The sequence below is a fragment of the Schistocerca piceifrons genome, chromosome 2 (assembly GCF_021461385.2).
Source record: "Schistocerca piceifrons isolate TAMUIC-IGC-003096 chromosome 2, iqSchPice1.1, whole genome shotgun sequence".
NCBI lineage: Eukaryota > Metazoa > Arthropoda > Insecta > Orthoptera > Acrididae > Schistocerca > Schistocerca piceifrons.
Window position 1 is genome coordinate 338,496,088 of NC_060139.1, and position 72,089 is coordinate 338,568,176.

Consider the following 72,089-nt stretch of genomic DNA (forward strand, 5'->3'; position numbering starts at 1 on the left):
CAAATGTGGACATTTCAGTTTTCAAGACCGCTGACAGTCTGGAAACTGTAGGGATAGACAGACATGAATGACAGCTATACAGAATGTCGTTTCACACAAGAGAGTCTAGAAGTATATGGCAGCAACCTCAATTAAAATGTGGCATGAAAAGTTAGCACATCAAAATGTTACATAAGTCAGAGAGATACTAAAAAGAAATGCCCCTGATTACATTGATCACCGGACATAATACGTACATGTTGATTGTGTCTACAGAGTACATCACATATCTCATCTGACAAATGTGAAGAGTTCGGAAAATACTCTGCGCGTAATTCACGTTGAGCTGTGTGAAATGACTCTCATGTTGCCACGAGGATCAAGGTATTTTTCATTAATTAAATACGATTTTTCCAATTTGAACTGTTTATTTTCTGAAAATGACATATGAAGCTGATTCCAAATTGAAAAATTTCATTAAAATAGTAGAAAATCACTTTGAGAAAAAAGCAAAACGTTTATAAAGTCAGACAATGGGACTGAAATCAAGAATGATCTCATTAAAAATCTTCTGCGTGAACTGCGGATTTTTCAAATCAAGACGAACACATGCACACTTCAAGAAAACGGAAGACTTGGAAGAGAAATACGTGTAGTTGTAGAGCCAGCGTGATGAGCATAACATGCACGAAACCTGAATGAAAGTCTGTGGCTGAAGCGACAAACTGCACAGTCTTTATACTACATCAAACCAGAACCGCATTGTGGCATGGATGAAAAATAGATATTACTAAGTTGAGAGTTTTGTATGTGACTGATACGTTCTGATTGTGGACAACAAACAACGAAAACTTGTAGCTTTGTAGAGCTTCAAAAACATGTCAACACTGTAACCTACGGTTGAGTATCTCGTAAAAACCAAGACAGACATTATAAAACTAAATTACGAGGGAAGATCAGTAAAAAAAAACAACACATTCGTTTTCTGAAAGCAGGATGGTTTTATTTAGGATTCCAGAACAACATATTATTCCCCACTCTTTTGGCTGCAAAACCCCATTTTTACACATGATATCCGTTTAATTCAGTGGCCTTACGCCCCCTTATAGGGAAAGCCTGAATGTCTGCATGGTACCACTCTACTCAACTGATCGACTTTGGAGCCAACGTCTTGCTGCATCAATAACCTCCCCGTCACCAACGTACTGCTTCCTATGGAGTGCATCCTTCATTGGGCCAAGCAGCTGGTAACCCGAATGTGCGAGATACAGGCTGTAGGATGGATGAGCGAGAGCAGTCTAACAAAGTTTTGTGAGTTCTTCTCGGGTGCACAGATGTGTGTGAGGCCTTATGTTATCATGGAGAAGCAGAAGTTGGTTTGAATTTTTCGACGACGAACACGCTGAAGTCATTTCTTTAATTTCATGAGAGCCGGCATGCGGAAAGATCGGACAGATTTTCTAGATATTGTTGCGATAATGACAGATGCCTCATGCAATGGCTCGCCATGTGTTTGTTTATTACCAGGTCTGTATAGAAATTCTACAAGCGCCTATGAATAACTGTGATTCTCTGGTTTTCTGCAAAAAAAATAAAAAATAAATAAACTCGATGAGTACATCAGATCTGTGATTTGACTTTGTATGTTATGGGGTACTAAAAATTCTGATTCTGACAGCTCTTTGCTTGGAAGGCACTTGGTTATAGACACCGTTTTGAAGGCTGCGTATAGCGCCACCACTTATCAGAACTTCATGAAACTATGGGGGCTGAAGCAAGAACATTCCACCATGGCTCATAACAAATTCCGGATTTTTTCAACCAAAACTAGCCAAGAGAAAAATTTGTTGCATTACTTATTGAAAATTCCATGTAGTTGCAAGAGGTTTTGAGCAAGAGGAAGAAATAGACTATTTAGAAACATTTAAGTCATGCAGCACATTACGAATCAGTTACACTGTTTCTCAGTCTTGCAGCCAAAAATAAAACGAAAATATCAACTTTTGACATAAAGACAGCATTTCTGTAAAGCAGTTTGCAAGAGGAGATCTACATGAATCAACCTGATGCATTTAAAAATGGAGAGGATAAGCCGAAGAAGTGTTTATATGGCATCACACAAACTCCTGGGACCTGGAATGAGAAATTCTCAAATTACCTGATGGCATCAGGATTTGCTAACACTGATGATGATCCCTCTATCATAATAAAGCATCATTATAGCATTAGTGTTTATTGACTATGGTCTGGATATTGGAAGGAAAACAAACAGCACTGCTGAAGTTTTAAACAAGTGGAATCGGAAGTTTGAAATAATATATATATTTTGAAAGGAAATGTCATATCTTGGGATGGAAATTAAAATAAGTTCACAGGAATTTATTAAATCAATTTACATACACACAGAAATATTAAGAGAGTTTAAGTTCGATGAATTAAATCCAGTAGCTACTCCTAAGACGTGTCGAATTGTGATAGACGAAGAAAATTGTGTCAGTGATGAGCCACTGGAAAGAACTGAATAGTAAACCAGTGGTTAGTCACTGTAAAAATGGACTAACGCATTTTCCAGTATCTAAAAGGAACTAGGAAGGCTCAGTGCTCCTTGCCCATGCTCAACTAGTTGCTCCACCAGTGGACTTCTTATCATCTGAGGAAGACCTATTATCTGGTACACTCAAAAGCAGCGCCTTGTGACAATTTCAATAGATGAAGCAAAATACCAAGCTGCCATGTCTCTGATCAGTGATATATGCTGAGTATGACACCTTGTTCAACGACTTCGAATTAGATTGACAGTCAAGCTGCCATACATACACTGACAAATACCTATGAAGGAAAAATAACAAGAAGTAAGAAACATACAGAGATTCCATGAAAGTTCATTCAATGACAGTTTGTCATGACTGTAAAACAGAAACATGTGAAAAGTTCAAGTTAACTGGCTGACATACTGACTAAACCTTAAACTTGTAAAGTGTTTGAAGAATTAAGAAGAATATAATTAATTACGAGTGTTGAGAGTTAATTATTTTTCTTTGTCTTAAAATTGCTACACCACGAAGATGATGTGCTACAGACGCGAAATTAAACCGATAGGAAGAAGATGCTGTGATATGCAAATGATTAGCTTTTCAGAGCATTCACAGAAGGTTGGCGCAGGTGGCGACACCTACAACGTGCTGACATGAGGAAAGTTTCCAGCGGAATTCTCATACACAAACAGCAGTTGACCGGCGTTGTCTGGTGAAATGTTGTTTGATGTCTCATGTAAGGAGGAGAAATGCGTACCATCACGTTTCCGACTTTGATGAAGGTCGAATTGTAGTCTATCGCGATTGCGGATTATCGTATCGCGACATTGCTGCTAGCGTTGGTCGAGATCCAATGACCGTTAGCAGAATATGGAATCAGTGGGTTCAGGAGGGTAATACGGAACGCCATGCTGGATCCCAACGGCCTCGTATCACTAGCAGTCGAGGTGACAGGCAGCTTATCCGCATGGCTGTAACGGATTGCGCAGCCATGTCTCGATCCCTGAGTCAACAGATGGGGACGTTTGCAAGACAACAGCCATCTGCACGAACAGTTCGACGACGTTTGCAGCAGCATGGACTATCAGCTCGGAGACCATGGCTGCGGTTACCCTTCACGCTGCATCACAGACAGGAGTGCCTGCAATTGTGTACTTAACTACAAACCTGGATGCAAGAATGGCAAAACGTAATTTTTTCGGATGAATCCAGGTTCTGTTTACAGCATCATGATGGTCGCATCCGTGTCTGGCGACATCGCGGTGAACGCACATTGGAAGCATGTATTAGTCATCGCCATACTAGCGTATCACCCGGCGTGATGGTATGGGGTGCCAATGGTTACACATTTTTGTCACCTCTTTTTTCTCATTCACAGCATTTTGAACAGTGGGCGTTACATTTCAGATGTGTTACGACCCATGGCTCTACCCTTCGTTCAATCCCTGCGAAAACCCTACATTTCAACAGGATAATGCGCGACCGCATGTTGCAGGTCCTGTACGGGCCTTTCTGGATACAGAAAATGTTCGACTGCTGCCCTGGCCAGCACATTCTCCAGATCTCTCACCAATTGAAAACGTCTGGTCAATGGTGGTCGAGCAACTGGCTCGTCACAATACGTCAGTCACTACTCTTGATGAACTGTGGTATGTTGTTGAAGATGCATGGGCAGCTGCACCTGTACACGCCATCCAAGCTCTGTTTGACTCAATGCCCATACATATCAAGGCCGTTATTACGGCCAGAGGTGGTTGTTCTGGGTACTGATATCTCAGGATCTATGCACCCAAATTGCATGAAAATGTAATCACATGTCAGTTCTAGTATAATATATTTGTCCAATGAATAACCATTCATTTATCGTCTGCATTTCTTCTTGGTGTAGCAATTTTAATCGCCAGTAGTATATACAAACTAAATATATACAAACTACAGTTTTCAGTATAGAATAGGGCATGCCATCATGACTGTCTGTGCTTGACCAATTTTACAGACTGCAGTTTTCATTATAGAACAGGGCATGCTGTAAGAGTCAGGACTCAGTGAGTGTTTGTAGCCTTTTATTTTTTATTACGTCTTTTGGATACATTCTCTTCCACATTACCATGCTGCATTTATTTTCAAATTTCAAAAGGACTACAGGATCTGTTCTAAAGTCAGAATACTTCACTTACTGTGTTCAAAATGTGTGTGAAATCTTATGGGACTTAGCTGCTAAGGTCATCAGTCCCTAAGCTTACACATTACTAAACCTAAATTATCCTAAGGACAAGCACACACACCCATGCCCGAGGGGGACTCGAACCAGCCGCACAGTCCCTGACTGCAGCGCCCTAGACCGATCGGCTAACCCCGCGCGGCTCACTTACTGTGCTTTCCGCTATGTTTATGGAGTATTCATTATTGTATTTGATACATATTAGGACTTAGTCCCATATAATTTACACCCCTGTTGAACTCAAGAGTTGGTGGGAGAGGACTTTGCCAGAAGTGAGAAAAAACAAATTACATTCCATGAAACTGACACTTTGCTAGCAGCACATTTCCTTCTACTCTCATGGTTCGGAAGACATATAGCTCTCTCACCAGTCCGTAAATAGTGCGTTGTCACTTAAACTGCAGACTGGCACTCCAGCATCATGACTCAACATAACAATGTACCGCTGATTTGCTTGTTCAAGTTTGATAGCTTCCAGCTTTAAAATCAGTTTTCATCTGTAGTCGTAAAAAGTACGAACAACTGTATGCATTTCTCTAAACACATTTACAGAGATGGTTATAAAGTATCCAGTTGTCATAATTTTTCTACACTCGTATTTCTGTTGTCTTTCCGCACAGTCATAAATATTCATAGTCACCCGCAAAGCCCTTGTAAATAATAGCGGTCACCTGTGAGAAGTATAGCACCGATCTAGCTACTGCCTACTTTACTGTCGTTCTCCTTGTGAGATTATGTATCCAGATAAATCCTACGCCTTCTACATACGGAATCAGTTCCCAGAGACTGTGTTTGGTCGAGGTGTGGGGATCTCAGGCTGTATTATTAGGGCGAGAGTATCATTCGGGTGTAGTACATATATATTTTTGATAAGATGTGCAAAATGATGTGTAATTGAGAAGAAAGATTGTCAATAACGCGAAGAACACGGTTAGCCTTTGGATTAGCGGGTCCTTATCATTCACCGTGTTCTTCCGACGCATAGATAGCAACGAGTCACCATTTTTTTGGACAACGGGTGTATGACACAGAATCTTGTTCGGGCAGATACATAAATAGACATTCATCTACAAAATGGTATGTTACTGATAAATGCGCAGTGAAGTTTTTGACATTAATTGCTTTGCGTACATGGAATAAACACATCAGAAAGGATGACTCATCTTCGTTTGAGGTTCACACCCTATTTCTGTCAAATGTTTGTTGATGTTTGTGAGATGTTTTGTACACAGTTCTCCTTCAAATTTGTGTCATTAAGGAGGGTTACATATTATGTATGCTTGTTGAGTAACGTAAAGCTATTTATTGGATAATAGGCGGCGCATGTTAGTGTTACTTCCGGGTATCTCCGTAGACAGTAAACGAATATTTGCACCTAAATAGCATTATGACGTAGAAAGAACAAATTTTAAACAGTGATTTCCAACTATTTTATTTTGTAGACGGACCAGCAGATGGATTGTGCTTTGGATCTCATGCGGCGTTTGCCGCCCCAGCAGATAGAGAAAAATCTAAGTGACCTAATAGATTTGGTACCAAGTCTATGTGAAGATTTACTTTCATCTGTAGATCAACCCCTGAAAATAGCAAGAGACAAGGAAATGGGGAAAGATTATCTTCTTTGTGACTACAATAGAGATGGTGATTCATACAGGTAACGTTACATTGTGTCGTTACTTGACTAAGTCAGTATGGTTTTTTCCCCGTTAGAATTTTTACATTATGCAGATTTGAAATGCTTAAGTGTAAGCATTAAAGTGTACTGATAGGTGTATTGCTCTTCATTTTGTTGTTGGCGCTGGTTTTTAAACTCAGTAAATGCAGGTGGTGTTGGCATGTTTAACGGATAAAGTATGCACAAGTGGTAGAATGCAGCACTTCATTAACATAAAACCAGCAATTTTGCTCACTGAATATGTCAGCCAGAACATCGTTCTGTGTAGTGGAATTAGTCATCTTGTGAGCAATGTAAAACAGCATCAAATGTAGTTCATGTGTACCAAGGTGATTCAAAAGTCTGTCTGATATCAAAGTGAGTAAAGTAATTAATGCCTCCTCATCCAATGGATTTTGATAGTTTGTGACTCAGAATACTTGGATATCTGTCTGGTATCTAACATGAAGTTTTAGTAGCTATATTTAGATTTTAATTCTCGCTTCCCGCGCCCGGGTTCCCGGGTTCGATTCCTGGCGGGGTCAGGGATTTTCTCTGCCTCGTGATGGCTGGGTGTTGTGTGCTGTCCTTAGGTTAGTTAGGTTTAAGTAGTTCTAAGTTCTAGGGGACTGATGACCATCGATGTTAAGTCCCATAGTGCTCAGAGCCATTTGAACCATTAGATTTTAATTAGGCCTATCTATGAAGAAAAGGGCATGTGCTATGATGTGAATGTAGGCAACCAAAAGTGCATCTTTTAAAGGTTTGCATATTAGTCCCAAAACTGATCCAGGAAAAACCTGGCTGCTGCCTCAATAGTAATAGTTGACATACGCAGCATTGATTGCATGATTGCTGGAGGAAAGTAAATACACGGGTTTGATACATAGGGTGCTTGTCGTGTCACCGATGAGACATTTGTAATTGTAACTAGACATACCACAGTAAGTGCTGCTTTCCTCCCTCCCCCCCCCCCCCCCCCCCCCCCATATGACACTGAACTTTTCAACAGAGGTTTTGTGTAGAAATTTCATTCAGCAAAGAATGTAAAACTACCAAGTTTGAAGCTAAAACAGTAGGCAATTATTTATAGTGTCATAGTGATGGCTGAACATAAACATAGTCTTCATACAGGTTAATCATTTACCATAACCTATATTTTATTTTGAATTCATTCTTTTGGCTTCTCCAAATCTGAACCAAAACTGTTAAACTCCAATCTACCCTGGACCTCAGTCATTGCTACAGATCAGTCAGATTTCAGAGGAGGGTTGGAAGAAGTGACATTATCAGCAACACACAAAATCATGTTTAAAAAACAGCTATAAATTTGTTTACACTACTCTAACTAGTTTGGAATTTTGGTCTAAAGAAGTGTTTTGTTTGAAATGAGAAGCTTTTATGTTGCAAGCATAACATTTTGTTTATTTCAGTAAACAGACCTTCTGAAATAGGCCTACTGTACTTACTGTGTGATGTTGTGCTCTATTTGAAAGCAAGAACTGCCATTTCTTGAAAAGGGGTGGAGGGTGGCTACTACGTTGTAATAATTATGTTACCAGTGTGCCACATTTGTTTGAAACTAGAGTAAATGATACAAAAAAGTCAACCAAGTATTAGTTCTGTTTTTATTTGCTCTATTGGTTTCACTTTTGTTGATTTAGTGGTAACTGCATTGAAATTATTTGCGTTAGATGATAAATTTTTAATTGGGTGTATTCTTGAATAATTCTAAAATGACAAAGTTCATCTGTTTTCAATACAGGTCTCCTTGGAGTAACACCTATGACCCACCTTTAGAAGATGGATCAATGCCATCGGAAAGACTCAGGAAACTTGAAATAGATGCAAATCATGCGTTTGACCAGTATAGAGAGATGTATTTTGAAGGTGGTGTATCTTCTGTTTATTTATGGGACCTGGAGCATGGATTTGCAGGTTAGTATTTTTTGTTCAAAGACAAAACTGTGATGCTACGGTTTGAAATAATTTATTGTTATATTATCTGATAAGTGGTAAATTTTGCAGGTGGTACACTTAAACAGGGGCATTCATTGGAGTTTGAAGTCTAAAGTTTTAGATTTATTATTGTAATATTATTGACCGAAATATATAAAGGCTTCTGTAAAAAAGATGCCCATAGTGATAAACAGATCGGACACTTTTTCTCATTGTATTTCGTGTAGTATCATATATTTGTTTGTCTCTGCCATGTTTGGTAAATGTAGAATTGTCCCAAATGCACTGCTAGAGAGACTGTTATTCTCACTTTCTCTCTGAATCAGCATTGGGAATTTCTTATCAGGAATGATTCTCTTGATAGGGTAAATAAGACCTGGGAAATTTGGGGAAAACCCAGGAATTTTTCATTGTTGTAGACTTCAGTTAAATTTTTGTAATCTTAACAAAGAATTTTACTTTACCTCACTACTGCAAAATAATACTCCAACAATAAAACATAAATGAGAGAAGCTGAAAAGGAAATGCACCATTTACAACAAAACACAGTGCACAGGCAAGCGTACACCAACAGCAAAATGAACAAAAGATTATAGGATGAAAACTATGCAGTACTTTGTTACAACAAACTGCTTTCGATGAGGGTGATGTCACACCTGTTTACATTACTTCGTTTGATCAGTTGCCATTGTGCTCACTCACATGCGCAGAGCTGAAGTTTCTTCAAGCAGAACCTTCTCCTACTTCTGGCTACTTGAACTGAGGCTGTTAGCTGTATGCGCAGTAGCAGCCAGATGCTAGCCAGAAAATTTTTTCTGGTGCAACCTAGTTGCCAAATTCACACAGGTGCAGAAAAGGCTGAGTAGTTAGGGTGGTCTTCATGTGACGTGTGTTTGCGTTTTGCGATTTGCTGTTTTGTCTTAATTTACAGCTCTCGCGTCAGATGAAAACAAAACTGATTTCTGTGGCTGGGAGCTGTAAAGTGAATGAAAATACATTCACATAATTATGGAAAACTAAAATATGTTATTAGTTTGTTTTCTGATTTTATTTCATTTCAACATCATTGGCAATCAAGCATTAATCATCTTGCAGAACAATGAAGTTATTTTTATTGGTTTACGAAAGAAATTTGGCTTTTATTAATCTTTTCCACAGAGGCAGGCAATCAATTTGAAACTGTGTTTCATTCCACACTGTTGGCCAGTTTCAACCATTCGCTGAATTTCAAGTGCACATTTTCATCTTCTGGCACATACACCGTAATGCCATAATAAAGAACCAAGTACAAGATGATAAAGTAGTGGTATTCCAAGAAAATAGGCATCCCAAAAACCACACTGAAAAGCTTAATACCAGGTAGGGGGCCTATATTATTATGAATCAGGACATAGGAATCTGCACTTTAAGACGAATTATCTATTTTAACATGGTTTACGAAATTTTGATCTGCTTGGAGTATTGTGATTTCCTGTTCATTTTATGACATAATGTTATATCTGTTCTATATACGTACAAACGTTGGTAAATGTCCACTTGAAGATGACTAAGCAGGCGAATTTGGTCAGTAGTATTGAATGAAAAGTTTAGTTTCAAATATATTGACAGCTTGAACACAATTTTGCAAGTCAGCCTGCCATGAAACACAATGCTTTTTTTATCATAAGACATCGTTCAACACTTACGTGGTACATCCTCTAGGCTTCACATTATTTCTTAATTTGTATTGTTTACATCTTAAGTTTACAGAATACCATTCTTTGGTAAGCAGTACTTCATATTCTGCCATTGTAAACCCCCCCCCCCCCCCAAAAGGCAGTATATTTACTCTTGGAGTAGAATATAAGTTGCCTTCGCTCCGTAAACTTTCCCAGCATAGTAACTGATGATATTCTTATCGGGTCTCCAGCTGGAACATAACGTCATCTTGACACATTATTTCGGAAGTCCACCTGGCTGCCACCTTCAGGTGAGTAAACCATCGCACTAACTCGCCAGAACTGAAATCAAACAGCAGGGGCAGCTCCTTTATACACGTCTTCTAGGTGCACTGCGCGTGCACGGACATAACTGCCCTCTATTGCAAAGCACAACAGAGCACTGGTGATGAAAACTTGTGGAAGCGATAAATCGAAATCAGAGACCAATGTTTTTTAATGCAAACAAAACAGGATTTTTGGCTGTCTGACAGTATTATAAACAGGGATAAGGGGATTCTTTGAGTAAGAATTGGATCTCTCTTTTGTTTGACATTATAAAACAACAGTCTTTCTTTCGGTCATCAAAAGATGTCAACAGTGTTTGATATCAATATATCATTTCCACAGATTTTAACCATAGGTGCACTGTCTTGCTTTGTGCTAGAAGGCAGCTACATTCACTCATGCGCAGTGGACCTACAGGTGGTGTATAAAGGAGCCCCACTGAGGTTGGGTTTCAGTTTCAGTGAATTAGGTGATTGGCTACTCACCTGAAGATGGTGGCCAGGTGGACTACCAAAATTTTGTGTGAAGATGACATATTTTCTGGCTGAAGACCCGATATTCATATCATTATAAACTGCCAATTATACAGTTTCTTGGCTTCACAGATAACCTTGTTAATTTATGTGTTTTGAAAAAGTGATGGAAAAACTTATAGTCGTTAATTCAGGCATATACAAACAACATTCTTTTATTTTTGCAAGAAATTTGTATTCCTTCTTACTAGCTTTTTGCAGTGCTGTGTGGGTGTAAACCTGATCGGAAATCCTATAAATCAGTATTGATAACAAAATATAGGGTACTCTTGAGTTATAGAGTCAAGTTTTGAGTTGAATATTATGCTAAGGACTGCTTTCTTGTTTTGCATTCCTTATCTGGATAAGATGTGATAAAACAATTTCCCTAAGTACAATAACTCCGTATGTCCCCTCTGAACAACATATCATGGTGCTGCACATGGTCACATGATGCTCCAGTACACACAAAATTCCAAATAGAAATGCAACGAAAGGCGTAGAGGCTGAGGAAACGTGAAGTATGGGGCCTTTACATCATTATAGTTGCGCATGGCGGTAATGCCTGTTCGCTGATGGTCCCTGGCAGCTGTTCAAATGAACCTATTTCTAGCAGGTCACAGGAAAATATTTTGAATGATGGTATGAGAAACTTTACTTTCAGAGTAAATTTCTTTTTATGCAAGATGAATTATGTTACGTGTGACGGTGTGCGATGAATTTCTTAACTTGCAGAGTATTCAACTTTCGTTCAAAACTTACCGCTTAGAAAATTTTTGGACCTAGAAGGCCATCCAGTTACATCATTATTTAAAATTTTACTGGCACATTTGTGTTTGATATACCTTATCAGGTAACACATGCAAAAAAAGACTAATATTACATGTGAAAGCTTAATTTGTATATTCATTTAAATCGTTAACTTTTCCTGTTCATTTATTTCCACTACTTAACTTGTGATGTTGCTGTTGGCTAACGTGCATCTCAATACTGATGTCAGTGCTTTGGAAACTAATGTACTGTATTTGGTGGAATTCCTATTTATACTTCCGTAATAAGAAGTAAACAGTGTGCATGTTGCTGGTCATCAAAGAGCTTTCCATAACACATTTTTTTGCTGTGTTTTGTTTCCTAGAGTGCCCGAAAGTTCTACGCCAGTGTATAAAACCTTTAACTTTCAAAGGATTGATAAGTTTTACAGCTCCAAGGGAAAGTATACTGCCCATGAAAATGGAAAAAAGTGTATTTTTAACTGGGAAATCCAGGATGTTCCCTCCCCCCCCACCCACGCCTTTGCGTTCTGGTTAACCAGTTCTTGGGTTCAAAAGAGGAGGGTACCAGACAGAGCATTAATCATGGTGGCTAACTGAGAGGCCACTGTTCCAACACTCTGTAGTTTGACCCGTGGTGGGTCCTTAGATCTTCGCTGGCAGTTAATGTGACGTTCATCTCTGAAATTGCTGCGTGTATTTGAATATGTTGGCTTGGATTCTGTATTAAAATTTAGATCCCCAATAAAAGCCAGGGTTCGGTAAAGAAATATTGTAGTAAGATTAAAGTCGAGACAGCGAAAGAAGATCCTTGACTGCCCACAGCACTGTTGCCAGCTTTCAACTGTGAAGTGCAGATGGCTGCATACGAAAACAGTAGCCATTAAATAGCTGTAACAAGAATGAGGCGTTGCCATAGAGACTTCTACAAATTCGAATTACGTTATTGGTTGAGGTAGTTGGATGAAACTGTTGCGCACAGCCCACTGCAACTGTCAGGGATCAGCTTGCAAAGACTCAGCTATAGAGCCTACCACCTCCCATCTGGAAAAATATCAGAGTGTTCAAACCAACATTTGGATCGATTACAGGTTTCTAAATTGAAAACAGTCCCATACTTAGGCAGTGGGTGTCAGGAACAATGTGGGAATTCCATATTGCTGTACTAAAGGAAGGAAGATTATTGGTTAACTTCCATATAAAATTAAGTTTTGCAGGACGTTTACAAAAATAACTGATACTGAAATGAAATCCCATAGCTAATCTCAAAGGGCATACCTGACCCTTCTCTTATATTTCTAATGATAGTAATGTGATGGAACTAGAATATTATTTTGGAATGAAATGTTAAGGCTAAAATCTTTTCCTTTGTGTTCCTAACCTCTGGTCGAAAGACTTGGTCAGCTAATGGTTTGCCCCAGGGGCTCACAACTCTGTCAGTACGTGTGTGCTGCCGCCTTATCTGAGTGTATCTTTGCTCAGGCTTTTCACTGCTGTCAACCTAACTCATTCATAGGGCATCCGTTATGTTTGTCTGCACGATGTGGCATTATTTTGCACCAGCTGGTCATCTCCATCAAGCCAGGTGACCATTGCTCTGGCTGAGTGGTACCTGTGAGGAGAGCCCTCAGTCAGTGTAGTCAGCATCACAGTGAATATTTGGCTCTCGGCAATCTCCTTGGACTAACCGGAACTCTAAAAAGTATCAAATGTTATGACCCTAGGAAATGTCCCTCCTTGGCCATGCCTGGGGAGGAGGGGCAAAACAAAGCAGCTTACTCCTTTCAGTTCGTGGATTGCACCTGAACAGATGGAGTGTCCTTTCCTTGACTAAGCCAGTGTTCTTTGTGAATAATGTAGGAAAGGTATTCGGAGAAATCTCTTTCGTTAGTAAATTTCAAAATGGTTCCACATTAATTAAAACAGTGAACCCTTGCTAGTTCCAGATATTATCTCGTGTAAAAAAAACTTGGTGGTTTACCTATTACTGAGATGTTACGAAACATGGTACAGGGTATTATTGTTTTTCAGCAGGACTACACAAACATTTGGAGAAATGTGGTTTCCATTTTGTGTGTCTTGCACATAGAGACCTGCAAGACAACAAGGTTGCCATTGGAAGATTTGTCCTTGTATTTGCTGGGGATTCACTTCTAGAGAAAACCAAAATCAGGGTTTACCGCTAGATGTCAAACCATTTTTCCCATTCCCAATGTGACGCTTTTAATGGCAACACATGGATTGTATATATTGCTGATTTTTGGAGACCTTGGCCAGTTGCTTCACAAAAATTCACCTACTACCGCATCTCCATCAATTGAGGAAATGAGTATTCTCTCCGATCCCTATAGTGTGCTACGCTAATTAAAGATTGCAGAATCAAAGAGATGAAGGTCTCTTATTGCCTCTCATATTTTGAAGATTGGAAAAAAAAATTGTTTGTATCCTGTCTCAGTGATACTGAACTTCACCGTTATTGTGGGCAGATCATTAGCAGTACCTAATGTATTTCCTCCCTCAAATTTGACCTTCAGTAATGCACAAATAAATTAGATCGTAAGAGCGATAGGCCCTCCCCTTTTGTATTGCTGCAGCTCCATCTGCAGGAATCTTGTTTCCCTGGTCCTGCCCAGAGAGGCAGCAATCTTTCACTGCTCAATGAACTATTTACTATGTTGGGCTGTTCAAAGAACCAGCTGAAATTATATACTTTGGCCACCAGGTTATTCTTCTTCGTCAGATTACCCGAACAAGGTTCTAGGAGATGTCTCCGAAGTGATCACTTGCACCTCAGGAATAGCTGTTGCCCTGTCTACAGGTCACCTTGACTGATATGGACCCAGGCTCTGATTCACTTCACAAACAGATGTTCCAACATCTGAAAGTTTCTCTGACTCCATATACTCAAGGTCTTCAACCATATTTGGCTAGGATGTTTTCTCTTCACAGTAACAACACAGGATCGTCACCTCAATCCTCAAATTGAATAAAATCTCCACCTCTATCAATAGTGCTGACTGATTAGTCTCACCAACATGGTGTGCAAGCTACTTGAAAAGGTGGTAGTAGCCCAGTACTATACTGTGGTCTTGAATTGCAAAGCCCTCTGTCCTCTTGTCAGTACAGCTTCTGGGAAGGACTATCAACAATCAGTCATCTGATTAGATTCAAAACAGCTCTCTAATAGTGTTTTTCTAAATGCCACCTCCTTGCTTTCTTTCTTGATCTACATAAGGCATATGACAGTGCTTAGAGCCTGACATTTTACTTATTGTCCATGACGGGTTTTCAAGGCTTGGTGCCGATTTAGCAGTAACTCCAGCACTGTATGTCAGTGACATTTGCATTTGATGCAGTTTCCAATCTGTGACCTTGGCTGAACACCAGTTCCAAGGCACTATCCAAAGGGTCTCTGCAGAGACCTATTTCCATGGTTTCTAATTTCTCCCCCTAATACCTGAATTGTGCATTATCATCATAATACCAGGATCCATCCTGACTCAGAATTCTGCTTAAATACACAGCTATTGGACAGTCCTGATTTTTCATACCCATCTTTGGTAAGTAACTTACAGGGCTGGTGCAAATTCAGCATGTAAGACTGGCTGCTTGCGAAGGCTTAACACACTCTGCTTGCTTGCCCACAACTATTGTAGTGGGGACCGCACTACTTTTTTCCTCATTTATTGGGCCCCAGTCTTGTCCCGATTGGCCTATGGTTGCTAGTGTTTATGGCTCATTAGCACCTTCAGCTTTGAAATTATTGGATCCAGTCCACTGCCATGGAGTATGAGTGGCCACTATCATCTGCCAGACTAGTGCTGTAGATTGTCTTCTTCCCAAAGCAAAGGTCTGCCTCCTTCAATTTCGGCAGTACCGATCATGCTAACTTTACAGTTACCTTTCAAGAGATTCTTAATCATCAAAAATATCAAATTATGTCTTTGTGCATTGGGCTTCAGAACCCTGGTATTTGCCCTCAGGTGGGATTAAGAGTTGAAATGAGCTTTGTGGCCATTTGGCCCTCGTCAAACCTTCTCAGAAAATTCTCCGCATGTTTTTCCACATATCCCCACAGTGAATTATGACCAATCCAAGGACTTAGACTGTCACCCCTATGACCTCCCAGCGTGTGTTCTTCTCAATTCTTCAGGAATATCAGAGTGTTACTGTCATTTGCACTGACAGTTCTAAAACCTTGGTTAAGATGGGTTATTATTTTACTTCTCACACCAGTTAGGAACATTTAGTGTTCTTTCAGTGAAGCTGTTAGCTATTAACAGAGCCTTGTGTTTAATGAAACATACCTCTCCTGACTGCATTTTAATTTCCAGTGATTCAGTGAGCTGTCTCCAGGCTGTCAATCCATGTTGCTGTTCTCACCCTGTGGTATCTGCTATTCCTGACCACCTCTCTGAATGTAATCGTACTGCATGTTCAGTTGTATTTTTCTGGGTGCCAAGTCTTGTAGGTATCCCAGGGAATGAACTGGCAGACTGTTTGGTTAGAGGGGTGACTGGTTGCCCAACATTCACTTTGAGAACTGTAAATATGGATTTGCAGCTGCAAATAAGATCCCTAACTACACACCTACCTACCCACCCTGGACTATCGGGGTTGGGGGGAGGGGGCCGCGGCGGCGGCGCATCAGCTCTGACACCACTTTCAGTTACAGCCCAGAAGTGTTTAGTCAGGTTCAGCATCTGGGGAGATAGGGGACCAGCACATCGATTGAAAATTGACACCTTGTTCCTTGAATTACTCCATCACACTCCTGGCCTTGTGACATGGCATGTTATCTTGTTGAAAACTGTCACCGCTTTTGGGAAACATGATCGCTACAAGGGGGTGTAAGTGTTCTGCATCCAGTGTATGATACCTCTTGGCCCCATCGCAGTGCCTTGCACAAGCTCCACTGGACCGAAGGATGCCCACGTAAAGATTCCCCCAGGCATATTCGAGCTGCTGCCAGCTTGTCTCCGTCCCAAGTATAGGTGTTAAGGAGCCATTCCCATGGAAGACGACGGATTCATGCCGTCCCATTGCTGTGATGAAGAAGGTACTGGGATTCATCAGACCACACAACACCCTGCCACTGCACCAGTGTACAGTGCTGATGTCCTGCCACTGCACCAGTGTACAGTGCTGATGTTCTGCCACTGCACCAGTGTACAGTGCTGATGTCCTGCCACTGCACCAGTGTACAGTGCTGATGTCCTGCCACTGTACCAGTGTACAGTGCCGATGGTCACATACCCATTTCAGTTGTAGTTGCCAGTGTCATAGTGTTAACATCAGCATGGACATGGGTCGTTGGGTAGAGGCCTGTGTTAGGAGTGTTCGGTGAACTGCATGTTCAGATTCACTTACACCCTGCCCATCATTAAAGTCTGATGTTAGTTGCATCACAGTTCACTGCCTGTCTTTTTTTAGCCAATCTGCACAGCCTACAGTGTCAGACATCTGTAATGAGGGGTGGCCGCCCAACCTGATCCTGTCTGGACATGGTTGCACTTTCGTTCCTGTATGTGTAGAAGACACTCGCCACAGGACTTGTCAAACACCCAACAAATTGTGCTGTTTCCGAAAAGCTTGTGCTGAGCCTCCGGGCATCACAATATGCCCTCAGTCAAACTCGGATAGATCACGTGGCCTCCCCATTCTACGCACAGACAGCATACTCACTGATACTATATACGTCATGCATGTGTCTGACTAGCAGTCATTTCTCACCAGCTAATGCTGCTATTACCTGGATGGTTTTGTATTGATTGTGGGATGGTGGTCATAACATTCGGGCTGATAAGTGTAAATAGTACAGCTGAAGTCAATTAAGATTCGCAGCTCCTGATTCGAATTCCCTAGTAATTGAAATGTAGTTACAATGAGTTAAATCGGTGTGCAGCCAAAACCCATTTAATTTACGATAAGATCGCTGTAACTATTATCCTTTGGGATATGTGAAAATGGTTCGAATAAAGTGGCATTTTTTCCAATGAACCAACTGTCTCATATAATTTTTGTGCACGGAAAGCCTCCTGTATAGTTCAAAAGAATGTAATAAAAGTGATGATATAACCCTAATACTGTGTAGCTTGTGAGCAAACTTTCTTTAGCCTGATGTCAGTCATCAGACTCTCTAACATCACAGAATGCATTGCCAGACAGACATTACACTGTCAAAGATTGGTATGTTCCTTGTGGACTGCTTGTTGAAATAATTTAAATACCTCTTCAGTAAATGTAACACCCGTTATGAACCAGGTTAAGGTCTGTTATTGTAGTCATCAGTCCAAAGACAGGTTTGGTCCTGCTCTCCATGCTTCACTATCCTGTGCAAGCCTCTCCATCTTTGCATAAATACAACAACCTACTTCCATTTGAATTTGCATACTGTAATCAAACTTTGGTCTGCCTCTACAATTTTACCACATCTCCATGTCCTTTCCTTACCAAATTGATGATTCATTGATGGTGAATAATGTGTGATATTGTGAGCAGCAGTTCCTATCCTTCACCAATACCTCATTTCAATATTTATGTAAAATATTGAAAAGAGGCTGCAAATAATGATCAAAATTTTCTAAAGTACTAGTTTTCATATTTCAGTCTGACTTTTGTCTCCAATAATTCCTATGAATGTTCATTGTTCCTACCCTTTATCATTCATGCCTTCCTTCAACCATACCATAGCATCTGCATTACACTGTCTGAAATCTCTTATCTCCTTTCACCAGGCCATCTTGATAGCTACTCTAAACTTAGTAATTATACTTAATTATATGTTTAATGTCCTTTGTATTGTTATCTGGAATGCCTTTCTGCCTCACATTTTATGGGTTTGTTTTATACCAGTGTTGTTGTTGTGGTCTTCAGTTCTGAGACTGGTTTGATGCAGCTCTCCATGCTACTCTATCCTGTGCAAGCTTTTTCATCTCCCAGTACCTACTGCAACCTACATCCTTCTGAATCTGCTTAGTGTATTCATCTCTTGGTCTCCCTCTACGATTTTTACCCTCCACGCTGCCCTCCAATACTAAATTGGTGATCCCTTGATGCCTCAGAACATGTCCTACCAACCGATCCCTTCTTCTGGTCAAGTTGTGCCACAAACTTCTCTTCTCCCCAATCCTATTCAATACTTCCTCATTAGTTATGTGATCTACCCATCTAATCTTCAGCATTCTTCTGTAGCACCACATTTCGAAAGCTTCTATTCTCTTCTTGTCCAAACTATTTATCGTCCATGTTTCACTTCCATACATGGCTACACTCCATACGAATACTTTCAGAAATGACTTCCTGACACTTAAATCAATACTGGATGTTAACAAATTTCTCTTCTTCAGAAACGCTTTCCTTGCCATTGCCAGCCTACATTTTATATCCTCTCTACTTCGACCATCATCAGTTATTTTGCTCCCCAAATGGCAAAACTCCTTTACTACTTTAAGTGCCTCATTTCCTAATCTAATTCCCTCAGCATCACCCGACTTAATTAGACTACATTCCATTATCCTCGTTTTGCTTTTGTTGATGTTCATCTTATATCCTCCTTTCAAGACACTGTCCATTCCATTCAACTGCTCTTCCAAGTCCTTTGCTGTCTCTGACAGAATTACAATGTCATCGGCGAACCTCAAAGTTTTTATTTCTTCTCCATGAATTTTAATACCTACTCCGAATTTTTCTTTTGTTTCCTTTACTGCTTGCTCAATATACAGATTGAACAACATCGGGGAGAGGCTACAACCCTGTCTTACTCCCTTCCCAACCACTGCTTCCCTTTCATGTCCCTCGACTCTTATAACTGCCATCTGGTTTCTGTACAAATTGTAAATAGCCTTTCGCTCCCTGTATTTTACCCCTGCCACCTTTAGAATTTGAAAGAGAGTATTCCAGTCAACATTGTCAAAAGCTTTCTCTAAGTCTACAAATGCTAGAAACGTAGGTTTGCCTTTCCTTAATCTTTCTTCTAAGATAAGTCGTAAGGTCAGTATTGCCTCACGTGTTCCAGTGTTTCTACGGAATCCAAACTGATCTTCCCCGAGGTTGGCTTCTACTAGTTTTTCCATTCGTCTGTAAAGAATTCGTGTTAGTATTTTGCAGCTGTGACTTATTAAGCTGATAGTTCGGTAATTTTCACATCTGTCAACACCTGCTTTCTTTGGGATTGGAATTATTATATTCCTCTTGAAGTCTGAGGGTATTTCGCCTGTTTCATACATCTTGCTCACCAGATGGTAGAGTTTTGTCAGGACTGGCTCTCCCACGGCCGTCAGTAGTTCCAATGGAATATTGTCTACTCCGGGAGCCTTGTTTCGACTCAGGTCTTTCAGTGCTCTGTCAAACTCTTCACGCAGTATCATATCTCCCATTTCATCTTCATCTACATTCTCTTCCATTTCCATAATATTTTCCTCAAGTACATCGCCCTTGTATAGACCCTCTATATACTCCTTCCACCTTTCTGCTTTCCCTTCTTTGCTTAGAACTGGGTTTCCATCTGAGCTCTTGATATTCATACAAGTCGTTCTCTTATCTCCAAAGGTCTCTTTAATTTTCCTGTAGGCGGTATCTATCTTACCCCTAGTGAGATAGGCCTCTACATCCTTACATTTGTCCTCTAGCCATCCCTGCTTAGCCATTTTGCACTTCCTGTCGATCTCATTTTTGAGACGTTTGTATTCCTTTTTGCCTGTTTCACTTACTGCATTTTTATATTTTCTCCTTTCATCAATTAAATTCAATATTTCTTCTGTTACCCAAGGATTTCTACTAGCCCTCGTCTTTTTACCTACTTGATCCTCTGCTGCCTTCACTACTTCATCCCTCAAAGCTACCCATTCTTCTTCTACTGTATTTATTTCCCCCATTCCTGTCAGTTGCTCCCTTATGCTCTCCCTGAATCTCTGTACAACCTCTGGTTCTTTTAGTTTATCCAGGTCCCATCTCCTTAAATTCCCACCTTTTTGCAGTTTCTTCAGTTTTAATCTACAGGTCATAACCAATAGATTGTGGTCAGAGTCCACATCTGCCCCTGGAAATGTCTTACAATTTAAAACCTGGTTCCTAATACCAGTGTGTCTTAAAAATATGGTTGGGTTTCTGATCTTTATGGTTAATTGCAGAAATGTATTGCTTTTGCTCCAAATTATTAAAATTTATTTCTGTTCTGTTGTAGAAATACACTATCTTGCATTTATTCACATTTTAAGGTGGATTTCTGTAGTAAACCTCGTGTATACATTAAACTTGTTCTAGCTTCCCTAAAAATTACAACGTGATGGTACTGTAGTTTCCTGTTAGGCACTGCCTTGTCATCAGTCAGTGTATGCTACATTGTAAGTTATGTTGTTTGTATGTGCTAAAAATACCTATGAGACAAGTAGTTTTTTATCCAGCAGAAGATATCCAATGGCAGCTACAACTACAGTTGCTACCTGACAGTTAATCTACTAGATGAAGAGCTTTTGTGAACTTCTTGATACATTGTGATATTATGCCGAATACATCCATATTGCTCCTAGATGTTTTTTAATGTTGTCTACCCATCTTTCATTACACTACTGCATTGATCTACTCTTACACCTTGAAATGCAGAAAGCAGTTATGTGCTCCATCTATTGTCCCCTTGAAAAGGCTCTGAGAGGCAAACGATTCACCTTTGATACGATGTCCAACTGTATGTGCGGAACTGGTTAACATTGCAGTCCCGGGAATTTTATCAGACAGCCACTCATGGCTTTGTGTCATAATGGGTCAAGTGTCTCAAAAGCCAGGGTCAATACTCCTAACACACAGGTACTGGTTTCTGTAGCCGGACTGACTCTTACTCTCTTCCCTCGTAAGATACTCATAATTTTTTCTATCGGTGTATCACATCACTTTGGCATGACAGTTGGTGCATGGTTCATGGGAACAAATTCAGAGAAGTCAAACCTCTCCCAACAGTCTGGTCAACTTCCTCCCAGTCATCTCTTCGCCATGAGGACGTAATGTTAGCTCGGTTGCGAATAGGGCACTGCCGCTTTAGTCACCGCCACTTGTTGAGTGGTGATCCTGCACCCAGCAGTCCATTCTGTAGCCAGCCATTAACAGACAGACATTTCCTGATCCTCTGCCCCTATTTTAGCCACTTACATACCATATTTACTCGAATCTAAGCCGCACCTGAGAAATGAGACTCGAAATCAAAGAAAAAAATTTTTCCCAAATCTAAGCCACACCTGAAATTTGAGACTCGAAATTCAAGGGGAGAGAAAAGTTTTAGACCGCACCTCCAAATCGGAACGAAGTTGGTCCATTGTAACATCAGACACAATTTAGGTCGAATGGATGATGATACAGCTACAGTAGTTCGGTTCCAGTCGTAAGCTTAACAGTTAAGCTTTACCAAGTAGCCATCGCTATGTGTCAGGCACTCCATCCGTATTTATACGGGTACCCTTCCTTTTTCACGTGCTTTGTCTGGTTTGAATCAATTGCTTATTTTGCTTTGATCTGGTAAATGCTGTTCTCTTTGTTATAGGTGTTTACGTCACTCTAAGCTGAAAATGCGTTATTGTACTGTGTTTTGTGTTGTTCGTCACATTCTGATAATGAGTGTTTACGACCTGTCACCGCTCGCGGCATGGCTTCCTACCGCGGCTTACAATATATATATAAAAAAAAAGAGAGGAATTGTCTCGTAAGCAAAACAATGCCAAGAGACTGCTATTTGTTGTTACTTATACTGCTGCTTTCTTTGATAATGATCAACAAGAACCAAATAATAGACTGTGTATGATAGATACCGTATTTACTCGAATTTAAGCTGCACTCGAATCTAAGCTACACCTGAAAAATGAGATTCGAAATCGAGGAAAAAAAATTTTCCCGAATCTAAGCCGCACCAGAAATCTGAGACTCGAAATTCAAGGGGAGAGAAAAGTTTTAGCCCGCACCTCCAAATCGAAACAAAGTTGGTCCATTGTAATATCAGACACAATTTAGATCAAATGAATGACAATACAGCTACAGTAGTTTGGTTCGAGATGTAAAGCTTAGCAGTTAAGCTTTACCAGGTAGCTGTTGCTATGCGTCAGGCGCTCCGTCCGTATTTATACGGGTACCCTTCCTTTTTCACGTGCTTCGTCTGGTTTGAATCGATTGCTTATTTTTCTTTGATCTGATAAGTGCCATTTTCTTTGTTATAGGTGTGTACATCACTCAATGCTGAAAATGCATTACTGTACTGTGTCATGCATTGTTTGTCGCATTCTGATAATAAGTGTTTATGACCTGTCGCCGCTCGCGGCATGGCTTGCTTTTGTGTGCGCTACTGCCGCTTACAATTTTTTAAAAAAAGAGAGGAATCATCTCATTAGCGAAACAATGGCAAGAGAGTGCTATTTGTTGTTACTTACACTGCCGCTTTCTTTAATAATGATCAACAAGAACCAAATAATAGACTGCGTATGATAGATGATGTTCTGAACGAAAGTTTAGCGAAAATTTTTCTCTGTCTGAAAATCTTTGCAGATAATTAGAGACATCTTAGATTTAAAAATCTAATCAATTGCTGTGCTTCATTTCTGACTATATCACTATTCGCCATAAGAATGATACGAATAAAAAAAAATGACATGATATGTATATTCTTCCGCGTTTGCTGTTGTCTCACTCTAGTTTCGAGGTTTATTAGGCAGGCAGGATTTAAATGAGATAGCAGCAAATACGAAAGAATACATGGCAAAATGTTTACTTTATTCTACCTTTCCTTTTAATTTATTTACTGACGCAGAGGTTTTGGCGCCAGTATTTATCTTTGTGACTGCAAGCATGCCTGTGTAGCGCTACACGTATTACACGGCAGAAGTTAATTGTGGCAGCACCTACCAACATTTTTCAGACCTTCTGCTTACTTTGCACTCGATTCTAAGCCGCAGGCTGGTTTTTTGGATTTAAAAAACCAGAGAAAAAGTGCGGTTTAGATTCGGGTAAATAGGGTATCAGGGTCAGGCTGCCACCCACTTTTCCAGACATTTTAGTGGATGATGTGCAAGCTGTGGCTCATGTTTTAAGTTTTTTAAAAAGCAGTAATATGACAAATGAGATTTGATTTCTACCTGGTGACTCCGGTGTCTTGTCGGCATCTTTTAGATACTCTTCTGTAACATCTTGACGTTTTAGATTTGTTTTTTCTTCCTTTCTGTATTGGACTTGGAAACGGTTTTTTACCCTCGCGGTCCCAGCATTCTATGGTTCTATAATGGGCGCATATGACCTTAGACATTTTGCGCCATACCCCATACCCCCCCCCCCCCCCCCTCCCCAAAAAAAAAACTGATTTCTGTAATTATGTCTCCGGCTTGTTTCTTTTTGAATGGCCCTTATAATAAGCATAATGTATTATTAGAACACTTGTTGGGAATTCCTGGAATCAATATGTTTGATCTTTCTGAATATGATATTATGTCATATTACTGCACAAACAGTAAAAGGAATAGGAACGACTGCATACAGAAAAATAGGACTTTATTTGCAGTTGGTATAACTTGTAACATATTGTAGTGAACAGATCTTTAAATGTTGCAGCACAAATGTGTGTCTGGAAACACATAAGCCAGTGCTGTTGACAGCTTGGAGGCTGCCAGCAGGATGAATCTGAAGTAATGAGAGTGGTTTATAAATTTGGGAGTTAATTGGAGACATTCTATTTGTGGTGGCTTCCATATCAACCACCTGCTATACTCTTAATATTCTACAGAATATGTGAGTTAAGTGTATGTTGGCCTCCTATTGTATACAAAGTACGTATAAAGGTTACATGAAATTAATGTATTTATATCTCGTTAAGAGAGCCTGCCACAATTTGCACCAAATCTGTTGTAGCAACCTAAGGCCGATATTACCCTATAATATTTCTTTTTCAATGTTGATACGTCAAATGTTCAAGAAATTTGATAGTGTAATCTCACCTTTTGTCAAAGAAATATTATCAAATCTAGGGCCTTGCCATAAATTTGACCATAAGTCGTTTGTCTTCTGTTCACTGCTGTGTGAAATGTAATCACTTGAAGTGCTGACATCACTACAGCTATTTGAAGTCTCTAGTGTGATAGTAAACATGGCTGCAAAGTTTAGTTGTCTGTTCCTTCAACTCATTATAATAACCTTGCTTCGACAGAGATGGGGGGGTGAGCAAGGGGTACAACACACACTATTAATCGTGTGCCAGTAGCTTATGCTGCAGGTGACTTCAAATCCACAATCGCAGCAACAGCCATCAACATCTACATCAGGAAACACAAAGGCAACTTTTCAGCAAGTCAGAATAGACGACACACATTAAAATTCCCCCCTGCGGGTCCGGGGTAAGAATAGGCCCGAGGTATTCCTGCCTGTCGTAAGAGGCGACTAAAAGGAGTTTCAACCGTTTCGGCCTTCCATGTGATGGTCCCCCCCCCCTTGGGGTTTGACCTCCATTTTTCAAAATTCTACAGAAGTACGAGCCTTTTGGGGAAGGACGCCTTACGTGGTGTATCACTGGTCCTCAGTGCACTAAGACCTTGGCACTCAGCATTGTAACGGCGTTGTAACCACACCCACTATTCCTCAAATTGGGCCTAAACGCCTGATGGGTTGCACAAGTTACGCCCATAGTGCGTCCCCATCTGCACTTATGATCATGATGGGCTTTCCATGGCACCCGAAAACCAGCACGGTAGCCAGCCCGTTGTGGTGGGGTCGTCATGTACCGTCTAGGTTGTAGCCCCCTGACAACACAGGGATCATACTGACGATACCTGAGCTGCACCCTCCCCACGTTGGCCAAGGAGTAGATGCCCGTCTCCTTGGGGCATCAGGACTCCCGGCAACGGTCATCCTGCCAGGTGGCCCTTGCTGAGGCTGGGTGGCGCCCGTGGGGAGAGCCCCTGGTCGGAGTGGGTGGTATCGGGGCGGACGTTTCGCAGATGAAACGTCAACATGTATCAGGTCGATCTGCGGCAGAGTCTTCTAAAAAGAAAGTTACTGTATCTGGTTCTGGTTCTCCTGCCTTTCCCCCTTGGCCACTCCCTGGGAGGAAGGACAGGCCCGCCGGCTTGGGGCAAAGTACTTCCCCCGCTATTTAGTCTGTTCTCGGACCGATGGGGGGATGTTCGCCACCTCCAAGCCCATGTTCTTTGTCCAGCACATCGAGGATATCTTCGGGGAAATCGAGGCTCTCAGTAAAATGCGTTCGGGGTCCGTTCTTATAAAGACCACCTCCACAACACAGTCGGCGACTAGGGGACATCCCAGTGTCCATTGTCCCGCATCTGGCACTGAATAGGACGCAGGGGGTTATTTTTCATCGGGACCTCCTGCTGCAATCTGATGAGGAGCTCAGGGCCAACCTGGAGCGCCGAGGTGTGCATTTCGTCCGGCGAGTCCAGCGCGGCCCCAAAGACAGTCGCATCGACACCGGGGCCTTTATCCTCGCCTTCTAGGGGGACGTTCTCCCAGAGAAGGTAAAGGTGATGTGCTACCGGTGCGACGTGCGACCTTACGTCCCGCCTCCTATGCGCTGCTTTTGGTGTTTGTGCTTTGGGCACATGTCGTCATGGTGTGAGGCTGAGCCCCTTTGTGGCGATGACTCGATGGAACAGGATCCGCCTCCCGCTGGTTGTAGCATTGTTCCCTCGAAACCTGGCCCTCCGCAGCCGTCGAGGTGACCAGCTCTTCACCCGTTTCGTTCCCCCTTTTTTCTGACAAGCGATGGCTTTGTTACATTGGAACATAAGAGGTATTCAATCTAATCGGGAGGAATTATAGCTGCTCCTCCACCTGCACTGTCCGCTCGTCCTTGGTCTCCAGGAAACCAAGTTGCGCCCAACTGACCGTATTGCTTTTCCCCACTATACCTCGGAGCGGTCTGACCTCACCTCTGTGGACGGTATTCCAGCTCATGGTGGGGTCATGTTGCTCGTTCGGGACGATGTCTATTACCATCCCATCCCATTGACCACCCCACTCCAAGCAATAGCTGTCCGTATTACTCTTTCTGCCTTTCCTTTTTCTGTTTGTACCGTCTACACTCCATCATCATCCGCAGTTAGTCGGGCTGACATGATGCACCTGATTGTTCAGCTTCCTCCGCCGTTTTTATTGTTTGGCAACTTCAATGCCCATCATCCCCTTTGGGGCTCTCCTGCATCCTGTCAGAGAGGCTCCCTCTTGGCGGATGTCTTCAACCATCTCAATCTTGTCTGCCTCAATACTGGCACCCCGACTTTCCTCTCGGACTCTACTCATACCTACTCCCACTTGGACCTCTCGATCTGTTCTACCACTCTTGCCCATCGGTTCGAGTGGTATGTCCTTTCTGACACCTATTCGAGCGACCACTTCCCCTGTGTCGTTCGTCTCCTGCACCACACCCCATCCCCACGTCCTTCGAGCTGGAACATACCGAAAGCTGACTGGGGACTTTACTCCTCCCTGGCCACCTTTCCGGACCACGATTTTCTCAGTTGTGACAGTCAGGTCGAATACCTCACAGCTGTTATCATCAATGCTGCCGAACGTTCCATTCCTCGTACTACCTCTTCTTCACGTCGCGTTTCCGTCCCCTGCTGGAATGAGGCTTGTAGAGACGCTATCCGTGCTCGACGATGTGCTTTACGCACCTTTTGCTGCCATCCTACGTTGGCGAATTGTATTGGATACAAACGACTCCGAGCACAATGCCGTAGAGTCATCAAAGACAGCAAAAAAGCTTGTTGGGCCTCGTTCACCAGCTCCTTTAACAGCTTTACTCCCTCTTCTGTTGTCTGGGGTGGCCTGCGCTGGCTGTCGGGCATTAAGGCCCACTCCTCGGTACCTGGCCTGACGTCAGGTAATGAGGTCCTTGTTGATCCTGTGGATGTCTCCAACGCCTTCGGCCGCTTTTTCACGGAGGTTTCAAGCTCCGCCCATTACCACCCTGCCTTCCTTCCCAGGAAGGAGGCAGAAGAGGCTCAGCGACCTTCCTTCCACTCGCTGAATCTGGAAAATTATAATGCCCCCTTTACTATGCGGGAACTCGACCGTGCACTTGCACTGTCCCGGTCCTCTGCTCCGGGGCCAGATGCCATTCACGTTCAGATGCTGGCACACCTTTCTCCGGCAGGCAAAAGCTTCCTTCTTCGTACCTACAATCGCGTCTGGACCGAAGGTCAAGTCCCCATGCGTTGGCGTGACGCCGTCATTGTTCCTATACCCAAACCCGGGAAGGATAGACACCTTCCCTCTAGTTACCGCCCCATTTCTCTTACAAGCTGTGTCTGTAAGGTGATGGAGCACATGGTTAACACTCGGTTGGTTTGGATTCTTGAATCTCGACGGATACTTACCAATGTTCGATGCGGCTTTCGTCGCTGCCGCTCCGCTGTTGACCACCTTGTGACCTTGTGGACATTCATCATGACCAACTTTTTGCGAAAGCGCCAAACAGTAGCTGTGTTCTTCGATTTGGAGAAGGCTTATGATACCTGTTGGAGAGGAGGTATCCTCCGCACTATGCACAGGTGGGGTCTACGCGGTCACCTGCCCCTTTTTATCGATTCCTTTTTAACAGATCGAAAGTTCAGGGTACGTGTGGGTTCCGTATTGTCCGACGTCTTCCTCCAGGAGAATGGAGTGCCTCAGGACTCCGTCTTGAGCGTAGCCCTTTTTGCCATAGCGATCAATCCAATTATGGATTGCATTCCACCTAATGTCTCAGGCTCTCTTTTTGTCGATGACTTTGCAATCTACTGCAGGGCCCAGAGAACATGCCTCCTGGAGCGCTGCCTTCAGCATTGTCTAGAGAGCCTATACTCATGGAGTGTGGCAAATGGCTTCCGGTTCTCTGAAGAGAAGACGGTTTGCATCAACTTTTGGCGATATAAAGCGTTCCTTCCGCCATCCTTACATCTCGGTCCCATTGTTCTCCCATTCGTGGAAACAACTCAGTTTCTAGGGCTCACACTGGACAGGAAACTTTGTTGGTCTCCGCACATCTCTTATTTGGCTGCCCGTTGTACACGTTCCCTAAATGTCCTCAGAGTTCTTAGTCGTTCATCTTGGGGAGCGGATCGCACTGTCCTGCTTCGCTTGTATCGGTCCATAGTCCGATCGAAGCTGGATTATGGGAGCCTCGTCTGCTCGGCCATCCCTCTTACGCCGTCTCAACTCCATCCACCATTAGCCATCTTGCGACTGGAGCATTCTACACTAGTCCCGTCGAGAGTCTTTATGCTGAAGCTGCTGAATTACCATTGACCTACCGGCGCGACGTACTGCTTTGTCGGTATGCCTGCCGGTTGTTGTCAATGCCCGACCACCCCTCTTATCAGTCCTTCTTCGCCGATTCTCTCGACCGTCAGTATGGGTTGTATGTGTATGCCCTGCTGCCCCCTGGAGTCCGCTTTCGTCGCCTGCTTCGACAATTGGATTTTGCCCTCCCTACCACCTTCAGAGAGGGTGAGAGCCCGACACCACCTTGACTCCAGACTCCGGTTCATATTTATCTCGACCTCAGCTCGCTCCCGAAGGAGGGTACTTCTGCTGCAGTGTATTGCTCACGGTTTGTCGAACTTCGTGCGCGACTTGCCAGTCACACCTTTATTTACACTGATGGCTCCAAAACTGACGATGGTGTCGGCTGTGCCTCTGCCGTCGGGTCCATCACTTTTAAATACCGGCTCCTCGACCAGTGTTCCAGCTTTACGGCCGAGCTTTTTGCTTTCTATCAGGCCGTTCAGTATGCCCGCCGCCACCGCCATTTATCGTATGTACTCTGCTCTGATTCGCTCAGTGCTCTTCAGAGCGTTGGAGCTCCATATCCGGTCCATCCCTTGGTGCAACGGATCCAGCAGTCCCTCCATTCTTTTGCTGATGATGGCTCTCCTGTCAGCTTTCTGTGGGTTCCCGGCCATGTAGGAGTGCCTGGGAATGAGGCTGCTGATGCTGCAGCCAAGGCTGCAGTCCTCCTGCCTCAGCCAGCCTCCCGTTGTCTCGCCATCAGACATTAGTAGGGTTGTTCGTAAGAGGCTTGTGTCGTTGTGGTGGGATACTTGGTCATCACTTCAAGGAAACAAGCTCCGGTCAGTAAAACCGTTCCCAACTGCTTGGACAACCTCCTCCCGGCCGTCTCGGCGAGGAGAGGTCCTTCTGACCAGGTTGCGGATTGGGCATTGCCGGTTTAGCCACAGCTACCTGCTCTCCGGTGACCCAGCCCCGCAGTGCCCTTGTGGTCATGCCTTGACAGTGCGCCATGTTTTATTGTCGTGTCCCCGTTTTAGTCCATCTCGTGTTGTCCTGTCTCTGCCATCTACTTTACAGGATATTTTAGCTGATGACGCTCGAGCAGCTGCTCGTGTTCTTCGTTTTATTACTTTGACTGGCTTGTCCAAAGACATATAACTTTTTCACTTATTTTATCTGCATCTTTGTAAGAACTTTCTGGTGCCCCCCCCCCCCCCCCCCTTGAGTTTTACTAGATTCTATGTGCTCTAACAATTGTGACTGGGTGCTAATGACCTCAGTAGGGAGGAAAAAAAAAAAAAAAACACACACACACATTAAAATTAAAAAAATAATTCTTAGCTCTCCATTCTAGTTTGTCTAGTTCTGAACTTTGGATGCCACAAGTTAAAAAGTGCTTCATCTCTTTCGTAATTTTCATTAATCTTGTATTAGTTCGGACACTAATTCTGTTAATTACATTATTCAAAAGTAAAAATAGTTCTTAATACCCATAAAGTTCTGTAAACATTTATTTATCTTAAGATATTCGTCCTTCAGTGCTTTATAAATAACTTCACACGTTTCTGAAATTATTTTGGTTAATGTGTGCTGTGGTATTTATGTGCTGTAAAGTAAATAAGATTAGCTTTGTGTTATGGTGAACCTTTCTTCTATACGTATAGCGTTACTCAAGTGTTTCTGGACATACAGCATTACTCAAGTGAGTATTCTGCTCTGTAATATTAGGAGTCACTTTACTGGGCAAATAGTGAAATGCGCTCTCTTCCATTCATGAGTAATTTGTACAAGACTTAATGTCTTCCACTTGCAGCTCTCTTAATAAATTTTGATGAATGTTTTTATTATCTCAACATAAGATCGACAGCTTCAGGCAAATATGTTTACTTTTTTCCGCCACTTCCCTTCCAAATGCACACACAATGCAATTGTGGTACATGCAATTGCAGCACATAATAACCAGTTATTGTTGTCTGCCATCTTGAACTTTTTAGTGCCACGTGAGAGATCTGTGTCAAAGAAATTTGACAAATATTTGAGCGTATTTCTTTGTCCAAGAAACATGGTAGTGTAATACTGGCCTAACTAAGACCATGTATGAAAGCTGAGCTCATATGTGTTCAATGAGCAGTTTTTATAGGGCATTTAGTTCTTGATTTCTCCAGTTGTCTACTCTTCGGCTGGTGGAAAAGGCAGTTTCCTAAAATTAGTGTTATTTGACCAAGCAATGAGGAAAAGCACTTCCTTTCCTCTGAAGATGGCATGGAAGATGTATGGAGTAGAACTGTCACAAAAGTAGCTGCCAATATTTGTTGTGTTGTGGTAAAAAGAATATTGTGGATGAAAGAATTGCATTCTTAAACAGTAGTAAGAAAAGATTTGCAGGTTCTATCAATCACCCACTATCCTTTGATAATTGTGATCGTAATGTAAGCCAGTGTGAAATTTCTGGCAACACAGATTGTCATTAATTAAGAAAGATGGATGTGTTTCGTAAATAACAGTGTTTCTGCAAAAATTAAAGCACAGATTCCTGACTTGCTTTCACATAAGTTTAGATTCTCTGTCCACAGGTGGACCTTTTCATATAATGTAACTTTCTTTTACAATATTGCAATTACATAACATTACTTCTCATATTACAGTCATAAATATAGACCTATGTCTTACAGAGTTAGTTGTGAAGTAAGTTGTACAGTCATTGCTTTCTGTATGTACACACTTTCTAAGAATATTTTATAGTTATTGCAAGGAGTGTGTCATGCTTGCAGGTGCTTCGCTGTACTGTTCCCATCTGTGGTAAAGCACTCTGTAGAGTTTTGAAAGCTTATATTTTGTTTAGGGGTAAAATGAGTGTATACAGTACCAGACATCACTTATAGAGAAAACCCACAGTTGGTAATATCAAGCCTTAAATTATTTCCCCAGATTAAAGCTGCAAATGAAAATTGGATTTCATGCTACAATAATAGTCAACAAAGTATCTCGGACCGAAAAATCATTAATGATTTACTTGTAAAAGCAATAGCAAATGTTTTACATGACCTTGATGGTCAAATACTGACATTAAAAATGTAGCGTGGTTATGTTAAGATGATAAAAACATTGTACAACATAATCCCAATCAATGACTCAGTCAGGAGTTAGAGAAAAAGCGTTGCAACAAGGTTTATGTAAACCTCTACAGTATTACACACTTTGTGGTCACCTAAAGTAAAAGATGTAGGGACAAGAAATAGATCTGATGAGTGACATTAAAATAGCTTGTCAGGGACACAGAGCTATAATTCAAGGACCAGGATGCAGTTGAGAGCAAAAATCCATATATAAATTTATAGCTGTATTCATTTTTGAAAGTTAGTGTTTTTAAAATGGCAATAATATATCATTGCCTTCATTTTTATTTTCTAGGTGTTATTCTTATTAAAAAGGCTGGTGATGGATCCAAGAAAATAAAGGGCTGTTGGGATTCAATTCATGTGGTTGAAGTTCAAGAGAAGACAAGAAATGCACATTACAAACTTACATCCACTGCAATGCTGTGGCTCCAGACAAATAAGACTGGTTCAGGAACCATGAACTTAGGAGGAAGTCTCACAAGACAGGTATGTGATTGTGGTGTAAAACCTGTATTAATTACTGCTGTTAAAAACATGAAGTTGTATGGAATTTATTAGCCCCATTTGCAATATCATTAGTTGAAGCAATGTTGTCTATACCAAATTAAAAACATAAGGATTTTTATGCTTCAAACTCACTCAAAACCTTTTTTGTTATGCTCTTATTATGTTGCATTTCCAAATAACCAGCATCCTTATTCTCTTTTTCCTCACCTTCACTTGTCTTTGCCGCTGTTAATTGTTAGTACTGATAGTTTAAGATTACAGCAGCTCTGTTAACTGATTTCTTTGTTTCTTTAAACTTTCTGTGTTATTGTTGCCTTTATTCCTTCGCCTGTAACCGACAAGGGCTTCTTGTACTAGAACTAGGTTCTCCCATATGTTTTCGCCCTCTCTAGGACATTGGTCAAGACCGCGAATGCATGCAGTGCTTGGTGACAGTTTTCAGACTATGTAAATATTAAATAATTTTGCACTGCTGCTGTTGTTACAGTTTAATAATGTCCTGGTCATAAAGAGTTCTCCTGTCCTTCAAAAGAACCTTGGTTCCAATAAGACCCATTTGGAGACCCAAGCTTGCTCATTGGTGATAATTGCCCTCCTTCATTGTTAACAGAAACTGGTTGCAAATAAGAGAATGATCATTTAGCTTTCCCATTGAACAAAAAGGGAGGTGTGGGGTAGGGGAAAGGATAGTTGACTGGAGGGAGGAAGAAGCATCGAGGTAAATGAATGGCAATGTATCACTAGGGATTGAAATGTTTTCAAACCCCGCCACACAAGAATGCATCAACCACCTTATCTGTGGAGGAGGAGAATTGATGTTGCTAACAGGATCTAGCTGAGGTTGTAGGACATGAACTTTGTATGCAGTGCATTACACAAAAATGCACGCTAACCACATAAAATACACTTTATCTAACCCAAGTATCATCTATTCACACTCCATTTCAGTGTAAGTGGTAGGTAGTGATGTAGTCAAGGCTGCAGATATTAGAAGTTTTACAAAATGCTGTGGCTTAAACATCAGCATTTTGAATAACCTAAGGTGTGTGTCATCCACATTGCATTGAATGATGCACTGGAGAATAATAAATGCAAAACCTACATTGCAGTGTTAATGTGAAGTAGAGTAATTGAAAGCTCCTGTTTGTGAACTGTACGGGTACTAAAAATGTCTCTGAAATTGGCTGACCTTGAAAGCATTTGCATAATAGGTGACAGCTTTTTGGTTGGACCTAATATATCAATGCTGCTTGCCATTGTTTTTTCTTCTTTGCTCCTTTTCCAGTTGTAAGGACACTTTTGGAAAAAACAACATTAATCAAAAAAGGATTTGACTGTATATGCTTTCCTCTCACATTCTTCATAAATAAAGGCCTTGGGGAAAGCTCTGTCCAGACATCAGTTTCATTTATGATATAAATGAGGAAAGCACACAAACAGTGTGATCAAATTGGAATTGGATAAATGTTAAATCATTTTTGGTTACTGATAACGGAGTCATTCTTAGAGAATGAAATATTGAAATGAAATGGAAGATGTGATCAGCATGCTTGCAGAAGAATGTGGTATCCATAGAGTAATTCTTATAATCTAAAATTTATCAACACACACACACACAACACACACAACACACACACACACACACACACACACACACACACACACAGAGAGAGAGAGAGAGAGAGAGAGAGAGAGAGAGAGAGAGAGATATATATATATATTATGGTTTTGATCTTGAAAGTACCACCACCACTATTCATTTTAGGGAATTTAAATTCTCACAAGACCTAATGGGGCAATTCCTGCTTTCTCTTGTCGATTTACTGGAATGTTTATAGTGACGGTGATCATTTTCCAATCACTCTTTCTTTGCCACACCAATGCCCATCAGAAACTCTATTTATTGGGACGTAAAGAATACTGATTGACATAGCTTCACTATTTCTTTAAATCCCAAACCTGTCTCCCAAGGAGGAAGTGAAGTAGTCTGTACACATACCATTACTATGATACTACTAATGGCAGAATCAGCACTCTGTCTTCCTTGTAGGCCACCTGTTGAATGTTGAAACAGTGAAATAGATCCAGATATAGAGACGCACACAAGAGCACTCGGGCAACATAAATGACATCCGTCAAGGTGTGGACACATCTTCAAAAGGCTCCATGTGCAGACCTGCTATATAATTGAAACCCATACATCCTTGTCACAAGTATGCGACAAACTGCACTGCCTTCACAGGCTCCAGTCATTATCTGGCATCCTACATATCCATCAGAATAGTGTCATTCAATCTGACACTTCCATTGTTGCTGAACAAATAGCAACACTCTTCACCCAAGCCACATCCTTAAAAGATGATCAGATATTGTTTACCTATTCTCAGATTATCAACCTTCAGAAGCATACAGTGACTGGGACCACCTCAGTGCTCTATGCACTGTGCCACAATAAAGGCCCAGATCCAGATAGCCAGATGCATAGTCAGATGCTATGTTATTTACCCCTAGAATACAAAGAACATATTCTTATAATAGGGAAACATTCCACGCGGGAAAAATATATTTAAAAACAAAGATGATGTGACTTACCATACGAAAGGGCTGGCAGGTCGATAGAAACACACACACACACACATACATACACACAAAATTCTAGCTTTTGCAACCAACGGTTGCTTCATCAGGAAAGAGGGAAGGAGAGGGAAAGACGAAAGGATGTGGGTTTTAAAGGAGAGGGTAAGGAGTCATTCCAATCCCGGGAGCGGAAAGACTTACCTTAGGGGGAAAAAAGGACGGGTATCCGCGCGCGCGAGCGCGCGCGCACACACACACACACACACACACACACACACACACACACACACACACACACACACACACACACACAGATATATATACATCTCTCCATCCACACATATACAGACACAAGCAGACATATTAAAAGGCAAAGAGTTTGGGCAGAGCTGTCAGTCGAGGCCTCGACTGACATCTCTGCCCAAACTCTTTGCCTTTTAATATGTCTGCTTGTGTGTGTGTGTGTGTGTGTGTGTGTGTGTGTGTGTGTGTGTGTGTGTGTGTGTGTGCGCGCGAGTGTATACCCGTCCTTTTTTCCCCCTAAGGTAAGTCTTTCCGCTCCCGGGATTGGAATGACTCCTTACCCTCTCCTTTAAAACCCACATCCTTTCGTCTTTCCCTCTCCTTCCCTCTTTCCTGACGAAGCAACCGTTGGTTGCGAAAGCTAGAATTTTGTGTGTATGTATGTGTCTGTTTGTGTTTCTATCGACCTGCCAGCGCTTTTGTATGGTAAGTCACATCATCTTTGTTTTTAAATATATTTTTCCCGCGTGGAATGTTTCCCTATTATATTCATATCATTAATTTGAACCCAACAATTACGTTTATTATTGTCACTGTTGTATTTCGAAATTTTTTGTCGTCTTATTTTCTTTTTCTGTTTTTTGCCAGTAGTTTCACTTTGTATTCACCTTCTCCTTTTTAGCGTAATCTACTATACAATTTTCTCCCGCCGATATATACTCAATAATACGTAATACGTAATAATACGTAACCTACTTCCAAACCATAACCAAAAAAATTTTTTCCCACTTTCGACACTACCGCCGCTACAAAATCCACCGTTTCTAGTTCACAAACAGTTCCTTTCACCTATTAAACAACCATTTCGGCTAGTTCTAATAACTTTCGCTTTATTTCCATTTCCGTTTTTTCACACAACATTGATCATTTTTAGCCGCTTCCCACAGGTTTTAACGTCATTATTTTCTTCGTCAGACAATTGTTAGCCTCATTCTCATAATCTGCCACCACAAAACCACTCCTTTTAATACATGGCCTCGACTGACATCTCTGCCCAAACTCTTTGCCTTTTAATATGTCTGCTTGTGTCTGTATATGTGTGGATGGATATGTGTGTGTGTGTGCGCGCGAGTGTATACCCGTCCTTTTTTCCCCCCTAAGGTAAGTCTTTCCACTCCCGGGATTGGAATGACTCCTTACCCTCTCCTTTAAAACCCACATCCTTTCGTCTTTCCCTCTCCTTCCCTCTTTCCTGATGAAGCAACCGTTAGTTGCGAAAGCTAGAATTTTGTGTGTATGTATGTGTCTGTCTGTGTTTCTATCGACCTGCCAGCGCTTTCGTATGGTAAGTCACATCAACTTTGTTTTTAAATGTAAAGAACATATTCTTTCACACATAATTGCCTCTGATAGGAGGGTGAGTTTTAAGCCACCAAAGAATCCTCACAAGTTGGACAGCTGTCACCCTATCTATCTGCTAAATGTTAATGTTATAAGCAAGTCTTTAGAACAAATGGTGAACACCCAACCTATTTGGATTCTTGAAACTAAAGGACTTCTTTTCAAATTTGTGTGAATTCAGGGAGGGCTGGTCTATCAGCATACCTGATTCACTAGAAAAGTCCATGTTCAGTTAGGCATTCTGTCTTCACTGCACACAGGCTCTGGCCTGAGTAACCATTTTCCTAATAGTAACTAAAGAATTTACAGACGCCATGGACCCTACAGTCTAAACATGTGTGTGATGTACTTCTGCTATCACTGAACACCCACCCACATGCAAGTTGTTATTGCTTAAAGAGCTACTTCAAGTAGAAGAAACTTTACTCTTTTTAGGGCAAGTGACTGATATTAATCTAACATGACTGCCTCATGTATTCCAGGTAAATCAGAAGTGCAAGGCAAAACATAGTGCACTACCCTGCCTCGGCAACACTTCCTTGGATGCTGGTCACACCACTCTTGTAGCAACTTCACAATTATTTCATACTATGCTGCTTAGACTTCGTAAGCTTCACCTGTGGATTCATAATGCCATGTGTGCTATGCTTTCAGATAAAGTTCACTGTGAGATCACACTCTTAATCGGTATCTTCCAAACAAGCCCTGTAGATATCAACCTGCTGGGGATATTGTCAATTTTGGTGTTATTTTTTGCTGATTTTGGTGATGTTTTGTTTTTGCCAATTTTGGTGCTGTATTTGCCGTCACATCATAGCCAGGTAATGGGAAATAAACTGTCATTTTAAGATTACACACAAACCTCAACCTTGAGAAAACAAAAAGTCAAAATGAAATTTTAGTGTTAAATAACTACCAGTTATAAATATTGGTTGTCCTCAGATTTGTCAACACTTTCCATGTGGGAAAATGACAAGTTCTGCGACATTTTGTGTTAGTTTTCACGTTATCATTTTCACGAAATTTTTCTGCACCTAATTGTATGCGACTTTTCTCAACCTTCTCTCAGCACACCCGCTTGGAGAATCCGTCACCCACAGCATCACCTAAATACATCCTTCAGACCAAAAGATTAATCAGACCCATCTATTCTGTGGTGAGTGTTTTGTTAGCCAGTGTGAGGTGGCAATGAGCAACATTCCCCACCACCGGAATGTAGTGTCTTCATTGGAGAACTAGTGACTATTTTGCAACCTGTTACATACATCTGCACCTCTTCTTAAGAGTTTTTTCTAATTTGGAGTGATGCACTGCCATCTCCAACACCCACTGGTATTGTTCATTCAAGACCATCTTACTAAATGCCAAAACACTAAAAGGCCAATCCTGTTTTTCTGGACCCCTAGCCATGTTAGAATTCCAGAAAAAAAAACTCATAGATCCTCTGGCCATGGAGGCTACCAAAGAGAATGTCTTGAGATTTAAAATACTGGGCCCTGACTTAGCTGATCCTATCCCAACAACTTCGAGTGACATGGAATAGGAAGTGATATGCTGTAGTTACCACCAACAAGCTGCCTACCATAAAGGATTTTGTAACTGCATGGATGTGTCTGCAGAATGTCCTGCCAGGAATCTACAATTCTTTACTAACCTCACTGGCTGCAAGAAGTTACCATGATTAAAACAATGGAAAATCCTGAATGGAATATTGACAACCACTGTGCTGTGTTCTATGTGGACATGACACCTAATAAGCTGTCTGCCTGCATGAATGACCACTGAAAAACTGTGGCCAAGAAACAGCTGGACTGATCAAACTACCCAGTGCATCATTCTTCATTTCAATGACAGCTTCACAGCCTATACCATCGTCATTCATCCTTCCTACCAACACCATCTTTTCTGAACTGCATGGGTGAGAACACTCCTTGAAATATATCTTATGTTCCCATAACCCTCTTGGCCTCAACCATCATCGCCTCCAGGGGCCGTGGCGCTGTTTGGCGGGTTCGTGCTAGGCTACAACAGGGCCCCAGCCTTTGCAGCACCTTTTCCCTTCCGTGTTGCATGTGTATCCTCTTGCTATTCTTTTTCCCCTCCCTTGGGGTACATGTCTGGGAAGTTGTTGGAAATATGTTCTGCACATTCAGACGCAGATATCAGAACAGTCTCTCCACTGTTTTTGTTCCTTTCTTTCTTTTTTTGTTTCCTTTCCTCTGATTCAGTGTTTGAGGTTCATCTATTTCTTCTTTGTCTCTGTGGACTCCTGAAGGCCAGTCCACACATCTGACGCGTAACAGGTGACTGGGTAATGCGTAATTCCCAACCCCGGTTTGACAGGTAGGGTTCGCAACTACCCCCCTGCTAAAGGCTAGGTGCAGGGAGGGGTGATTGCCTGAGGTGCTATCTTCCTAAATTGATGATTGATCCCTCTGTCAGGTGTTAACGGAGGTGTGACTTGAGGTCTGAACAATCACCTAAGGCGGGTGCACTCCCTTCTGAGAGGGGGCCCCCAGTTGGAACGAGCGCACCATCGGAGACACTGGCAGTTGTGTGGGACTTCCTTGCAATGAGCCAAACATAATCTTCTCAGTCTACATCTACTAAACATAAATGGAATAAGGCTAATGATTGAAAGACCCTCCCAGATACACCACAGTTCCTCGTGGTTTCACGTACTGAAGATGATCAGTCCTTTGCTGTGGTAAATCCATTTATTATTAGGAACGTTGATGCAATTGCTGGCCCTGTGAAATCCTGCTCTCATTTACATTCTCAAGCACAACTGCTTGCAGCTTCGCTCCTCCATGGCTATCCTGTTCGTGTTGAGGCCCATCAAAAACCAAATTCTTCCTGTGGTGTTACTTACTCTAGGCTGCTCATGGTCTGACTGAGGCAGAAATCCAAATATACACCTCCAATCAGTGCCGTTACAGTCCATTGGCTCACTTTTCATAGAGTGTTGATTCTGTCAAAGATCAAAGCAGGCTATGAAATTATCACAGTTGACCGTACATTCTGAACCCAATGCGCTGCAACCTGTGTCATCATTACAACCACACTTGAATGTCCTATCAACACCCGACCAAATGTGTAATCTGTGGTAGGGATGCTCACAACAGCGATTGTCCACCTCATTGTCCCCGCTGCATCAATTGCAACGGCGAGCATGCCACCTCCTCTAGAGATTGTCCCAGGTATCTCGTTGAGTAGGCTGTCCAGGAGATCCAGGTGAAGGAAAAAATTCCTTAACTGGTCGCTTACTAGTTGTTGGCTAGTTGGAAACCCTGCATTCTACCGTTCGGCACGTACAGTGCCGTTGTTCCTACATCTCGTTCCACGAAGGATATAGCCATGCAGACATGCAGTCTCAAATTCACACTGTGGTTGTGAAATCGCCGAGTGTCGTGGTAGCATCCCCGTCTCCTCCTCCAGCTGTGCAACAAGCCACCAAACTTTTGCCTCACAGGGTGAAATCAACTGCCACACAACCAGCAGGCCAGAAAGGAGAGAAGGAATACTCCCACGAGGACTTCCTACATCGCTCCAGCCAGCAGACATGTGAGTCTTCCTCTGACAGCTGGAAAGGCTCCAAGAAGCCAAACAAAGGCAAACGGTCTTCTCCTTCGACGACTCGGAGATCCTCTTAGACAGTGTCGCCACGCGATAGCATTGCTGGGCCGACTTCCATGTCACCACTGCACAGCACCAACTGTTTTTCTGCCGTGGACTCCACAGACCAACTGAAAGAGAATGCTGATGCCTCTGTAGACCTCAAGGAGCAGGATCCTCCAGCCTCTGTGCCCTGTAGCGTGAGTCTTCGAAGGCTGGAACTTGGCAGCCGTCAAGATGACATCCCTTCATTTTTTCCCTCCTCTCCTTTCTTCATTATTAACCCCCTTAAATGGAACATTTGCAGTCTTCGGTCCAACAAAGAGGACTTACAGCTGCTCTTAGAATCACAGTACCCTCTTTTACACTAGCCCGGGTGGGAGCCTGTATGCTGAAGCAGCCGAACTACCGCTGTCATACCGTCGTGACTTTCTCGTCAGCAGATACGCATGCCATTTGTCTGCCATGCCTGGCCACCTGTTGTACACCTCCTTCTTTGATGACTGTGAGTTTCACGACCTACACATGGAACTTCCTATAGTACCTTTGTGTGCAGTGATGGCTTTCAGACTGACCGTGGTGTCGGGTGTGCTTTCGTCATTGGCACTGACGATTTTTGGTATCTGCTTACGGAACACTGGTCAGTATTTACAGCAGAACTCTTCGCTGTCTCAGGCCATGCAGTACATCCAGGGACGAAGGTTTTTCAATTGTGTCATCTGCTCTGACTCTATCAGTAGCCTCCGGAGCCTCAGTGTGCTGTAAACTGTCCATCCCTAAGTGCAAAGGGTACAGGAAAGCTGTCACTTGCTAATTCTGCAAGGATCCACTGTGATGTTTACGTGGGTTCCTGGTTACATCTATCTGATGGGAAACGAGGCAGCTGTCATGGGTACAGTCCTCGTGCTTCAGCCCACTAGTTCTTCCACTACCTCCGATTATATCTGTATCTCCGCCTGTCAGCAGACAGTGTCACTTTGGCATCACCACTGTTCCTCCCTTTATGGGAACAAGCTCCAGGAATTAAGCCTCTCCCATCAGCTTGGATGACTACCTCTTGGTCCTCTTGCTGTGACATCATTTTAACTAGGTAGCATATCAGGCAATGGTTTTTTATCCATCACCATTTGTTATGTGGTACTCCCCCACCACTCTGTGCTCATTGCCCTCGACCTCTGACTGTTTGCCATTTCCTGATAGAATGCCCGTTTTTTTAACCACTTTTGTTCTCATTTATGTTTGCCATCTGAGTTATCTGTCATTTTAGGGAATGACTCGCAGGCTGTCGGCCACATTTTACTACTTATCCATCATAGTAATATGGCGAAGGACATTTAATCTTCAGTTTAGGACCTCTGTGGCATATTTTATGAACCTTTCTCAAAGTACCTGATTTTTAGCTGTCTTTCCTTTTGTCGCCTGCTTTTAAAAATAGGGTATGCAGTTCTGACATGGGAACAGATGACCTTAGTTGTTTTTGTGCCCTAAAACAAATGAAATTAGTCAGCCTTCATTAGTCACTGTCCTTCACCTGCCTGTCGCCTTCCCGTTCCTAGTCCAGCCCAAAACAGTCTTCGTGTCCACAAACACACTGTCTTTTTACTTCGCTCCTTTTCTATTCCCTCTACCCTTTGTTTAACCTCCCAATTACACTTAGCTGCACTACCCTCTTCCCACTCCCCTGCCCTGTTAGCCCTCCCCTTCCCACCCCGGCCTCCTCCTTAGCCCACCACCTGGATTGCTTCTCCCACCATGCACTGTAGCTCGCAGTCTGGCCCGGCAGCCATAGACTCTGGGGTTGTGCCAGTCTGCACCTCAGCATCTCCTCTATATGGTGAGTAGCAATTCACCCATTAATACGTTGTTAACAAAGTACTCCAGTGCACTGTAGTTGTGTTTTTCAGTGGCCACACTAAATGTTGTTCTGCCTTCACTGTGAAAAAGCAAATGCTGAACTCTGCCACCGCATCACCTCCCATTTTAGCTGATGTCGTCAAAGCAGCAAACTTAGTTTTGCACTTTACCCTATAATACAATTTGAACAGTTGTATCTGAAGGTCAGATATTACGGTCTTGCTGGCTCTGGTTAGGGGTGGCTGGTGGTTCCCTGCTGCAATCTCTGCCCCAGAGGGCCTCTGGACATCTTGGACTAAGAGGTTGGCCAGACCTCACCTTTTAATTTGTTTATCCTTATACATCCCTCATCATTCTAATCTAAGGATGGTACCTTATTTACTCCTGTCATTTCATTGGTCTTGACTGTCTCAACAGTATTTTACAAGGAGCAGCCTACTGGATGGATGCAGATGTGTTTCTCGCCACTGATGTGCTCTGAAGGGCCTTCATCTGATTTTGACCAAAATCCCCTCCCCCAATCAAAATTTGGCTTTTATTTATAGCTGATATTATCCTTCCATTCTTCGTTTTGTATCCCAGACGTACTAATGGTTTTTTGGCTGTCAGTCTCTTCCCACTGAGAAAAATTTTGTTGGACGACACTCCCAGGATGGAGGGACTGATGTAGTAGTAGTTTGTTTTCTCAAACCCATTAGTCTAATCCAGGCAACTTAGAGTGATAATACTTATATAAGATAAGTAATTCGATTTGAGTATGTGTCCAAAGATTATTATCAGTGGAAAACAAAAATAGAAGATTGCAAGTATAATTGGCTATAGTAGGGTAGTTCGGTTTTGTTTTATGGGACCTTTAGCACCAGGAAAACAACTTAAACAACCAATAGAAAGTCCAGGATGGACTAATAACAGTGTAGAAAGAATAGATTACTACTTGCTTCATGGAAGAAGCATTGAGTGGCAGACAGCCCCAGTGAAAATAAATGCTAGAAATATTCAACTTTCAGACAAAGTCCTTTGTCAGAAGTACAATAGCTGTTAGATATTGATTTACACTTTATTTTTTCCCCGCCATTCATCGTTCATCATTGGACTCATCATTACAGTTGCAAATATGTTCAAGGGTGGTTTGAAAAGTTCTCTGAAAGGAATAGGAAAAAAAGTACTTATATCACTGAAACTTTTTATTTTTTATTTTTCAATGTAGTCTCATTTTAGATTAATGCACTTGCTCCAACAGTGATCCAGTGCCTTGACACCATCTTGAAAACGAGTTTCGTCCAGGCTTGCAAAATAGTTGTGAACTTCAACTATCAGTTCTTCGTTTGAAGCGGATCTTCATCCACCAAGAAAAATTTTCAGTTCTGGGAAGAGATGGAAGCCTGATGGAGCTGTATCAGGTGAATAAGGCTGGGTGTGACAACAATTCATACCTTAGTTCGTGTAAGTTTGCCATGGTGACAGAACATGTGCAGGGTCGCATCAAGAGTCGTGGCACCCATCTTGCAGATAATCCTTTCATTTCTAATTCTTCAGTTAAAATGTGATATAACCTTTCAGGTGACATCTGGCAAGCTTGAGCAATTTCATGCACTGTCAATCAGCAATCCTCCATGACCATTTTGTGCACTTTTGCAATGATTTCTGGAGTACTGGTACATCTTAAACGTTCACTGCGTGGATCATCATCTAAGCTGTTCTTATCAAATTTAAAGTCATTTGTCCACTTGGCAACAGTGGAATATGAAGGAGCAGAGTCACCCCAGTGTGTTCTGGAAATCGGCATGAATATCCTTTGCTTTCGTACCTTTCTTTATGAAGTATTTAATACTGCTCGAATCTTGATTTTTCCCTCCCCCTCCCCCCTCTTCACAAATCACTACACAGGAACAGTGCCACGTCACTGCCACAGCTCTCTTCCAAGAGCACTGACATGGCACGTGTTCACAGGAAACTGTCCAATGAATATCACGTTAACAACTTGTTGCACTAGCACTGACCTCTCGTGGTGATTCCGAGAACTTTTCAAACTGCCCTCGTAGTACTTTCGTCTAACCATAAGTGACAGAACAATCAATATAAGTGCAATTGCTGCACGACGCAGCCCATTTTCCCAACTGCTGTCATTACATGAGCAGATGACATGGATTTAGATCATAAAGCATGGTGCTGGAAGATGTGTTTCTGTGGAAGGAGGGTGTAAACACTGCGGATATTCACAGTCGACTGTTGGAAGTGTGTAGAGTGTGCGCGCTGTCAAAAAATATGGTCTTGCAACACAACACGCGTCTCCATACAAGTCGAGAGCCATGGCAAACATTGTGGAAATGCAGTTCCAGGTACTGCCATACCCACCATATTCTCTTGCCTTAGCCACTTCTGATGACCGTCCATTCCGGACAATGAAGAAATCTGTCCTTTTCATATTGTTATACTGTTGTTAGAAAAATAAGTTAAAAGGACAAATTCAGACAATTTATGGGGAGTTGTTATATTTTGAATTCGAAGTGTGGAACAACAAATAAAAAATTAAAAATAAGAGTGAAAGCTATAAGTAAAGATGACATAGTGTTGAATTGTGTGATAAAACCAGTTGGGGTGAAATTAGGAGTCACATAGGATAGTCAGCAGAAGGTAGCCATAAGTTGCTTAGAAGTGGGAGCTCATAAGATGGTGAAAAAATGACAAAGAAATTAATTTCAAGAACGCTAGTAAGATAATGTCATATATGCTGCAACAAATGTGGCTGTGAAATAATAGCGTGAACATCAATGTAACATTTACTAGATGATTGTATCAGTTCTCTTTCTGGATCATGAACATGAAAAATCCTAATGTTCACTTCAATGAATTAACCCACACTCATTCATTGTTTATTGACATATATATTACAGAAATTTCGTTATGCCAGAACGCAAACTTTTTTGTTCCTTCAACAAATAATTTTGCATAAAAATGTTTAAATTTAAACTTGCTAAAGATGCATGTTTGGGCTTTTCAAGCTTTTGATAATACTAACATATAAGATCTTAAATGCCTGCAATTCAACAACTAGTTTTAGCGTAAAAACAATATGTGTAAACCTTGTGTATTACAAGTACAAAGACACCATGTAATAAGCCAGTTGCTGGTGTACAAACGAAAGGGGGCTATTTTGTACATCCAGTCTCTATAGCAGCTATGTAAGTTGTATGGGTTTTGATAAATTCAGCCTTTGTTTATTTAGGTCACTCTCTCCAGTTCGCAAGTAAATTGTTCACACAACCAGTTTCGATTCAGTTACAGATTGGCGTCAAATGTTAAAATGTTTATATCGAGGATAGCATGTGGTCACATAATAAAATGTATAAAATTAGGTTAGGTGTTTCATTGTCAGCTGGAGTAAAAATTGTCTGTAGTTTGGGTAACTTTTTGTATGAAAAACACCATCTGTGTGTAGAGGCAGATCTAGGAATTATCTTTTTTTAGTCATATATCAGTTTGAGATGTAACTGAGAACAATTTTTTTCCTAAACAGTTACACTAAGTCGATCAGAGTGGAAAGTAGACAGTTATCGTCCCAAAGCTCGCAACATTATGCTTCCCAGGCACATTAACTGCTTATACTACTGCTGGGGCAGGTGGATTGTTGCATGCTCCCAGATATTTCTGTACTGCTATTATTTCTTCACACCACTCTTTTGATATAGTGAGTTGGAGTCATCGTAAGATACTGCATTTGTAGTTATGAGAAGATTCATTAGTGGGCACTCTTTTGTATTTGATGCACTCGAAAGTTTTTTTTGTTCATATTCACATTGCGTTTCTGTCATTTTCTGCTACCGTGAAACATTCTTTTGTAGTCAGGGGAAGACATTTTCAGTTTGCCCTTGTAAATATTTTATCTATTCATATTGAATTTTAATTTAGTTTCATGGTGTTCCAGACACTATATTCTTCGGTTTATGATGTGGGACATGACCATTGGTGAGGGCAGGTGGATTACATCACATTACCACATATGAGTAATAAAAGACCTGTGACGAATCTTTAAATTCTGTGGACTGATTAAAGTTCACAATAACATAAGTTTAAGACTCATTTGTGTTTTATGATTTGATTTAATGATCATTTAACATGAGGCACTAGTTATGTTACACATTTAGAATGTGAAGTTGTTGGTCTAATTGTCTTGTCACTAATGTCATACCATAAATATACTTTTATAATTAATGTATTATGACTGTTGGAAAAATTGTGACAGAGCTGAACTTTAAACCAGATTTCCTACTTTCTGTGGTGTTGCCTTAACATTATGGTCAACTTATCACAACTCCAGACTTGACTTAAACCTTCATTGTCACTCATGGTTTCCACGTAAGATTTCTGAATTGTACTAAAAGAGCTTCCTTTTACAGATTATATGGAAATAGCTGCACTGGGGAAACAGGGTCTGTAGAGTACCATAGCTAAAGAATGTTGAGAAGTTTTAGGTGGAAAAATCAGTGATACTGAAGGTTCAAGTTAGGCCTTGAGGCATACTCAGATATCCTGAAGGTTAAATTGACTGCTCATAGAAAGATGAAAATCTTGGTTAAAGACCAGCTCTGACACAAATTTGTAAATGTTATAACATAATCATTACATAAAAGATCCAGCACGTGAATAGTTTGCAATGACATCATTCATGTCGTTCCGTCTTAGAGTCCATCCCCAGCTGATTCATTATTGGTATTTCTGTGCATTTAATTCATTTCGCCATTTTATACTTTTGAATGTATTTAATATGATCACCAGGTCATTCTGTGTACCAGATGAATTTATTTATGTGATTTTCAGGTGGAACAAGATGCAAATGTTAGTGAAGCTTCTCCCCACATCGCCAATATTGGTCGAATGGTGGAGGACATGGAGAATAAGATACGTAATACTTTAAATGAAATTTACTTCAGTAAGACAAAGGACATTGTTAATGGTTTACGTAGTATGCAACCACTGGCAGAACAGAGACAGCAAGCCATGCTGAAGCAAGATCTGGCAGCTGCCATCCAGAGGAGACACGCAAAAACAGAAACAAACTGAGACATCAAGTGACTGTTGTGCAAACTGCTATGTGTTGACAGCATCCGTCACACTGATGGACATATAAGTGTTTCTACAAATAGCTTCTCCATGTCCAAAACTGACATTATTGAGCTGAGAATGTCAGAAGGCAACGGGGTGTAAATCTGAAGCCTGAGTGTGTCTTCCGCTGTCATAATCATTGCAGGCAGTTGACTGTGTAATGAGTTTCACAGTTGTTCATGTTAATTGTTTTAGAAATAATGTTGTTGAATTAATTATTTTAATCTTTAAAGTTGCTGGAGAGGTTTGATAGCTGCAGAAAGTGGAACCTTTAATGTACAGATTTGTTTGCTTAGGAAAAATACTGTCTCAAAATGTTATGTCAGAAATGTGCATGGAGAAGTACAGAGTTTAAACACAAGTGCATCATTTCAAGCGCCTCTGCATCACTAAATAACATAGTATGCAATTTCTTAAATCTCAGCTGTCAGATGCTAAAGGTTTCTGCATTTATGATTTGACCAACTTGAAGCTCTCTCAACTTTATCATTGAACTTCATCCTGTGAAACTGTGCTCACCTAATTCAAGTTATGAAGCATTTTCAAAAGGTTTCCTTTATTCGGAGAAAATGGATTACATGTGGGCAAGCAATTTACAATACTGCTGCCATAGATTGTGGATTTACTATGTTATATAAAAGTGTTGGGAAATGTAAAGTGTGTTAGAACTGTAGAGTGGCCATGTTAAAATAAAACTGCTCAATGTATTAGAATTTGTATTAGCTTGGAGCTTTCTTGGTGCATCAGCTGACCATTCTACAGTTCAAAAGATTGTGGTACAATTTGTAGAAAATGAAGATCAGTTAGTTGTTTATGATTGAGGGCAAGAGAATATTCCCATTTTGTTCTTCTGGTGGTATGACACGGAGTGAAACTAATACTTAAAGAGGAATGTGGCATAAATAAATTTTGTAAATACTTGGGTCACAGGATTATGATCAGTGAGATGTATAATAAATCTTTGGTGCTTTTTATATTGAAACCAGTGAACTGAAAAGTGTGTGTATGAAAAACAGTGGTGATAATCCTAAGGTTGGACTCCGTTAAGTATCTCTGGGACAATACAAAAAGATACAATTAATTATTTTACATAAGTTCATGTAACCATATTTTTTATGTTTTATATTGCCACTGTCCATTGTGATTTAAGGCATCTTGCAAGTATGCATTTCAGTGTTTCATAGGAGCTTTAATTTTTTGTATATGTGTTTAATTTTCAATCATATTGTCAAACAAAGAAAAGAGGAAGCATTCTGCTGTTAAACTTTTTCTCTGTGTTAGTTAACATCTCCAAATTGTGATATTCAAAATTTCATATGCTACATTTGCTATATAAATTCTGCAACCCACAGAAGAGCTCTAACTCAGAAATTAATTTAATTAATCAACATTTCTGAACAGAAAAGAAGCGAGTGCCCAGAAGCTGTACTGTCTGATCAGTCACGCAAAGGATATTGTAAAAAATTGGCAACAGAGTGACAGAAAAGTTAATGTTGGGTGTAACCCAAATTGACAAAAAAAAATTATTTTCTTTAGAGCAGATATGTTTTCACTTCTGAATTCAATGTGTAAACTCTTATTATTTAATTTTAAACACCTCACTCCATTATATCTTGTTTTTTATATAAAAGATCTTTATATTCATCTACCTGCAGTGGTTTCTACTAAAACGATTGCTGTATCAAAATTAAGGGGCCTATTAGCTGCAGTAGTTTGCAGACTACTTAATATGGTGCCACTTAGTTCTTTGTATAAGAAAGAGTTTTGCACAAGTAAACCGTTACTCATTTGGAAAATTATATTAATGAATAGATTCCTGTTAATCTTACTGCACCTTAAGAAGTGTGTAAACTACTCTGAATACTTCAGGCTTTTAATGCTATAAAAAATTACCAAAGTGCCTACTGCATATTTTCAACACAAATTTGAATTAGGTCGACATGTAAATAAGAAGAGAGAACACATCACTGGATTGTGGATTTTATTTTGCGAATGTGTCGTTGTGTATCTGTGGCATATGTGAGGAGGGAAAGGGGGGGGGGGGGAGAGAGAGAGAGAGAGAGAGAGAGAGAGAGAGAGATTGATTTTATAAATGTTGCAATACCAGGTTGTGGTTTTAGGCCTCATTCGTGTTGTGCTGCTTGTATGGATACCCTCTTAGTACTTAGAAGTACATTGTATAGAGTAACATTTTGCATCTTACTCAGTTGTTCCATTTTGGTATGGAAGTATCTTTACATAGTAGGACAATTTGAAATTTAAATTTTTGTTTGGTTGTAGATGCTGTGTGGTATGTGGAATGTACGTTTGTTTCCAGATTTGCACTTCATACGTATATTTTTCAGCTGTTTAACACCTCTGTAATCTGTAAAAATTCTTTCCCACGACTATTATGAATAGTACTAAGACAAAGCATAACAGTAAATTAAACTATTTTGCAAAATATTTTTTTCTATTTTAGAGCACTATCCATTTTGTACATAGAGATTTTACAGTGCAGAAACAAGATAAGGAGAATCACTGTTGATCAATTAGTCACAGTTCTTATTGTAATGTGTTCCATAATGGTGGTTGGTATGTTATTAATAAACATACCCAGCACAACTGTATATTTACAAATATTTGTTGGTTATAACATTACAGTTTTCGTTATCAGCGTAGGTAATGTAAAGTCGTAGAAAGATGGCAGGTCATACCTAAATGTGTATCTAGAAATGGGAATTTACAGGAAGAAAGCATTATGTTGATTGTGATATGTCTATTTTTTGTTACTATGACTGAAAACCAGTCGGCAATAAAACTCGCTCAGTAGTCTCATAATAATGAGATGACATTTGTGGTACTTTTTTTTCCTGAGATTCAGGTAAGAGCTGTCACATGAGGCTTACAACACAGTACTGCTTTATAACATTCTAAAACCCACTGTATCATGTTGTATTTATTATTATTCTTATGATGATTGTGCATGGGTACTAACATAGTATTTTAAAGTCTGCATATGATTTTTGCTAGATTCCTGTGACACGTGCACCAGTATTGCTGCTTAAGATGTTGTAAGGTGTAGTTCACATGCATGGTTGCATTCCCGAGGCTTTTTATATTATTATTGATTATTATTGTTGTTGTTGTTATTATTATTATTACTGTTACTGCTGTAGTAGAAGCAGTCAGTATTGTCCAGGTTAAAGATGACTTGTTTCACTTTCCACTTGTTGCCCTCTTTTGGTAGAGGCAACTGTGTGTACTACACCTTGTAGTTTTTCAGCAATTGAGAAAATTGACTTCTCACAGCATAAGGAACAGATTCATGCCAACGATTTCTAATAAGTGTCATTGATCACAGGACATGAAAAATGCATGTGATAATTGTTTACAGTTTTTATGGCCTTGATAATATGCCATTAAAAACTTTGTAGGTTTCAGTTTTCATAACCCTCATCTAACAAATTATTAACATCACTTTCAGTCTTTGAATAAAGAAGCCTTTGTTTTACAAAAGAATTTGCTGTTGACGAAGCATACAGCATTTAGGGGGACGGGATAAATTTAGAGTATATTGCTTTTAATTCCATTGGTCGACAGTTAATATTGCAGTTCATTTAGAGAGAATGTTGCTTCCATTTGAGTCAATACTATCATATCTTGTGTATCATCCACTTTTCCGTTTCCAATCTGTTCACAGCAACAGAACAGAATATTTACTTTTTTTCTCCCATCATGTTTGTCATTGGAATGAATAAAGGAAGGTTTAAATTTAAACATGCTATTGATCTACAGGGCATCAGAGACTAATTCTTGGGATTACATGCAAGTGCTGTGTAGGAGATAGGGGTGAAGAAATATGAGAAAAAATTTGACATCAGTAATGTCGGAAAAAGTCTCGTGAAAACTTTGACTGGTTGGTTTTTGTTTTATTTTGTACATTTGATAGATGTAAGGCTTTAACATTTTCCAAATAATTTGCAAATATGAATGTCATTACATGCTTAATATCGAATAGTACATTAGAAATTTATAAGCTTTTTGTTTGAAACCAGATATTTGTAAAATCAAAATGTCTTGTATCACAAAGTTAAGAAAACTTTTCTGCATTTTCTTATAAAGGTGACATCCTCTTGAGTTCTTGTTTTATTATTATTATTGTTGTTGTTGGTTAACAATCATTCGTTTGTTCCAAGAATAAGAACGTCTCAAAAATGTGGAAAACAAAGTAACTGGCCATATGAGACTTTCATGAGTATTGCATAGACTGTAAAGCTCAAGTTATTATGACTGTATATGAAAGTTCTAGCATGTTAACTTGATCCTTTTCGACAAATATCTGTAGAAAAACTTCAACAGCACTGCATAAGGCGTAGCTTCTTTATTTTTAGATATTTTCATTTTGCAGTGAATGAAGCTTTCTGTAGTTTTCACTTAAAATTAATGGCAAGTCTTATTACTACATAATTATGAGCTGCTTATTGTGATTTGTATTGTTTGAATGTAAGGAAGTGAGCACTTTTTGCTTATCTGCATGTCCATATTCTGTTTCAATTCATATCCAAACATGTATAGGATATACTGTTTTAATAGCATGTGGAACCAACATCCTTGGTTATTTTTACATTATCTCAGAAATGTGTCTCTAATTAGTGCCTATATTTCTCTTTGGGAAGTATGTTCTCTATTCGTATGTTTGCATTTTATGTCATCCTTGCTTCACCCGTTATTCTCATCAGTACTTTAATCTTATCAATACTTCCAACAGGACATCTAAGTCATCGCTTTAACATGACATCAATGTCATTAGCAAATAATATTGATATAATTTCACACTTCTGTACCTTTGTTAACTCTCTCATTGATGTCTTCGTTTCCTTAAGTTAAACTGGCCATCATCTAACAAACCACCAATTTTCTTTTCCTTTATTTATTATTTTTTGTGAATAAGTCCATTAAGACTTTGCATAAAGTACTTAGAGGTGGACATTTGCGTTCACATATTCGTTTCATTATCTCTTATAGACCATGCTATTCTAGTGATCTCCATTGATTTTTCCTCTCGTTCAGCTAGCCACTTTCAAGTTTTGGACTTGAAGATTTTGCAAACTTGAACTTCAGGAGTATTCCTGCCAGTTCCACATCAGTTTTGATCTCACCAACCCATTTCCATCATGTCAGTTTTTGCTTCGCTCCTGTTGCCACAATATTTGACTACTTGTTTTGTAAATCTGACTGGGTTCACTTTTTTAATATACCCATAGATTCTTAAGTTGGGGTTTTTAATGTCAGTGTTGTTGTTGTTGTTCATTTATTGTCTGATTTCCTTATTGTTCCTTAGTTAGTATTGTTTGCAAGTTTTGGGCTGAGAATGTTCCTTAAGATTTTGAATTCCTTTTTCTGGTATTTTTAGTGACAGTTTTTCTGTCCAAAATTGGTGTTCCTGATCCAGAAAGGCTTTGTGGTTTGGTTATTGTACGGTAATGTCTTAATTTTGTTTATTTTGATGTACATTTCTTGTTGCAGGTATTTTGAATAAGATGGGTAAGCAGTTTCTGGCTTTTGAAATCTAACATTGTGTACTTTAGTGTCAATTCCATTATCATGAAATATTTGCCAGATCTCATCTTTATGAACTTCGGTGTTTCTTTATGGCAGGTCACATACTCCGTCTTTTAAAAAGATACCTGGAAACACTTCTTCTGCAGTTTCTTTCAAAAGTCCAGTCTGATTTTGGACTGATGAAATGTTGCGAGTTAACATTGTTAAATTGTCTGTCTGCGATCAGCTTTAGGTTAAAGATTTGCTCTGGACATGAATGACCTGGTATGAATCCTACCTAATACGCTGTAATTTTTGGTTAAAGTTGTTTCTGTGCTCTGTTGAGAGAACATTGGGATAGAATTCTGTATGCAACTGGTATTAATGAGATTCCTCCACTCATTTGCATCATTTCTCTATCTTTTTCTTGTGTAATGGGTGAATTAATACCTTTTTCCAGTCTTGTGGTATTTGTTATGTTTGCTAGAGTCTTACATGATTTTAGTGACTTCTTTTATGATGTTTGAGCCTGCTGATGTGAAGATTTGTGCTATGATTCCATCCTTCTCAATGCTTTATTGTTTTTTAGTCTTTTGATCTGTTTGGCAATTTCTTCTTCATTTTATGGTAATGAATTTACTATTATTATATGTGGGCCCTCACTGTTTGTAGGACTGTGGTGTGAATGGTACTCTTCTAGTAGCTCGGTGGGATGTCTAGAGTCTCATAGATTCTAATCTTGAATAATTTTTTAGTTCCATTTTTGTCATGCTGTCTTTCCAATCTTCCTTTGTTTATTTCGCATATATAGTTTTACTAAACTTGATAACATATCAAGTTTTACCAAACTTAATCTCTCTAAAAGTACACTGTACAATGCTAAAGACTGGTACAGGTATTAAGTCTTCTGTTTTCTGTCAATGTAGTCCATAAACCCTACTTGTCCTGCCTTTCTTATGCCTTCAAATTTATAAATGTTACTTATCAATCATATCATCAAACAGAATACCTTTCATGCAGACATCAGATACCCATACAAAATGTCATCTATTTACACACACACACACACACACACACACACACACACACACACACACTGAGAAGAGAAAGTGCTTTGGTCTAAATTTGTAAATACTGTATTCGTTCTTTGTATAAACTGTAAAGTAAAAAAGTAAATTTGATATTTGGAAATGTTAACAAGTTTAGATGTAATACAGGGAAAATAAGTGTAAAAGAAAATTGAAGTGACAGTTCCAAGCTTCTGAGATTTTTCTTTCTGAAAACTATGGTAGCAGCATAACATGTGGAAGTAAAGTTTATTGCTATCTTTTTTTCTGTTTTTTTTTCTTTTTTTAACCTATTCATTAGTGATATTGTATGTTAAAAGACGCTGGTGATATTGTGTTTTAAAAATGCATGTTTGACTGCTACACAACATTTCCATTTCAGTGAGGGGTATAGGCTGTGTTATAATGTGAAATTCAATCAAAGAAAATTGCTTCGTCTTGTTGTTCAACAAGAGTTACAATTTGAAGTAACTGTTAGTTCTGTTACTTTCTTAAAACATTTTTAGTTCATGTTAGTTTTCCATTTTGCTTCACAAACATTCCATTCATAAAGCTCTGCATTAAATATGTGGCTGCTATAAAAGCATTTTCCAGCCTGATAAACTGCCAATTGTTTGCTAACATGTAACTGCCACTTTTCACTGTGTTAAGTCTACTTCATTTTACAGGTTTTTTATTTGCAAGAACACTCTCTCTCTCTCTCTCTCTCTGTCTGTCTGTCTGTCTGTCTGTCTGTGTGTGTGTGTGTGTGTGTGTGTGTGTGTGTGTGTGTGTGTCACAACCATAGCCTATTATATTGTTAAGAATTTGAAATTGTTGTGAAATATGCAGTAGTTACCGAAAATTGAATAGAGAGACAGGGATGCATAAATGGTACAAGTAATGCTACGCATTACCTTTGTAACGTGTCGAACTATATGCAAAGTTGTTTCCTCAATAAAAATTGGCTAAATTGTTGGGAAGGTGCATTATTCCCAAAATGCTGTAATGATGCTAGTGAGGTAATTAACAAGATTACAGATTGTTAGTTATTATAGCTGTGAAATCAACTTTGTATTCTAATTAAAACCATTTTCTAAGTAAACTGTTTTGTACTCCCTGTGTATATAAGCACAACATTTATTTGAAATATTATTGTAATGTGCAGGTGTTTTTTATCTTCTGCAGTGCCTGCAGGTGCTTGCCAATAGAACAGCAGTTCCATGGAAATAACAGTATTTTGTTACTACATGCAGATAATTTTATTGCCTAAATTTATGTTGCATTCGTATTAATAATTTACATCTGTTGTGCAGTGCACTCTGATGTCAGAGAATGAGAGTATCATATCTGTTACTATGAATCCTTTGAAACTATGGTTGGAGGGTACATCAGATACCTTCATAGATATGGGTTGAGAAAATAAAATTATTTTCAGTGAATATAATTTTTTTCTTGATTTCATAGCCCTTTTCTTTGTGTTTAATCAAAATGTCACCAACATTAACAGAACTGTGACTAGGAAGAAAAATGCTTCTCTTTAACAGTTAGGTCTAGTGCACAGTACTGTATTGAGTATGGCAGACATTATTTTGTTGGCTCTCATTTATTTAGCCAAAAACATGAATCAGTATATCGTTCTGTTTGAAAGTGATATGTGTGGTCGATGCACAATCACTTTGCACTGGTGGTTGGAAGTATTTAATTTTCTGGTCAGATCCGTAGCTCAATTGATATTTCACTAAACAAAAAGTAAACATATTAGTAACTTCGTGCCGAAAACATTTTCAAGGTCTCTCTATACGAATCCATTACTTTCTGTCCACAGCCAAACTGCGATATTGGATCTTTGGTGAAAGTAGTAAGTTTTTCGTGTAAACAGGTTTGCATGATAGACGTCTAAGAGGACTGCGGATTGGTGTCAGAACTGTTAACAATAGAAAAATGTTAAGGTAATTAATATTTTCCTGTATGTGCTATGATTTGAAATTTCTTGTCTATTGAGTGAGCCATAGGGTTTGCACAAGATCATTAGCAATAAGTCCTTTGGTGGACTGAGAATTATCATTGGTTTTGACAAACTTTGAAAGTAAAGGGTGCTCATCCTGAAGCAAGGTAAATCTTTAAAACTTTCATCCATGTTACTACAGTAAAAATTCAGTTAGTTTAGTTGCTAAATCATAATATCAAAAAAAGGTAATTGTCCTTGCAGGAAATATGAGGGGAATCCCAAAAGTAATGCCTCCTACTTTTTTTATAAGTACACAGACCTGTTTATTTCTACAATGGCTTACATCAGATTACAGCTTAAACATTCAGCTATTTTTTTGACATTATCACCATTTCTGTCGATGCATTTTTGTATACACTGTGGCAGTTTTTGTATGCCCATGTCATACCAGCTCGCCGCCATGCTGTTCAGAAAGTTATGAACCTCTTCTTTCACCTTGTCGTTGGATCTAAATCACTGGGACCACAATTAACACTGACAAGTACTGTGAGACTCTGAAAAAACTCGAACGGGCAATTCAGAACCAGAGAAGAGGAATGTTGAGCAATGGCGTACACATTGTCCATGATGATGCTCGCCCACACATTGCTTGGCATACCATTGCTCTCCTGCAACAGTTTCAGTGGAACATAATCACCCACCCACCAGCCCAGTGACTATCACCTGTTCCCTAGGTGAAAAGAACATTTAGAAGGAAAGCGATTCAGCTCCGATGACTAGGTGAAAGAAGAGGTTCATAACTTTCTGAACAGCATGGCGGTGAGCTGGTATGACATCGGCATATAAAAACAGCCACAGTGTCTACAAAAATGCATTTGCAGAAATGGTGATAATGTTGAAAAATAACTGAATGTTCAAGCTGTAAACTGATGTAAACCATTGTAGAAATAAACAGGTTTATGTACTTAAAAAAAAAAAAAACAAAGAAATAGGAGACCTTACTTTTGGGATTACGCTCGAAGTTTCACCTTTTCTAAATTATGTATTCAAAGACATCCCTAGATTCAAAAGATAGAGTAATTGATCAGCAATTTTGTAGTACATTATTTTAAATAGTCTCAACAAAATGCCACAGCGTATTTCTGAATGAGTGGGTTCTGTACTTAGAGAAGAATAATTGCTTATAAACACTGAGTCCGCATAAAGATTGATTGGCCAGGATATAACATTGTGTTGACAAGGCATATATACAGAACACTCAAGAAAGCGCTTTGAAGTTAGGGAATTAAGTGTTTCTTCTTCAAAGTGAGAGCAAGCAAAGAATTTAAATATTGTAGAAATAACGAATGGGCACTCACTCAATTTAAGAATTTAAGTCCTAGTAATATTTAAAAAAAATTAACTTCAAATTTTTTCAAAAAATTGATCTTTATTGTCATAGTAAGCATCAAATGTAACATCAAATTGACAAAAAGTAAACAATCGGTTATTTGAAAGAGGTAGGGGGACATCAATCAGCATGATTGCCTGTGTTGTAGCTTTGTTCTTACAAAGATATGAACAGCGGTATGACTCTTTTAAATGGCATCCTCTATTTTCTATTTGGTAATCCATTTCCTCTTCTAAAGGCCTATTCAAAAATGTATCACAGTGTACCATTCACTGTAACACAACATTATTAATTACGAAACACAACATTGATGTGACACTCCCAGTGCTTAGTGCAGGTACTCAGAGTAATGGAACACACCCACGTGCTGATGTTGACAGAGGACAAATGTAAACATAAGTAGAATGCACACCAGTCATTCCATCAACCATCGGTGGTGGAAGAGTTGTGTGAGAAGAATGTACACCAAAAGAGGAGGTAGAAATGCTACTCGTCTGTGGGGAATGTAAGTTAGCAGAACAGTAATTGCAATACTGTTTCCTTATGTACGGGTACATTTAGTACAGTGGTTTAGTCCTTCCAAATACTGTTCTGTAGAGTTGGCATACAAACTGCATCGACATAACGTTTCTTTTATTGTTGTTGTTGTTGTTGTTGTTGTTGAAGGTAGGCGAAATGCTACGCAGGCAGTGGAACTGTACGTAGAGACATATCCTGACAAGAACCCACCTTACTGACAGATTTTTTTCTCGTCTTGTTGCGACACTTCAGGAAATGGGAAGTTTCAAACTGCGACAATGCAGTCGTAGCACTTGCACAGACGAAGCTGCCAAAGTTACTGTCCTCGCTTCCATTGCTATGAATCCACATGTGAGCACACGAGAGCTTGAATGTGAGATTGGAATTCCTAACATCAGTGTATATCGTATTCTTACAAGTAATTGGTTCCTTCCTTACCATATACACGTTGCACGGGAATGATTTCCAGAATCGTGTACAGTTCTGTCAGTTGGCACAGCAGCAAATCCTCGCCAACCCGAGCTTCTTCTCTGCCAACCCGAGCTTCTTCTCTGCCAACCCGAGCTTCTTCTCTGCCAACCCGAGCTTCTTCTCCAATGTTCTATTTACCGATGAATGTTCCTTCTCAAACAAATGACAAGGAACATGCATTATTGGTCCAATGACAACCCACAATGGCTTAGATAGGTGAAATATCAGGGTCAATGGAGAGTTAACATCTGGTGTGGGATGCTTGGTACTACAATTATTGGCCCTTATTTCATCAGTGGTAGTCTAAACGGCACAGCGTATGCCAACTTCCTCAGATGAATTCTTTCTCCTCTTCTGGATGAAGTGCCGCTAAGAACCAGAAAGCTTACGTAGTATCAACACGATGGATGTCCAGCACATAATGCCTTGCCTGCACGTCATGTTCTGAACCGAAAGTATCCTGCCAGATTGATTGGTCGAGGAGGAACAGTTACTTGGCCTGCTAGGTCTTCTGATTTAAATCCTCTAGACTTCTTTCTTTGGGGATGCATTAAAGATGGTCTTATCGCAATATTCCAACAACTCCAGAGGACATGCAGGAACATATTGTGCTTGCTTGTAATTCTCTTTAGCAGGCAACACTGGAAGCAGTAAATAATTCTTTCATTCAATGAGTGCACCAGCATATCAGTGTCCAGGGTTTAGATTAGATTAGATTTACTTTCATTCCAATTGATCCGTAGTGAGGAGGTCCTCCAGGATGTGGAACATGTCAGAAAAACAACAATACATGACAAATATTTACAACTAAAACAAATAAGCTAATGTACCATTCCACAGGTCCCAAGTGGAATGATCGTCATTTTTTAATGAACACTAAGAGTCATTTTACAAATACTATTGCACTGAATTTAAAATAAAAAAGTTTTTTATTTATTTATAAGGTAAGAAACATGTAATACAACTACTGTAATACTTATTTACAATGAATACATTACTGCACTGAAATGGTGCAGAAGTTAGATTATACTTACACACACACACACACACACACACAAATTTTCAGTGAACACATTACTGCACTGAAATTGTGCAGAAGTTATGTTGTACTTATATACAAATCAGTTGGTTTTCCTAAGAAAATCATCAATGGAGTAGAAGGAGTTGGCCACCAATAAATCCTTTAGGCTTCTCTTAAACTGAATTTCATTGGTTGTTAAGCTTTTTATGGCTGCTGGCAAGTTATTGAAAATGTGTGTTCCTGAATAATGCACACCTTTTTGTACAAGACTAAGCGACTTTAAATCCTTGTGAAGATTATTCTTATTTCTAGTATTGATTCCATGAATTGAGCTGTTGGTTTGAAAAAGTGATATATTTTTAATGACAAATTTCATTAAGGAATAAATATATTGGGAAGCTGTAGTTAGTATCCCTAGTTCCCTAAACAGGCTTCTGCAGGATGTTCTTGAGTTCACACCACATATAATTCTTACTGCACGTTTTTGTGCCCGGAAAACTTTAGCTTGGCTTGATGAATTACCCCAGAAAATAATCCCATATGACATTATGGAATGAAAGTAAGCATAGTATGCCAGCTTTTTCATTTTTATATCCCCTATGTCTGACAAAATTCGCATGGCAAACAGAGATTTGTTAAGACGCTTCAGCAGTTCTGTGGTGTGCTCCTCCCAGTTGAATTTATTATCAAGCTGTAATCCCAAGAATTTAACACCGTCCACTTCTTCTATCTTCTTGTCATCATATGTTAGACATATACTCTTGGGACACCCCTTACAAGTTCTGAACTGCATGTAGTGTGTTTTTTCAAAGTTTAGTGACAAAGAATTGGCTAGGAACCAGTGATTAATGTCCACAAATATTTTATTGGCTGATCTTTCTAAGACTACACTTGATTTGCTATTTATTGCAATGTTTGTATCATCAGCAAACAAAACAAACTTGGCATCTGGTAATGTTACTGATGAAAGGTCATTGATATACACAAGAAAAAGTAAGGGCCCCAAAATGGAACCTTGTGGGACCCCACATGTAATTAGTTCCCAGTTGGATGATGCCTGATAGCTTGATACATGTCTCTTTCCTAATAACACCCTTTGTTTCCTGCCAGAGATATAAGATTTGAACCATTTTGCAGCATTTCCTGTTACACTATAATATTCTAGTTTACTTAAAAGGATATTGTGATTTACACAGTCAAATGCCTTTGACAGATCACAAAATATACCAGTTGCCTGCAATTTTTTGTCTAATGAATTAAGTACATTTTCACTGTAAGTGTAGATAGCCTTCTCAATATCAGAACCTTTTAGAAATCCAAACTGTGACTTTGACAGTATGTTATTTGAGATAAGATGGTTATAAAGACGACTGTACATTACTTTTTCGAAAATTTTTGAGAATACTGGCAACAGTGAAATTGGACGGAAATTTGATGCTATTTCTTTATCTCTCTTCTTAAACAGTGGCTTAACTTCAGCATATTTCAGCCATTCGGGAAATATTCCACTGATAAACGACTGGTTACACAGATAGCTTAATATGTTACTTAGCTCAGAATCACATTCTTTAATTAACTTTGTTGATATTTCATCATACCCATTAGATGTTTTTGATTTTAAAGATTTTATGATGGACGTTATTTCTGTTGGGGTAGTGAGGGTCAAATTCATATTATGGAAGTTACTTGAAATGTCTGGTCTAAGGTAATCCATAGCAGCATCTACCGAACCTGACAACCCCATCTTTTCAGTAACAGTTATAAAATGTTTGTTAAAAAGTTCTGCAACACTATACACATCTGTCACCAATGCATCATTTACTCTTAATGCTATTTGTTCCTCTTCATGTCTGGTTCTACCGGTCTCCTCCTTCACTATATCCCATATTGTCTTTATTTTGTTATCTGATATGACTATCTTTTCCTTGTAATATATTTGCTTTGACATCCGTATTACCGTCTTTAATATTTTGCAGTATTTCTTATAATGTGCTATAGCATCAACATTGGAAATGTTTCGGATTGACAGATACAGTTTTCTTTTTGTTTTACAAGATACCCCTATTCCTCGAGTAATCCATGGCTTCTTTGTAGACTTTGCTCTAACCTTGGTAAGTTTTGGGGGAAAGCAGTGTTCAAATAAGGTAAGCACTTTATTAGCAAAAATGTTATATTTTTCATTCATGCCATGAGCACTGTAAACATCAGTCCAGTGAATGTCTCTGAGGAGTGTCCTAAAATAATCAATTTTTGGCTTACTGATTACCCTCTTGAGCTCAGATTTAACAGATTTTATATCCTGTTCAGTATTAACATTTAACAGAAGGAACTGCATGTCATGGTCTGAGAGGCCATTGACTATTGGTTTTGTAATATAATTTTGTTCATTTGACTTTTCTATAAAGATATTATCAATGGCTGTTTGTGAGCAAGTGGTTATCCTAGTGGGGAACTTTACTGTGGGAATTAAGTTGAATGATAGTGTTACTAACTCAAATAGGTTCTTATTGGGAGAGTCTTTAAGGAAATCTACATTGAAATCACCAGCAACCACTATTTCTTTGTTTTTGGTTGTTAAATGGGCCAGTACAGCTTCAAGGTGGTTTACAAACAGATTAAAGTTACCTGCAGGTGCTCGATATACACTTAATATTATGAAAGATTTTTTGTGAAAATCTAATTCTGTTGCACATGCTTCCATATGCTGTTCTAGGCAAAATTTATGAATGTCTATGTTCTTAAATTTATGACAGTTCCTGATGAATGTGGCAACTCCTCCTTTCTCCATTTCTGATCTTCAAAAGTGAGATGCTAACCTAAACCCTGTAACACTTAAAAGTTCTATACCAGTGGTCACATGATGTTCAGAGAGGCAGATTATGTCAGCTGGGTTTGAAGACTCTAATTCATCTATGCAGATAGTTAATTCATTAATTTTATTTCTCAGTCCTCGAATATTTTGATGCAATAAGGATAGCTGACATTTCACATTGACTGACTTAAAATTGGGTGGAGTTAAAATATCTGCTGACAGTTGAAAATTCTTAACCAATGGCTGTTTATGTTGATGTAATAAGCTGGAATTATGTTTTTTGATTTCTTTCTCAAACTGAAGGTTTGTCTCAGTTCTAACCTCTCTTAAAATTTGTTTTCTTTCTGTCCTCTCTACCCTAAAAAAGGGTCTTTTCTGAATCCTATAACCACTGGTATTTTACCACTCACGACAGTGCCTCCCCCCTTTAACTTTCCTGATATTTCCCCAGCCAATTTACCCTTCCCCTTCCTGTTGAGGTGAAGGCCATGCCTAGTATAATCCCACCTACTGATAGAATCAACATGAACCACACCAATGTGTGACCCCGCACCCGACATGAGCAGCCGTTCCAGCTCCAAATTAACTCTCTTGACAGAAGAGTTCAAAAGAGGTCGGTCATGGCGCCCAAGAACAGACACAAACTCAACACTGGTATGCCTCGATGCTGATGCAATCTTCGCCAGGTCACACTCTATGCTGTACCCAGGATCTCTGTCAATACTGTTACCTGCCCCACCCACTATAACCACGGTGTCTTCCTTAGTGAAATCTTTGCAAAGTGATCCTAAATCCTCTGTCACCTGCTCCAGACCAGCACTAGGTTTAAAAAAATTGGTGACCTGGTATTCTGATCCTAGTTCATCCTGCAAGAGTTGGCCAACACCTCTTCCATGGGAACTACCTAACAACAACACTTTCTTTCTCTTTACTGATTTCCCTACATTCTTACTTTTCAATTTGCTGCTGAAAGTTTGTTGTGTCCTGTCTACACCTGTAACTGCTTGAGGCTCACCAGCTTCTAACTGAAGCAACAGGTCAAATCTATTTTCCACATTCACCATAAAGCTGTCAGACAAAGTTCTAGGCCTGTTCCTCCTGTTGCCTGTTGCCACTTCCCACCTCTCTTTACCCTTCTCCCTCCTTAACCTGTCAAGATCTCCCCTGGCCTTGTCTAACTCAGCCTGAAGGGCAGCAATTTTCCCCTCCTGTTCCAGTATCTTCCTATCTCTACTACAAATCCTACAAAACCACTGATGAGTCTCATTTACTTCCCCTATTCCCACGCCACTACAGTCACCCACATGGAAAAAACTACAGCACCCATCACACCAAAGCCCTGACCTAACAATTCTACGGCAAGTCAAGCACTTTTCACTCATGATAAACGTAATAATTTATTAAGAATAAGTCAGTTAAATTACAGATAAACACGAAAATATGGTTACACAAATTTGGCCTATACGCAACTGTGTGTAAACAAAAACAAAAGTGCAAAGTTTCTGAAACAAGTTAAACTTTACGCTACTTTCCGGAAATGCTAGTTAAATAATGAAGAGGTACGCTAAGTTAAATTGCTGAAGAGAGCAAGGAACAACTAAACGAAATTCTATAGATTTGTTGCAGCAGAACGTAAACAGAAAATACGACTGTACGGTCTTTTCGCGTTTTCTGCTATATTACGTAAAGAGAAATGAAACCTTTAATGGTACACTTAAACGGCACACTAATACACTTATTTACCACGTAATCAGTACTAATCTATGTGTTTTATAATCTAAAATAACTTATCTTTACGAGAACACCAAACCTCGCGCTAGTCGCTTGGCTGCAGGGTCACCACTTTGAGCACCTTTGAATGTACTACTCCTGGGCAGTGGTACAGGAGAGTCAAAGTCAATTTTGTGTTATGTTTTTACTTGGTTTTCTTTTGTTTTCTAACAACTCCAGCAAGTGGAAGTCAGTGTTGTGTTATGTAACTAATAAGGTTGTTTTTCATTGAATGGTACACTGTGATACATTTTTGAATAGGTTTTTAGGAGAGGAAATACAGGGTGCCATTTAAAAAAGTCATACCACTGTTCTTCCCTTTGTAAAAAAAAAAAAAATAAAATAAATAAAAACAAAGTTGCAATGAAGGCGACGATGCTGATGTCCTCATGACGCCTAAAGCTCATTTGCTTGAAACACTTTGTAATTTGCGTCTGGACAAACAGTTATTTAGGGTGGCCAAGAGAAATGGGACACCCCGTATATATGAAACCAACTTCGAATTTTTCCTAGACACAATCCCACACCTCAGAACTTCCATAAACTCATAATGCCTAAAACAAATTATATTGTCCCAGTGGTTTGATATTATACTCATAAAAGCAGTAGTACAAACTTTCATTTATGTTACAATATATAGATATACTTACTTTCCCTGTTAATGGTCTCCTCAACATAATCAATATTAAAGAAACCACGTGCCACAGTCATATGCAATTCACATATTGCAATCTCCATGCCAAATGTTGCTTTGAATGCTGTAAGTGACCACTACAATGCACTACATTTGTAGGTGTATCTCAGTGTAACACTAGATGTGTCTGCCTTGCAGTAGCATTGGTGGTTTCATGCAAAAGGCACTGGTACTTAAGATTGGTGATTTCAGGTAGAAACCTCTGGTGCTCAAAAGGTTAAGAGGCTCTGTTATGTCATAATGTAATGTACAACACACTGCTGATGCCGCATAAAATGAGGTGCAACTAATGGATAATATAAGAAAAACATAAAAGCACTAGTTGATCACTAGAGCACAGAAATGCAAAAGTAAACAGAAAATTATGTATGACATGCGTAGTTAAAATATGTTATGATCCTTCATCTGTACGGAGGTAAAAAGCCTTCCATGTTGCTGTACATAACAGTAAAAAAATGTTTGATCAAGGTAGGGTTTTATAAGATGCAGTTTCTTCAAAGATGCCACACATTGCCAACACCTGTAGAGCATTTCTTGGACTTTACTAGTGACAGATCTATTTCTGTGCATGTACAAATAATAGGAAGACAGTATCGTTTTTTGGTCAGCTTATTCTATTAAAGGGTAATTATCATTGTGAATTAACACCTGCATTTTATAATAGTGCAAAGAAGGGTGGTCAGTGAGTGATTATTTGTGTTTGTGAGAGAAGAGTGTGTGTTCTTGTACGAAGAAAGCAGAAGAAATGAAAAGTGACAAGTTGGCATGCAGACCATATCAATTTATTCCTTTCAAAATTTATAAAATTTTGATGTGTCATCAATCTCTGTGTGGTGGTTTATAACTTGTGGCGCACATTATTTAAGGGTTGCTGTGGATGAAGTAATGGGCCTAAATGACAGTATTCCTGTTATTTCATACCTTAAGATTCCCCACATGTAAATACACAGTCCAGTCACATTAATATGACCAATGTGCAATAACCACTCACAGATGGCAGGTGCCAGCATTAGCAGTGGAGGGTATAGAAAGTGTGTCGGCGGTCACGGAAAATAGGGCATTCGTTGTCATAACTGGGAAATGGAGTGATTGATACAGCATCTGAAAGGGCATGATCATTGGGTTTTGGGCCAAAGATAGAAGCTTTTTTGAAATGGCTAAGTTTGTGAACCGTTTGTGTGCTGCTGTGCTTGAAGTGTACCGTGCATGATACAAGAGTCCATATCTATCAAACTCTTCTGATGCAGTAAAAGTTGACAAATCCTCAGTTACACGTTACAGTAATTATTAGTAACAGTGCTGAAGGAGCAACTCAACTTGTATTTAATCTTCACGCCTTATACTAAGACTCATTGCATTTTACAGTAGTCTCTTAAGATGGACACACAAAGAAGCCTTAAAGCCTTTGATATACTTGTTCATCAAACATTCAGGTGATCAGTATTCCTCGGAGCTGTATATGACGTAGACCTCTCTTAGCTGCACTTGTGGGTGTCATCAGGCATCTGAAAGCAAACACCCTGCAACAAATGATGGGAGTGTTATGGTCTGGGGAATGTTTTCATGGCAGTCCCTGGGTGATTTCTTCGTTCTGGAAGGTACAATGGATAACACAAGTACACATCTATTCTGAGGGACCATGTACATCCCTACACATAGTTTGTGCACATCGCATCTACTAGCAGGACAATGCAAAGTGTTGCACAGGTCACACCGTATATGTATGGTTCAAACATCACAGAGATGAGTTTACCTCTCCCCCCCTCACCACCAAACTATTCAACCCAGAATCTGTGGGATAACCAACCGAGGAACGTGGAGTCGGCACGGTTCCACATCCCTGTATGTAACTTCCAGAACCTTCTTGCACATCTAGCAGCAGTCCACACTGGAAAAGGTGGTTATTCAGGCTTTTGACAGGTGTTCACATTAATACGATTGGACTGTGTACCTCTACATTCGGCGCAAATGGTGCTGTGTTGGCTAGCGGAATACATGTGGCTTTCAAAGTACTCACACTGTGCCAGTTATATCTACCAATATCTATTAAAATTCATCAGCCCTCCATTCAGACTGTTTGGACACTGATGCTAATCTCTTGAACTGCAGAGGCACCGTAGCCTCTGAACACACTAGCTGATCTCGTTCAAAACTGAGTTTATGAATGTTGATATACTGTGGTCCATCTATCTGGTGCTGCAATATGTAATAGACAGTGTTCGCTGTCATTAATAATCAAATCAGATTAAAACAAGAATGAAAATACTTGGGAGCTTATTATCGTCATTATCATTGTCATCCACCAGAGCTAATTATACAGTTAGTGGTTACCTTTATGCCTTTCATTATGTGTATCTTACCCAGGGTTTTTCTGTATAAAGTGTTCCAAAGTAAGATCAAATGGAAAAAAATTTCAGTTGGTTTCCAAGTTACACTGTTGTAATCGTTTATCATTATTATTAATGTATTCCACTTTTGTTATTTATTTGTCAGGTTATGCTGGTGAGGTGAAATCGTGAGGACAGCGAAGGATCAAATAGGCAAGAAACAAGGCCCAATAGAAATCCTTTGGGTAACATGAGTCATTGTATTTTATTAACAAAGAAGAAAATATAAAAATGAAGCAAATGAAATAGGATAAAGGCATCTAAAAAAAGAGACTGGAAGAAAGTGCAAAATGGCAAAATTGGAACAGCTAGAGCAGAAGTGCAAAGTTTTAAAATGACAATGGGTTTAGTACCTGCATACGCGAGACATTGCCACTACACTACACTGTCGACACGAGTACTTCACGGGCTGACAGTTGCTCAATAATATCCAGGGAATAGAACACCTTGAGAGGAAGTGAAACTCACTGTGTGAGTTAACCAGTGGGAAGCAGAATGTCCAAAACCAAGCAGAGAGGTGCACAGCAATAAGCTCAGCACAAGGCTGGCATGGGCAACTAATGACTGAACACTTGGTACAAACGTGAGATCCACGGTGGTGGAACTCAGCATAAGTACTGGCCCACTCAGCTTACTGCCGCCTGTAGGTAAACTCTTCTGTTAGTATGTCTGCCCATACTACGTCCCATGTGCCCTCTGTGACAGGTTTCCGCACTATTCTGCTCCGCAACCCACACCAGCTCATTTGCCTTGATTGCAAGTCTTCGGGCAGGGATCTGAAAATGGAAAACATAGATGCAGTGTGTGTAAAAACACTAAAAAAATAATACTAATAAGAAAAAGATAGATGGCTGCTGGCCATTAAGATGACACATTGAGTTCAAGCAGACACAACAAAAGACAGTTACTCATTCAGCTTCTTCAGAAAAGGGAAAAACACACACATTCATTCACACAAACAAGCACACATGACTACATTCTCCTCCAGTCCTAGTTCCCAGTGTGTGTGTGTGTGTGTGTGTGTGTGTGTGTGTGTTTTTTGTCCTTATGGAGAGTAGCAATCTATCTCTTCCTTATATTGTTGAAATTCCAGCCTGGATTTTCCATTGTTAGGAAATTTTTAAAAAATTGAAGAAGAGAGAAGCAGCTGTATGTATATCAAGACCTCATGTGATATTAACCAAAGAAGGGAAGGTTGAAAGTTGGAAGGAAAATACAGAAGGCCTATATAAAGGAGAGACTTTTGAAAACAACATTATGGAAAGGGGAGAGGAAGTAGGTGATACAGGGGTGGAAGTAGATGATACGGGGGTGTGATACTGCTAGAATAATTTGTCAAAACTCAGAAAGAACTGCATCAAAACAAAGCACCTAGGATAGACATTTCTTCAGAGTTATTGATGTCCCTGGGAGAACAGACCATTACAAAACTATTCGACCAGTATGCAAGACATATGATACATACTAAATACCCTCAGACTTCAAGATGAATGTGATAATACTAATCCCAAAGAAGGCAGGTGCTGACAATTGTGAAGATTACTGAACCATCAGTTTAATAAGCCACAGGTAGAAAATCTTAAAATGAATTGTTTGCAGATGAATGGAAAGGCTGCTAGAAGCCAACGGGAAGATTAGTTTGGATAATGGAGAAATGGAGGTGCAAGTGAGGCAATGTTGATACTGATACTTACCAGAGAAGATCGATTGATAAAAGGCAGACTTACATTAATAGCATTTGAAAATGTAGATATACTGTATGTTTTGTTTATGTTGACTGGAATAGTCTCTTGGACAGTCACAAGGTAGCTGGGAAAAAAATACAGAGAACAAAGGTTATGTTCAACCTGTACTGAAATCGTACTGCTTTCTAAGAGCCAAAGATGTGAAAGGTAGGTAGTAATTGGAACAAGACTGAGACAGGGTTGCTGTCTGTCCCCCATCTTGCTCAGTCTGAGCAAGCACTAAAGGAAACTAAAGAGGAATGTGAAAAAAAAAAAAAAAAGTGAATGTTCAGGGAGAAGAAATGAAAACTTTGAGGTTTGCTGATGATATTCTGTTAGGTCAGAGACAACAAAGGATGTTCAAGGTTATTTGAATGTAACAAACACTGCCTGTAAAAATTGATATAAGATATCAACAAAAGGAAACAATGTGGAACACAATCAGGGTAAATCATTTGATGCTGAGTGAACTGGACTTGAAAGTGAGACACTTAACAGTAGTAGATGAGTTTTGATATTTGGGTAGCAAAATAACTGACCATGGCTGGAGTAGAGATTATATAAAAAGTTGATTGGCATTCGCATGACAAAAGCATTTCTGAAAAAGAGAAATTAGTTGACATTGAATATAAATCTTTCAGAAGGCCTTTCGTGAAGGTATTTGTCTGGAGTGTAGCTTTTACTTTTAAGAGTTAAAAAGCAATTTTCATCAGGTTTTGTTGTGGGTTCATGTGAAGCAAGCTCCGCTCACTGCACTGCCTCATTGTGATCAGTGGGGGAAGCAGCTCAACTCGCTCTCAGTGCTGACTCTATGTAGTTTAAATTGGGCAATGGCTTATGCAGTGTCTTTAATTGCTAAAGCTGACAGTGTTCTTCCACAGAATGTGACTGACAGACTTAAAATAGTTCAGAACTAGGAATCCTGGCAATGAAGAAAAAATTTATCACCAATACTTACTTCACATGCTGTGTTCACTGAAAGAACTTTGCGAAAGTGAACTGCATTGGGTTTTGTGCTAAATGTAATGGAACATGGGCTAGTTACTAGATTAAGGTATGCACATGAATAAGAAGAATGCGTCACAAGTGCGCATCCTGGAGGACTATATGTTACAGGCGGGTAAGAGAATTTAGACGGGATGTACGCATTTTGATACTTGGGAGCAAAATAGATAAATACGATAGGTACAGGTAAAGACCAAGACCAAAAAGTCTTTTATAAGAATAAATATCGGCTCATGTCCTAGAATATAAAAATTTCCAGTACTTTAGAGCGTATTAGAATGGGTCTGAAATCCATAAATAAATTTGCGAAACGATCTACAGTTGGCGCATAACATCAGAAAAGATGAGGCAAGCACGTAAATATAATCAGTTCCCTACGATCATAAGCACACTAGGTCATCATTCATTTCAATTTCGGTGAATCAATTACGTTTGTGCAACTGTGATATATATATATATATATATATATATATATATATATATATATATATTACAGTACAAAATTGTCCTTTTCGTACTGGTGAAATTATTGTTCCTCATTTGATATTATGTCATCCTTTTGTTGCTTGGAGTACTAGCATCGCTGCACCTGTCGAAGATTTTTTTTTTTTTTTTTTTTTTTTTTTTTTTTTTTTTTTTTTTGTATCTCGACTGTTTGTAGTAGACAGTGAAACGCAGCAGTGAAAGCGGCGTTTGAGTTAGATAAGTTCGTTCTCCCGCCCCGCCCCCCCCTCGCCCCCCCGCCGTTACGCCTCTCGTGCCGTCCAGGTGGCATCGGAAAGTCCATTTCACACTGGCCAAAGCCTTCTAACATACTCCAGATGGCGTTGCACTAGTCCTCACGTCACTTCATGCCAAAACATTGTGCAATACATTTAAAATGGCAGCATTCACACAGACTTTCAACGGACCGTCACATTGCGTCAGAGTTTCTCGAGGAAAGAGTTTTGACAACATCATCGTCTGCTAACATTGGAAGTTAATCTATATTCGCCGTGTTCGCTTATGTTATAGTAGTGAATATTGTGCTTATGTATCTTCCTAATTTTCATTCTATAATTGTGCTTTGTTTTCGTGGAACATTGCAAATTTTCCTTGTCGATTTGGATATTCTTCCCACTGAGTGTTCTTCCACAAGCGACGTCAGATATCTGAAGTCGAAAAATTATGTAAGTTTTACAATAACGGAACAAAGCTTACATTGTGTATAGAAAATAAATTAAAAATAAAAAAGACACAAAGACCTCCAAAAAGTAAAGAAATAATATGTGTTGATCCAAGCATCGTCGGGTCTCGGGACCGCTAAGTAAAAAAAAAAAATTAACAGCAAGTATCTTTTCTAGAACACCATACTTCCGTTCTTGCTAGGTATAAGCTGCTTCTGTTTGGCGTCATCTATTCCAGGCCTACATATTCCACATCCACACCTCAAAACAGCTAGAGGAGTTATAATTACTGATTATCATTTAAAGACAGAAACCAACCCATCTTTAATTAGCCTAACATTGTTAAAGAATAGAGTTACGTATTTATTTTTTTACATAATTATGTATGAACTTAGTTTCATGCATTAATCTATCTTATGAGGCCTCTGTCATGCAGGGGTTTGATGATTGTGTAGTAACTCACGCTTCATTAAATCGCGAGTGCGAGTCATGTGGTTGTAGTATGCAGTGCACAGGCCATGAGCACATGCAGCGACCCGAATTGGCAGTTGCCTGAGCGAAGGAATTGCTGGCAGTTGTGTCTATATTGCGAATTTTGAGAGTAATTAATTAAGACATAGACTCAACGACTTGATGTTGTTGTTTTGATGTTTACCTATGTTTCTTAGGTAGCTGACTTGGTCACCAGAAAATCCACACATCTTAAGAGAAACTCCAATGCACACAGGGAAAATCGGAGTGTGAATACACCATGACATGACGGTGATGTGACATGATGTGATGAGTCGGCCAGAGTGAACTGGGCTTGAAAAGCAGTAGTATGAAAAGGACACTTACTGGTAATAGGTTTCTATGGCAATTCTGTACTACATTCGTATTGCTGCTTGTGAACCTTGCAACTTTGCTGCAACCCGCTCTCCAGCATTGATTTATGTGTGCACTGCATGAAAGCGTATGTTTGCCAAGACAGCAGTGATTTTCATCAGGTAGTATTGCTATCTTTATTTGCGAGTTAAGGTGACTGAGACTGAAAACACAGAGAGTCACAAAAAGGGAACTGTATACTGGCCGATTCTGTGATGATGATGGAAACTTTCAGGCTTGATGGAGAAGGGTAAATGTACCATTATCAGATAAAAGACCATGGAAACGAGAGAGTCGAAAGTTATTGGCAAAAATCGTTATGATATCTCTGACAATGCAATATATGTACTAATACTGCTGCTAAGATTGTAGGGCAGGCAACTTTCAGAAATGGTAGTATGGACCAAAACAAGAAATATATATCCAGTAAACATGGGCTCGAAAATGCATACTGAAACGT

The 72,089-nt window shown here is 39.9% G+C and overlaps 1 protein-coding gene across 1 annotated transcript; it reads left to right on the plus strand.

Annotated features, from left to right (window-relative positions):
• The first annotated feature begins 5,524 nt into the window (after positions 1-5,524).
• LOC124777938 (F-actin-capping protein subunit beta) lies at positions 5,525-55,297 on the plus strand. Its single transcript, XM_047253489.1, has 5 exons — positions 5,525-5,811; positions 6,177-6,388; positions 8,154-8,326; positions 32,279-32,472; positions 47,002-55,297. The coding sequence occupies exons 1-5, from the start codon at positions 5,809-5,811 to the stop codon at positions 47,242-47,244; spliced, it is 825 nt and encodes a 274-aa protein (XP_047109445.1). The 5' UTR covers positions 5,525-5,808; the 3' UTR covers positions 47,245-55,297.
• The last annotated feature ends 16,792 nt before the right edge of the window (positions 55,298-72,089 follow it).

Coding starts and splice junctions, on each gene's coding strand:
- LOC124777938 (XM_047253489.1), top strand. Junction 8,327..32,278: donor CCTGGAGCATGGATTTGCAG/GTTAGTATTTTT, acceptor TTTATTTTCTAG/GTGTTATTCTTATTAAAAAG. Junction 32,473..47,001: donor GAGGAAGTCTCACAAGACAG/GTATGTGATTGT, acceptor TGTGATTTTCAG/GTGGAACAAGATGCAAATGT.